Source organism: Miniopterus natalensis, chromosome 11, assembly GCF_054644295.1.
Source record: "Miniopterus natalensis isolate mMinNat1 chromosome 11, mMinNat1.hap1, whole genome shotgun sequence".
NCBI lineage: Eukaryota > Metazoa > Chordata > Mammalia > Chiroptera > Miniopteridae > Miniopterus > Miniopterus natalensis.
Genome location: NC_142091.1, coordinates 57,981,624 through 58,053,712, shown reverse-complemented (window position 1 = coordinate 58,053,712; position 72,089 = coordinate 57,981,624). Strand labels below are relative to the sequence as shown.

At 40.7% G+C, this 72,089-nt stretch overlaps 2 protein-coding genes and 1 pseudogene across 2 annotated transcripts; 1 reads left to right on the top strand and 2 right to left on the bottom strand.

Moving 5' to 3' along the window:
* Positions 1–32,015: 32,015 nt before the first annotated feature.
* ARL14EP (ARF like GTPase 14 effector protein) lies at positions 32,016–38,063 on the bottom strand. The gene is made up of 4 exons (XM_016206167.2): positions 38,007–38,063; positions 35,519–36,012; positions 33,408–33,535; positions 32,016–32,428 (listed from the first exon to the last, which is right to left on the bottom strand). Exons 2-4 carry the CDS (start codon positions 35,942–35,944, stop codon positions 32,200–32,202), a joined length of 783 nt encoding a protein of 260 aa, XP_016061653.1. The 5' UTR covers positions 35,945–36,012; positions 38,007–38,063; the 3' UTR covers positions 32,016–32,199.
* Positions 38,064–52,504: 14,441 nt separating this feature from the next.
* Positions 52,505–54,474, bottom strand: FSHB (follicle stimulating hormone subunit beta). The gene is made up of 2 exons (XM_016206123.2): positions 54,316–54,474; positions 52,505–52,735 (listed from the first exon to the last, which is right to left on the bottom strand). The coding sequence occupies exons 1-2, from the start codon at positions 54,472–54,474 to the stop codon at positions 52,505–52,507; spliced, it is 390 nt and encodes a 129-aa protein (XP_016061609.1).
* Positions 54,475–57,878: 3,404 nt separating this feature from the next.
* LOC148092035 (translation machinery-associated protein 7 pseudogene) lies at positions 57,879–59,434 on the top strand (annotated as a pseudogene).
* Positions 59,435–72,089: the final 12,655 nt, after the last annotated feature.

The window sequence follows — 72,089 nt, the reverse complement described above, 5'->3', positions numbered from 1 at the left end:
TAAATCTCCTTTCAACTTTAAAATCCTATCATTCTAAAGCTTTTTGTAGCTTTTACAACTTTTTCGAACTCTCCTAACCAAGTCACTTGAGCAAATGGAAAAAACAAATGCATCAGGATAACCTACTGCATTTCTCTGGACTCTGAAGAAGTCACATCTGTCTCTGGAACTCTACAGGTAGCCCATAAGATGGGAAAAGAGGCCTCCCTGCAGCTTTCCAACGCAATTTTCCAAGATAAGACAGCTAGTAAGACTGGGGCAGAAATCTGAACTCTCTGGAAGATAAGCACAGTTAACCTAAGCCATCACTCGCACATTCCTCTTGGGTTTTTACTGGGTGGAAAGGAAGAACCAAAGTGCTGATTTCATTGGGACGCTCGAAGGCCAGGTGTTAATGGCCTACACTGCAGTCATTTGGTATAACTAGTCTCAGACATTCATGCTGACCGTGTGAGTTAACAACTCAGTAGGCCTGCGATTGTCCAGGGTTGAGCAAGAAGTGCTGAGCAGTAAATGTAATCCGCAATCCATAAAATTAAGCCTGGTGGAGGAATGCAGTTCAAGGACATTTAAAACAGTTAAGCAAGAGGAACAGCAAAACTGATGTTCAGTTACATTTTCTGGGTGGCGTGTTGAGCTCATGGTGTGGCGATGACCCCTTGCAAAGGTTAATGGCATAGCAACTGCCTCCACCGTTAGTGAGAAACTGGGCCTTTCCCTTAGGACGTGATTAGGTCTTTGGGAAGCTTGTAGAAGGTGTTTCTAGAAAGTGTCTGCTGTGGATTCCCTCTCAGCTGCTGAGTCTGCCATGCCATTAATCTCACTTCTGAGCCTTCGGTTCCTCTTCATGAAAAGATGATGTGTTTGCTGTGTTCCTCGTTTTCTGCCCTCATTACTCCTGCCTGTGTCCCCACTCCCTGAGATTCTATTGTGAGAGGAAAGTTGGGGACGCGAGGAGGGGTCCGAGGGAACACAGACAGGAAGAAGACAGACTCTGCATCAAAGTATATCTGAAAGCTCATTATACCCCGCCAGCCTTCCGAGCTTGGGCCCACACGACAATGGCCGTGCCAAATGATTATGACACATTTACTTAAATAGCTCCACAGTCATGGAACTCACTACTCCCCATAGGTTCCTTCTCTGTCTTTGGAAGGTTTTGAATATTAAAATGCTTTTTCTTAAATTGACCAGAAATCTGTCCTGCTGTAGCTTCCACCATTAATTAAATTTCTAGCCCTCTGGTACCATATGACACAAGCTATTTTGCCTAATAGCGCTTTGAAAATAGCTAGCTCAGGCCTCATGAGCAGTGGGGCCTGAGCTAGCTATTTGTGAGACCTGAAGCTTATACAGTGTGAGAGGTCCTCTGTAAGAAAAAAGATATAAAATTACTAATACAAACAGGTACAAAAGTAAAATCACAAAATCCAGAAAAAGAGCACAATTTTATTAATTAATTGCCCAACACACCTCTGTGAAGTTGTGATTTATATTAAGAAATACACATTTGATTTTCCTCCCCTTTCTGGCACAAGGCTTCTAAGTCCCTTGGCATTTCCTAAGTGATGATAGTAATAAAGGTGTCTTCTGTTATGTTAATGAGGTGACTTTGGACTGCACTTCTGGATGGGTGCTGGTTGCCAGGAGAGCCAACCTCATGATTAGAGGGTTGGAACTGTCAGCCTATGGACCCCAATCTCCCACTCCCATTCAACACACCTTTGGGGAGGAGAGAGGGGCTGGAGGTTGAATCAATGCCAATGCCAATGATTTAATCAATGATGCCTGTATAATGAAGCCTCCATAAAAAACTCAAAACATTGGGTTGGTGAACATGTGGAAATTTGGGGAGAGTGGTGTGCTGGGAGAAGGCACAGAAGCTCCTCACCCTCTCCATGTGCCTTGCCTTATGCATCTCTTCCATCTGGCTGTTCCTGAGTTATATCCTTTTAGAATAAACTGGTAACCTAGTAACTAAAATGTTTGAGTCCTATGAGCCTCTCTAGCAAGTTAATAGAACCCAAGGAAGAGGTCGTGGGAATCTCCTATCTGTAGCTGGTCTGTGAGAAGCCTAGCGAACAACCTGGACTTGACAGTGGTATTTGAATGGGAATGGGGGCGGTCTTGTGGGACTTAGCCTGTGGATCTGATGGTATCTCCAGATACAGTGTAAGAATGGAGTTGAATTGTAGGACACCCTGCTGGTATATGAGAATTGCTTTGTGGGGGAAAACCCACTGCCATGCTTTGGAATTGGTTGCTCACAACATTTAACTCTCTGATACATTTTATTCTTACAATTTTTGAATCAATATTCTGAATAACCCTTTGATAATGACTTTTGTAATTTTTTCTAAGGATAGAAGAGAAAGATAATTCATTCTTTCTCTACCATCAAAATTTGGGAGTCACTACCGTCACCCTACCCCGAGTTCAAAAATTTTATAGAATGACCCACAGAACTCAGAAAAATGCTATATTTAGTATTAAAAATTTATTATAAAGGATGCAACTTAGAAACAGCCAAATAGAAGAGATAATATGGCAAGGTGGGGGGAGGTACAGAGCCTCTATGCCCTTTCTGGACATGCCAGCCTTTTGGATGGAAATGTGTTCACTGACTCAGAAGTTCCCCAAATCCCACTGTTTAGGGGTTTCATTACATAGGCATGAATAATTTAATCATTGGTGATGAATGACTGACCTTAATCTCCAGCTCCTCTCCTCTCCCCAGGGGTAGGGGTAGGTTTGGGGTGCAGAGTGAGGCTGATAGTTCCAATCCTCTAATCATGGCTTGTCTTTCTGATGACTACGCTCCATCCTAAAGCTATCTAGGGACACCATACCCCCATCTCAGCCCCCACTCTCTTGCCTAAAACCCATCTCATTAGAATACAAAAGACACTCATTGCTCAGGAGATTCCAAGTACTTTAGTGTCTCTGTGCCAGGAAACTTGGACAAAGAACAAATATTTACTTCTCTTTATGCCATCCCATAACTGTCAGTAGTACTCTTCAATTATTATGACAACAAAAAGTGGCTCCACAAACTTTCCAGATGTCATTCAGGGGTGGTATCCCCTTCACTAAGAACCACTGAAATAATACATCTCTAAGTGTGGTACCCAGATTACAGCCGAGGTGCAGAGTCAGTTGCCTTTCATTTGTCACTTCCACTCTCCCTCCATCAGTTCTATGCCCTGAGGATTTGCAAAAGGGTAGAAGGACAACTGTGTCCAAGTCACCCCCTTGGAATAAAGCAATGAGAAAAACAAACATCAGTTAACTAGAAGAAAATCTTTTCCCATCCATGGGGCCCTTGGACGTTTTTTGTTGTTTTTTTTTGCCCTGCAAGACATCTGTACTCTATAAGGAAGCACCTCCTCCTAGTTCACTCATGGGTAGACGAGAGTCTTGTTGTGTTCAAATAATTTAGAAGCCGCTGCCAAAGGATTAGGGGAATAGTCTTGGCTGTGTTTGCTTTGAATGGTATTGAAAACAAAGGTGTCATCAGACTTCCCTGTGGGTATCTGTTTTGTTTCACAGGGCAAATGAAAAGGAATGGACTGTTAATGAAGTATAGGTTTGACCATAGGAATTCCAGTGAGTACTTTGTGGTGTGACAATAACCAGGGTCAACTGAAGATTCCCGGTTCTTTGGATGATGTGTCCTTTGGGAATGACCACAAAACTTTGAACTTGGGATTGGGGGGCAGGAAAGGGCTTTGGAGAGATAGGGTGATAATAGGTTAATTAGAATCCTTTATGGAACTCATTTTAATGCTATTTCTCCCAGCTCAGTGTGCCTTACGGATGTTAACTCCTTCATCTTCATAACTTTCTCTAAATTCATTATAGAACAAGACATGAGAACATTTCAAAAGATAATTTCAGGAAGCGAAGAGAACAATTTTGATGAGCGTACAGGTGAATGGGTAAAAAGCTCTCAGGTTCTGGAGTGGTGGAATCTTGATGAAATAATGTTGAGAACAAAATATCAAACACATCTTGAGATTTTTGTTAAATTATCAGAATTAGATGTATTATGAAAATAATAATAATAATAATGTCTCTTTAGTGCCAACCATTGAATTAAGCATTTTAAATCCTTATGGCAGCACGAGATACATTTTATCATCCCATTTTACAGATGAGAAAAACTAGGCTCCGAAAGGTTAAATACTTTTCCAAAGGTCTAGCAGCTAAAATGATGAAAATGAATTAGGTGGGACTAGAATCCACCCAATTACATAGCCTTTGAGTTTTCCTTTTCCTTATGCTCTCTCAGGTGTAAAATTTTCTAGAGTCAGTTCTTACTTTCCTTGGCAAAAAAAAATTTTTGATAAATCTAGCTACATAAAATTAAATTAAAAATTCTTAGGGCAAGAAACACCTTTTTGAAAGGTCAAAAAATAACTCACAAACTGGGGAAAAATATTTGCAACTATACCACAAAGGGCCAATCCGCTTAAGAGCACAAAGAACTCAGAGCTAGATTTAAACAGAAGTTCATGAAAGCTAAAAACCATGTAATGATGGTGTATCTCTGGGCCATAGCAGCATATGGAACCAGGCTCCAGGCTGGTTTTCCAGAAAAAGGAACCTTTGGAAAGTCATATGAAGATGACTGGGCAGTAGAGTGGTATGGTGCCAGAACATTACCCCACAAATGCAGAAGCTGTGGCTTTCCTTTGGTCTCTTCCACTAAGCTAACTCATTAACTAGCTGTGTGACCTTGGGCAAATTACTTTACCACTCTGGGCCTCATGTTACTCCATCTCAAATTATGTCTTGAATGTCCTCAATTTGCATATCCAGATTTTGACAAAAACTCAAAATCATTGCAGGGAAATAAAGCACTTAATTTGTAATTACCACAACTGCTTATGGCATATCAATGAGTTGGGCAACAGCATAGATCTTTAAGTTTCTCCATGAGAGAGCCTGTCAGATGCCGCATGGCCTCCTTTCTGACCTTCCAAACCACCAAGTTCTTTCCAGCCTCAGGGCATTTGCACTTGCTACTGCAAAATGTTTTCATTAACCTGCAGCTGTTTCTCATTTCTCCCATTTCAGCTAAAATCTTCTCAGAAAGGCATTAAGTGGCCACCCATCAGTCACTCTCTATCCCATCACCATCTTATTTTAATTGCTTCCTAACATTTGAAATGATCAAACTTATAGATTTATTCATGCATCTATTGTCTGTTTCTCTCTACAGAATATAAGATAGATATTGTGGCCTTGTTCAAACTGTGCCCAGAACATTAAAAATGCTTGCCCAGCATTAAAAATAACCCAAGGCAGGAAAGAACTTAGTGAGCTGGAAATTAGAAAGGAGGTCATGTGGCTGGAGCTTTGGGGGTGAGAAAAAAGTGTTGAGGTGATGTGAGGGAGCTGGCAGGAGTTAGACCACATAAGGTCTTATTATGGTGACAACTGAGACTAATGCTGTTATAGGTAGCCCTTTGAATCTTCTCAACTGTACACACTTCTAAAAAGTAAATCATATGCAAACATTTATACTTCACCTATTTTTAATTACCAACCACTTGAGACATGTTTTACAGCTGATCACTTCATTCTAGTATGTCCCAACTTCATACCTGTATAAGATAATAACCTCAAAGGCAGGGGATCTCAACCTGGGCTTTAGGGAGGGGCTTCAGAAAGTTTGTGAATCTCTGAAGTAAAATGAAAAATTTTGCTTATGAGTGAGAGCATCTACATGCACTTCTGGGAAGAGGGTCCTTTGGCTTCAGTCTCAATGGGACCCTATAACCTCCAAATGTAAGAGTCATTGATTCCCAGCTCTTAGCTTTCTCTGAACACCTTGACTTTTACATCACCTTATTCTAGGCTGGTAGGTATGCTTGAAATCACAACTTATATTTGTGAACTATACTTTCTCTAGTAAGCAGGCAGGAAAATAAATATGGGAAACATTTACTTTTTAAAAACATCACTTAGCAAATGACAACACATGATAAGTCAGTGTCCATGTATTAAGCAACCTGAGTGCTGGTGGCAAGAGCTGATTTTCCTCCCAATGACAGTGGCTGAAATATCCATATAAGATGATCTTTAAATATTTGACTGTTGCCTTAAAATAGCTACCTTGATTTTTTAAAAAGAACATAATTTTAAAACCCTTAGCTTATTTTAAATTTATAGTCCTTGAAAAAAAAAAAAATAAGTGGCTGGCCCAATCATTTATATGCCTGGGCAAAAGCAATACATCTATATAAAAGTACAGTGATATATTTCTGTAGCTGGTTTAATGTGCTGCTCCTCGCCCTGTATGTTCTGATTCATTGGAGAGTAGCAATCATGTCGACAGGCGCTGTTCTTCAGTTCCCATCAGCGACAACTAAAGGCCAATTCAAGGTTGTGGTGGGGTCATGAATCTAACACAGTCGCTGATAGAACAATTTCCCTTCCACACAGCATTGTCAGTGGGACACCCTGGGAATAGCCAGGGAGGCTGGCTGTGTGTATCTCTATCTTCTCGCCTTTCCTTTTGTTTCGGGGCCAGTGTCTGCCGTGTGTACCAATCCAGTGCCATTAGGGAATAGAGGGCCAGTCGATGGAAAATTGATAAGGGAGAAAATTTCTAATGCCTAAAGGATTTTGGGGGGAAAAAAATCCTGTCCCTCTGTGCAGGCAAGTCATCTAACAATGTATTATGGTGGGGGGGAGGGCATCAAGAGCAGAGAGAATAGGAGGAGAGGCAGAAATACAGGCCTTGGGTTGGAAACAAGGGCAGTCTCGGGGCTTTACAAAGAAAATGTTTACATTCCAGAGACTCTGAGGGTTAATTAAATAACTGAGCTCTCTGTCCCTTCATTTCCCAGTAAGTGTCTGAGGAAGCGAAGATCTGTCTCTCTGGCTGCTTTGTCTGTGCTTCTTACTCCTGGGCTGCAGCCTAAAGTTGACCAGAAAGCCAAGCCTTTCCCCCATCAGTCCACAGGATGAAGGCAGGTTTCATTTAAAACAAAGTCCAAAGGTAAAGCATCTTGGATGAGGCTTCCCTAGGTGGTGTCGCGCCTCTTGTGGACCAAGCCTCCAGTTTTCTCAAGATTAAAGGCATCTCTGGAAAGTGGGGTGAAAGGTAGGGTGAAGAACCAGGCTGGTCGTGGGACAACTTTGAAGCTGAATGGTCCCAAGTCGTCGTATTCAAAGAGCACAGAGTCTGCCAGGTGTTAACAGCATTTCCCAGAGGTTTTAAACAGGCTTGGGAGCCAGAGAGGGCACGCAAGGGTTAAGAACTCATTGGAGGGCGCTCTTGTGAGCGTGGAGCTGGGATCTGACTCCCGGCCTTGGGAGTCCAGAGCTCATGCTCAGCCCCCAGGCCCATGGCCCCCAGCTTCGGGTGTCCATGCAGAGGGAGGTTAGCCACGCACGTCCGCCCCCCACGTGCCCCTCAGGGCCCCACACAGCCACGGCCCAAACAGAAGTCCTGGTTCTCAGGCCGGGAATTCTTTGACTCCATGGAATCAAATGTTTTTAAAACATTAAAAGACAAATTTAAGATAAGCAAGTAAAGTGTTTTCGGCAGCTATAAACTGGCAAAGATGAAGCTAGTTACAACATAGTTAACGTGCCTTTCTTTCTAACTTTTATTACCTAAAAGGAATAATAAATAATAACAAATACTAATTAAACACAGTTAATAAATCCACATAAGAGCCAAACACAGCTCAACAGGTCTGAAGTTCACTTTAGGTATCGGTGCTCTCTTTACCTTTCTTTCTTCTTACAAAAAAAAAAAAAAAAAAGTCTTACTTTTTAAATGATATTTTCTCCATTATGAAATGAATATATGGTTATTATAGAACATTTTGGAAGTACTGAAAGATAAAAGAAAGAAATTAACCAGCTTGTATTCTACAGCACTGTTAATATTTTAGTGTATTTCTGCTTCACCTATTCCGTATGTATAATTTTTGGTATTTTTTAACAGTCATACTGCATACGTAATTTTGAAACTTAACTTTTAAAATTTACCATTTCTGTGTAAGCATTTTCCCATTTCTTTATAAACTCTTAAAAATATCATTTTAATAGCTGCTTAATATCCCAACGAGTGGATATCCCAGAGTTTACTTAACAATTCCTTGATTACCAGACATTAGGTGGCTTCTGATTTTTGCTATTACAAATAGTGTCATGATAGATATTTGTGGACATTTCCCGCATATCATATTATTTCTTGAGGCCAGATTTACAGAAATAAGATTCTGGGGTTAGAAGATATGAAAACAATCAACACTCCTAAAAAAAATATTGTCATATTGCTTTACAATAGGGTTGATGCCATTTTCACCACCACCAGCAACTAATCAAGCAAAAGTGCACAGTGACCAAACACAGTTTATGGAGTTAGACCAGGGTTTCTCAACCTCAGCGCAGTTGACCTTTGGGGCTGATAATTCTTTACTGTGGGAGAGATAGCCTATGCACTGTGGGATGTTTAGCAACATCTTTGATATCTGCCCACTGGATACCAGTAGAAACTCCCCAGTTGCAACAATGAAAAGTGAATCAATGCCCAGGGGGTGGGGGACTTACCCTCTGGTGGAGATCCATTGTGTTCGATTTCAACTTGTACTTGAGCTCTACCTGATTCTTCTATGCCAGCATTGGCAGGTTACTTGATCTCCTTGGCTCATCATTTATTCATTGTGGAGTAGGGATGATCACACTCAGCTCAGGGGTTGGTTGTGAACATTAAGATAACACAGTGTGGCATTTCTCAGAAGGCCTGGCACATGGTAAGAGCTTCATTTGCAATGAAGATCATGGTGTTGATGCTTCTAGTGCCCAATGAAAATACCTGGCCTTTATATTTAAATGAAGAAGAGATGGAAATCTCCTCTGGTAAATTACTGGCATTCATTTGTTCATTTATTCACTAATTTAATAAATATTTATTGAGCTCTTACTACTTACCAGGCTTTGTTCTACTCATTGAGGGCATAGAAATGAACAAAGCACTGTCTTTATGAAGCTTCAATTCCACTGGGGAGCCGGACTAAATAAGATTGAAAAAATAAATTATATGGTGTATTAGGAAAGAGGATAGGAATTGCTTGGGAGGTGGGGGAGGTAAAACATTTAGGTAAGGTAGCTCAGGATGTCTGTACGGAGAAAGTGACAATGAAGACCTGACTTTACCATGTGCACACTGCAGAGAAACTGGACAAGTCACTGAGACAACTTTCCCTGTCTCTTGTGGGGTCTGGCGTGTTGACTTTCTTGGGAAGACGGCATCAGTGGTGTGCATTTCTCAGTAGTCTTTCCTTCCAGTGTTATGACTCAGATTTAAGGTATATCCTTTATGCATGTCAACAATTATAAACACACGCTTGAATATTTTTCTCCTTTAGTCGTTGATATTAATCAGGATTCATTTCAGATAAAAATCTCAAAATGCACTTGCACTCAAAGGTGAGAGTGCATTCCATTCTGTGCTCATTTTATGGAGCCAGTCTTCTGCCAGCTCTGGCTTGGCAACTTGAGCCTGCTGCAAAGATGGTCCTCAGGAGCGCCTACAGCATGGGGGAATATCTCTGACAGCCTTCCCAGCCCCCCATGCCACACCCCATCTTGAAGGCAAGAAAGGATGACTGCTTGATGTTCCATAAGGTTTGTAGCATTTGAGGCAATTCTGTGAATTTTGAACTTTTAAAACATCTCTTTATATTTTGCAAAAGTGAAATTGTTTAATCCAGTTCTGCCTCCTGCTATTCATTTCAAGGTTATCAGAGTGGGATTTGCTAAAGGACCAAAGACAACTGTCGAACCCTTAAAAGGCAGTTTTCCTACATAAATGTCACACAGGCCGATTGCTTGGGACTGCATTTGTTCATTTCCCAACATTCATTACCATACTTCATCCCGCATTATTTTCTTGACAGTGCCTGCTTATCGCTTTGTGACCTCCATACCGAAATGGGAATTCAGTCACTGCTTCTGGCTAAGTAGACAACCTTCATCTACCAGGGATGACAAAGATCAGTGGTCCCTTGATCTAGTCACCTGTTCCTTAGTCGGCATTCCTTTGGCAGAGGCATCTGAGCTATTGGGAGCACTCTGCCAGCCTGTCTGATGGCTTTTAAATCTTTCCTTGGCACCTAAAAACCTGCCTTTTCAAAATCTATCACCTTGAATGTAGAGAAAAACTGGCTATTTGTGTTGCCATAAATGCCTCCTCGCAATCCAGCACATCCCCACCTTGTATTAGGATGGTGTAAATTGCCACTGTTTGCTTCAGTTACATTCCCCCACAAGCTACTCCATGAGGTGGTACAGGAAATGCCTCCCCTTAATTCTCCAAGCACAGTGGATGCCATCAGTGGCTTCAGGAAGCACCCACAACAATAGCGGGGCTCATTCTTTGGTTTCACGGTGTAGGGCCTGGTCTGTGATGATTGACGTGGCAGAGCAGACCTGAGGACCAGGAATCAGCAGCTGTAGGTTCAGCCAGCTCTCCCTTCTTTAGATGTGTCTACCTTCTTGGGTGGAGAAATAATAGACTTGAAGCAATTGAAACTCCGAGAACAATCTATACTGATTTGCTGAATCTTCAAAGGAATGGATTTCAAATATTTCCTTTTACTGAAACCGTGATGCAAACTAGTGTCACCACTCAGCCTACTAACCCCTCCAAACACATGCTCTGGGAAGGGACAGCGGGTGCAGAAGTACTGAGTACAGACTAATGAGTAAGAATAAAGACCCAGCGATACAAAAAGAATACCATATAATTTTGCACAGAAAATGATATCAATCCCTTTCAGTCAAAGGCTGAGAATTCTGGTAAATAAAATGATTTGGGGAAGTGTGATTCACGTTAATGGAAATACAGTATTCCAACATAAGAGTAAGTTGCTTATGATCAGCAAGTACATGAGAGACGGAGCGGTTCAGGGGTCCATTTAATCTGTAATAAACTCAGTGTTATGATGAGAGTGGGGCCTAGACAGCTCCTGCCCTCCGTGGGCCACATGGTGGAGGAGGGGTAGCCAGGCTGAGCTACAGAGGGGCAGCCTCCGCGGCAGAGGGTGAATGTGCCCTGGGAAACCAGAGGACTCGGAAACGTCCAGGGACAGGTGTATCCTACTTTGCTCTTCACAATTGAAAATCTGGAACATTCCAGCTGCCTCCCAGACTGGCAGCAGATAGGGTATGCCAGCTGTGAAACAATGGAAAGGGCTTACCCGATGACTCCCGCAGCCCCTAAAGATTCTTCGGCCCCTTGTAGGAGGTTGCGCCCACCCCACACTCTCCTTGCCCGAGGGTAGGCTGATGCTGGCCAATGCTGGGGTTTCCAAGTATATCCGAAGCTGCAGATAGCTTGTTTTCTGAACAAGTCCAAATCAGAGGCGGATCAAGATTAAGCTCACATAGAGGGTTTTTTAAGCACAAGGTAAAACTCAAACTTTCTGATTAGAGAAACAAGAGCTAAGGCGAGATGGTGCTAATGAAAGACTCTAGGCAGAGACGTCAGGGCTGGCTGCCAGCTCACAGACGAGCTTGGCAGACAGACAGGGGAGCTCTGACAGGGAGTTTCTCTGTGCATTTGCGGAGCAGGCAGAAAAGATCTAAATGCAGCCAACCTATTGACTTATTCTCTTTGTACTGGACATGGCTTTTTATTAAAGAAAGCAGATATTCAATAGTGTTAACTAGTAATGGGGATTGACTTTTCACTAATTGCACAGACCTTGGCATTAATATACTTTAATGGAACCTGGGCTCTGCATCCCTCAGATCAATCCTGAAGTTTTTCTCTAAGTCTTTCTGGTCAAAGGACATGAACAACATTGTAACCTAGGGAGACCTTTCCAATCTTTTTTTTTTTTTTTTTTTTAATTCATAGAATGAATAGGCTGAGGGACTTTCTTTATTCCAGAGGACCAGAGAAAGAAGTCATTCTGTGACCCATAAAATACATAGAAACTCTGTGGTCTGAACTGACTGTGGAGTTTGGAGTTGGCTGTTGAGAATTCAGTTATAAATGCTGGAAAAGAGTTTGGCTTCCCAGGCACCTGGCCGGGTCCTGCCCCTGCTGGATTCTCCGAGGCAGAAAACTCATCACTTATTTATTATTCATTTGTTAGATTTACTAAAAGTAAATAGGATCCCTGACAGCTGCTGGGCTCACATACAGACCTGGAATCAGGGAAGTGAGAATATACGCTGCTCTCACGAACCTCTTGTAGCCTCCGACCTCACCCAGGCAGACAGCATGGGAGAGCAGATCCTGCCAGGACAGAGGAAGTGCAGAAGCTCCCAGATGGCAAATGTCCATATCCTTTGGGGTTCAGTGCTGGGTTCTCCCTCTGGCCATGGAGGGGGACTCTGGTCCTAAAACAATGCTTCAGACCCCAAATATAAGACTGTGGGGGGGATGTTTGTATTTTATGCATCTTTGAATACGGCAATGCCTGGAGTCAGAGTGACAAACGCCATTCATGGATTTGTCTCTTTCTAGCTGTGTGACATTAAGTAAGCCAGGCTCTTGGAGCCTCCATGTCCTTATCTGCAAAAAATAAATGAATAAATAAATAAATAAATAAATAGGTAATAGAAACACACGCTTCTCAGAGTTGCTGTGAGATTAGAGCTTTGAGCTCACTGAGGGCACTTAGTAAACTCCGATGAATGACAGCTATGACTAGCATCACCTTTGACCCCTCTGCACTTAGACACTGCGCATTTGGTAAGTTCGGTGAAAGGGGTCATTCTTTGATTCAGCTATTTCTGTGCCTACTGTGTGCCGGGCACTGTTCTGCAATATGCAGACAGACACATCCCCTGACCTCATGGAGTTTACCGTTGGGTGGGGATACAGGCAGTAAATAAGTCAAGGAATAAATAAACTATCTGAGATGTAATTTAGGACAGTGATAAGTGCTGTGAAAGAAACTGAGCAAGAGAAGGGGACAGAAAATGACAGCACGTGTGTGAGAGGGAGAGAGAGAGAGGAAGAGACAGGGACAGAGAGATGCTGGGAAGTGAAGGGGTGTTGGGGAACAGGGATGTCTCCAAGAACCTATAATGCACCTTGCATGCTTGTTTTAATTCCTCAAACCATATGTTAGCCCAATAACTTCTCTCCCTACTAGATGGATTTTTTTGTGCCACAGACTTTCTCACTACGCAGTGAGGTGGGATAAGGCCCATTTTCTAAGCCTCCTGATTCCTTTCCATTCCTGGCCTTGCATCTTTTTTCCTACAGTGGCCCCCACCCAAGCCCAGGACTTCACCTCAAAAATGACCACTACAACCTGGAAATTCTCCTACAATATCTTGACTTGAGAGGAGCAGGAAAACACCTCTCTTTTCACATCTGACCTTTGTACCCCCAGACTTTCTTTCGGGAGTGGACAGACATGGATTCGAAATGTCTGGAAGTTGGAGGGAGTCTTCGCTTTCCATTTGCCTCTGCAAAGTGTTGCGCAACTAGACTGCCATATTGAATTATTTTCAGCAGTAGAAATTCTTCAGTGCCCCGTCTCCGACCAGGCTCTAATTTGAAAGCAATAACATTTGGGCAGAGCTCAGATGCACTAAGTTGCTGCCGAGGGCTTGGTTGGTTTTGAGGTAATTGGTTTTACTCAGTTGCTGATGTTTCACTTGGACAAACGAGAAATCAAACTACAGCTCAGTTTGCAGAAAAGCCCACGTCAGCAGTTTAGTCTACTATTTCAGAGCTTGTTATGTTATTGGCAATAAAATGCAACTAATATACTGTTAATTAATATTGCATCCTACTGCTAGTTTATCACATTATTATTAATCACGGTGATAAAGCCAAGGGAAATGCGGTTCACCTTTAGCGTCTTTTCATCTCTTTTAAACACTTGTATTTATGCACAAATACATGTTTTGGTCAACACTGCCAAGTGTTTGGTTGTTCTTGGATGAATGTATTCTATTTTCAAGCAGTAACTTGCCCCTCAGGAATATTTTATTTAGCAAGACAGGACTTAAAGTGAAAGGGTAACCATTTCTGATCGTAACCTTGGCTTTGTGCTTCTAGTAATTATCCTCTAATTGCATTACCCTATTTGAAATAGAGTTGTAATTGGAAAAAAACAATTTGACATTCCCTGATGCTTACTCTGACATGCACTATTTGCTTTTTAGTCAAATGTAAATTTTCTCCATAATACTATCAAAGAAAGGGAAAAAAATTAAGCAAAATTGAAATGTCAGTAGCAATTTCTGACATGCAGTCAGTGTCATTCACTTGTGCTGTCTGGAAGGCAAGACTTTCAGTTCAGATGGAAAGAAAAAAATCAGGCTATGAAATTAGCATGCTCTGAGGAGAGGGAGAGACGGATGGCAGAATCACAGAGCTGTCCCTCTGGGAGACATGTCCACTTTGCACAACGGTTTCAAAATATCAAACAAGCTGCCAGCTATAATTTTTGGATGAATAATCCTCTTTGCTTTACAATAAAAAAAAAAAAGCACTCTGTTTTTCCTTAAAAACTGAAGGATAATAAACTTAACTCTGAAGTTATTTCACCTTAGGTGTCTTGAAGGTGCAATTTTAATTTGGGGCATGTGGTATGTGATAGGCAGCCTCAAAAATGGATCCAATGATTTCAGTCTCCTGACAGTCACACCCTTTTGTAATCTTCTCTGTTTGAGTGTGGGCTGGACCTTTTGACTTGCTCCTTATGAATAGAACTGGCAAAAGTAATGGGATGTCACTTCCAAGATTAGGTTACACAGCGTATTTGGGGCTTCTGCCTTGGGCTTCCTGGTCTTGCTCTCTCAGGTGCTCACTCTGAGGAAAGCCGGCTGCCACAGTGACCTGCCCTATAGAGAGGCCATGTGGTAAAGCAAGGAGGTCTCTGGCCAACAGCCAGGGAGGAACTGAGGCCCTTGACCCATAGTCCACAATGAACCAAATCCTACCTACAGTTTGGAAGGAAATCATCCCTCAGTTGAGCTTTCAGATGAGCCCACAGCCCCAGCTGACATCTGTTTGCAACCTCAGGAGATAATATATATTTTTTAAATATGTCTTTACTGATTTTAGAGAGAGGAAAGGGAGGGAGAGAGAGAGACAGAAACATCAGTGATGAGAGAGTCATTGATTGGCTGCCTCCTGCATGCCCCTGACTGGGGATCGAGCCGGCAACCCGGGCATGTGCCCTGACCGGGAATCGAACCCCGATCTCCTGGATCATAGGTTGATGCTCAACCGTTGAGCCACACCTAGCCGGGCAGGAGATAATCTTAAGTCAAAGGTACCCAGATGAGGGGCCCCTGGACTCCTGACCCACAGAAATGATGAGTTAATGAGTGTTTGTTATTTTAAGCTGCTAAGTTTCAAAGTAATTTGTTATGTGGCAACAGGTAACTAATACAGGGCAGAGAAGAGTGGTTATTAAAGGAAGAAATAATTTTAGATAATGTTTGGGGTAGAGAAAACATGGCAGTGGTGGAGGAAAACGACATCTATGCCATTACCTCAATATGTTCCCTCAGATAAGTCCTATAATCTTTCTGTGCCTCAGTTTTCTTATCTAAGATATAGTTTACTCTAAAAATTTTCATGAGTTGAAAATGCAGTGCAGAAGCACTCAGAAAAATTCAAAGTATTGCACATATATGAAATGACTATTCTTAACAATTGTTTGTAGCCTGGACAGTAAATCTCTCGGTCCAATACTCCATGTAAGAATCACTGTACAGTGGGACGAGTGCTCTGTGTCAGTAGGCCTGGATTCCCATCCGGGCTTTTTCACTCTCTGGCTGTATGCCCTTAAGAAAGTGACATAAGCTCTATCAGTTTTCATTTCCTCATCTGATAAACCTTTAGGACACTGAAAGGGAGGAAAATAGAATAAGAATGTTTTGATCTATGAAAGCGGACTAAGTGTGTGGTTATAGTAATTGGGATGCTTTGGCCAAAAGTGATAGAAATAAATTATCTGTAGGATCTACTTTTTAGATTTAAAAACATTTATTATTATTAATTTTTTAGCATTTGTTTGGCTTTTACTAGGTTTCCAACAGAATGTGATTGTAATTTTCCTTCACCTAAGAGATTACTTTTAAGGACATTAGTGTGTCAGGTGAGTAAAAACAAAAAAATGTTCCTTGAGAGCATGGTTAACCAAGTGAATCAGGCATGGAGCGAAAGTTTTAGGACAACGATGTCTAGATGCCAGGCATGCAGAGTGGACCACCGGTGCCTGATTCTGGTCATCTGATTCTTCTACTCAATACACCTCCTGACACTGAGCCTAACAGGTGTCTTTATTTCAAGAAGTATCTCACATGCCCTTGGAGTCTGAATTTTGCAGCTATGACCTCAATGATGTTACAGGGCCAGGGCAAGCCTTTGGATGACCTTGAGAGTAGGGGTCCCTTTAAGTTGTTCTCCCCTGACACCTCACTTGCCTCACCTTACTCCTGTCCCTGTGTTATTCCCCTTGGTCCCATCAAATAAGCAACAGTACTACCTTCTTCCCTGTAGGTAGACAGCTGCCTAACCAGAGCTCTGAGGGCCCCTTGAAGGTACCCTTGACCACACCATCTTCTTCATTCACCTTCATCAGTATCCCAAAGTCTAAGAACTGGCTCACTTCCTAAAGCAAGATGGTTTTGGGAAAGGCATACAGGATCTGGAAGCAAGAGAGAGAAGTTGAAATTCAGGTTTTGGCAGAAAATAACTGGGGTACTTGGGAAAGTCAATTCATTGATCTGGGCCTGACTTTTCTCTTCTGTAAAATCAGGAAGAGACTATCTGGCCTGTGTTTCTGCATTTTTATGCAGATCAAGTGAAATACTGATTGAAAAATTATTTTGAAATTTGAAAGGCAGTATGTACGCACATACTGTGATTATTCTCGATGTTAGCAGTGATGAGGTTCTCTGTTTAACACTTAGTACACAGTAAAGAAGGGAAACAGGTTGAGTAACTTTAATGGATGGTCACAGTGTGAGAGCATGGGGTATATGATCAAAAGTGAAAGATATCCAGCTCAAAACAGTTTAGAAAAAAAAGAAGGAAGTTTCTGAAAGGGCATCACACTTAATCTAGAGTAGATCAGGGCTGGAGTTAGTCCTCAGGGAAAATAGGAAAAGGCACTTAAATTCAACCAGCATCTCACTTCCTCCTGGGAGAGTGCCCTTCTCTGCTATGTAGACATCTTCTCCCATAGACTGGGAACCTGGATGGTGGGTGTTCCCAGTATTCAAATGCTAGAGCTCCCACCACCCAGAGGAGGCTGATCCTCTCCTTGATTTCAGTTCTAAACATTCCGGGGAAGGATGCTTTAAGTTGTTCACCCCTGACACCTCACTTGCCTCACCTTACTCCTGTCCCTGTGTTATTCCCCTTGGTCCCATCAAACAGAAGCAACAGTACTACCTACTGGTAGTGGGCAACAGATGCCTACTCCTGGGCCAACTGAGGCCAGGGAGGCAGAATCCCTGGGGGGACACAGAACAGTTGCCTTTCCCAGAGGGGTGGAAACACCTGGGAGCAGCCCCCCAAATGCCCTATGGCCAGGCTGTCACATACAGTTGTTTGGCTTGTGCAGTACGCGGCCTACAAGAGCCCTAGCTGCCTGGGGAGAAAACGAAATGCCAGGCAGCTTCCTGAAAGCACTTCATTTCCCAAGAAAACGCTGCCTAAAAAGGTGGCAGCAAAAGAAATCTTGCACAATGTTAGTCCTAATGAGAGGGGATGAGACAAGTGTCCCCGAGGAGAGGGGGTGTGCCCGCGCCAGGGGAGCCCTGCTCGGCCCTTTCGTCAGAGCCTGTGATACAAGGCCCTGGACTGGGCTGAGTGACAACTCTGTCCCCTCATAGGCAGAAACCCATCCACCTTTCATATCGATGGAACTGGAACGAAAAACTCAACCCAGCCGCTAATGTGAATGGGGCAATGAGGACGCTACGAACTGGAAGTTCCCCAGGCAGCCTTTAAAGAATTGACTGCCCTTCCCAATGGTGGTGGTGGTGTATTTCAAATCGTCTGGGTTGTGAACGTAGAAGGAAGGACCCCAGTCACCTCGGTTACCCACTGCCAGGATGATCAGTGAGTGGCTCTGACCCCTCCATCCCGCCAGCTGCTGGGTTAATCGTCCCCAAGCCCACAGGCTCGAGCCCTCCCTCCACTGCCTGCAGTCTTCACCCGGCACCCAAGGCCCCTCACACTATGGCTCAGTCTGCTTTCCAGGTTCATCTCCCTCTTTCTCTCCCCAAATATGCCCACCGAGTCTCCAAGCCTCTTGTGGGCTGCTGCTTCTCCCTGCAATGTGCTGCCTCTTGAAACCTTCCGTTTGTCTTTGATGAAGCCTTTCCTGACTTGTCTCAGCAGATATAATGTCTCCTCCCCTGGCCAGAACTCAGGGTTTGTCCTTCCTCAGAGCACTCACTGCACTGTCTTAAGTAACACGTGTCCTTGTTCTATTGCATTCTTCCAGGTGAAAAGATCTTTGAACGGAGGTTAAGAAAAAATGGTGGTTTTAAGCACATGTATTTCATACCATGTGCCAACACCACTACATATGTTATTGAGTCCTCATAACTACCCTTTTTACAGATAAAAAGCTGAGGCACAGAAAGGTTTAGTAACTTGTCCACGGTCACACAGCTAAGCCAGGATTTGAATCCAGGTAGCGTGCCTCCCTGAGTCCGTGCTCCTGACAACTGTTAACCCACTTCTCATGGAGGCGGAGGTGCATTTGCTGTGAACCCAACAAAGCCCTTTCAAACGAAGCGTGCTGAACTGTTATTTATAATTTTGTATTCTTTCTTGTAAGGGGACCTCAAGATTATACTGACTTCAGGTTCTGTAAGACTGGATGAAATACAGTGCCTTGCTTATCTTTGAGTCCTCTTAAAACTTGTGCAGTGATGATGATGATGGGGAGGAGGAGGAGGATTCCAAGCTTTGTACAGAGTGCTTACAAGGCACCCTCCGCCGTCTCACTGCATCCTTACAACCTGAAAGTTAGGCAGGGTCACTGCCACTTCTACAGATGACAAAGCTGACCCCAAAGACACTGAGTGATTTTGCCTAAGGCTACTCAGCTAGTAATGGAGCCTGAGCTAAAACTCAGGCTTTCTGAGCCCATACATCATGCTCCTTCCGCTTAGGCATTTGCTGCCTTGGGTTCTGAGATCCTTTCCAGGGCTCAGTGGACAGTGCCCCCCCCCCCCCGCCCTTTCCTAGCCCCATGCAGATTGACTGAAGAGCCCTCCATCACATCCAACAATAATTTGAAGCTGTTCATCCTGCCTTTTAAACCCTCCTCCAGGTAATGAATCTTTTCAACCAACACAGACTGCTTGATGCTAATCACACAGAGAGATGCAAACTCTATCAGTTCACCTTTGGAGAGACAGAGACTAAAAGGTATAGGAATTGCATAGGAATTGCATTTAACTTCTAAGTCCTAATCTTGCTAATGTCTTAGGGGAAACTTCTTCAACTGCCTGTCTTCAAGGGACTTTCAAAGTCCTCAAGCAATTGCTAAGTGATCCTAGATATACATTTGCCTATATCTAGAGATTTTTCTGTTAAGTAGTCTACAATTTATTATTCTGTGTTACTGAAAGTCTGGAGAATTATATAGAAGTGTTCCGCTTCACAGCTGATATGTATACATAATCCAAGGCCAGAGGAGCCCTGGATCATTAGTAATGTCTAAATAGTGATCCTGGAGAAATCACTGTATGGCCAGTCATTTCCAACTCTGTCTCCTGAAGGGAGGCACCTCTACCAGCAGGCCCTGTCTTCTTTCCCAGACTTAAGCAGTCAGTGAGAAAGAGGTAAACAGAGGCACTGGTTGAGAATTGTCTCTGGAGTTAAGTCAGTCTAGGTGTGACCCCAGCTCCACCCCTAACCAGCTGTGTAGTTTATGCATATTGCTTACCTTCATTCATTGACTCAGTATATATTTACTGAGCCAGCCACTGTTGTAGGTACCGAGACAAAGGAGTGAACAAAACAAAACTATCTCATGGAATTTCTAATTGTCTGTAACATGGAAATAATTGAAGCACCTAGCTCATTGGGCTGTTTAAGGTTAACAACTCAGCCTGGGACCTGGCTCAGACTTATACTATAAAAGATAATAAAACAATCTTTTACTTTGATTCTAGATTAAAAACAAAAAAACTCAGGTTTGTTTGTTTATATTTAAACTCTCTCCAAACCCTAATTTTCAGAAAATTCTTGAGGGGCATTCCTTGATGGGGCTCAGCGAATCTAATACATAGTTTCTGGTGCTTCAGTCCAATAAGCAAAGTTGGGTTGGAATTAGGTAACTAGTCATTTATTCTGCTCTTTAATTATAATGATTACAGTTGATTGAGTGCTTCCTCTGTACCAAGCACTGGGATAAGCAAAGTTTTACAAACATCATCTCAATCATCACAACGGCACGAAGTCCCCTCCCCCCCATTAAATTATCCTCATTTTAAGGAAGCAAAAACTGAGGGTAAAAGTTGTCAAGAGACTTGCCCAAGGTCCTTCAACCTCTGCCACATAGCATAGAGCTGTATGTTATATTGTCTATGTGACAAAGAAAGTTACAAATCATTAACATACAACTCCCGCCACCTTTTTATAGTGCTGTGTTGTCATGGTTATAAGAACAACAATGTTCAGTATAGGAAATTTGAAAATTGTAGAAAAATGCTAAAAAAAATTTAAAATGGCATTAAATCAAAGTTTTCTTAACATTGTGGCCCAGAGTACTGACCCAAAGCATTCAAACTTGTCCAAACAAATGTAGTTGGTTACATTATATTGATAGATAATAATTTTACCATTTAGTTGTTCAACTGTTTTACCCTTGTTAGAAAATTAGTTCACAAATTTTGCTGTAATGTGACATTCTTATACAAAATTTCTACTTTTAAACCCCAATGGCAGGTATGTCTGTCATCTCGAGGTGATTTCCCTCTGAAAGCAGTGTCATCATTTACATTTTGCCTTTGTGTGGTCATGATGACCTCCGTGGGTTGACGTAGCTGACACAGCGGGGCCTGGGGTGTGACTGCCCAGACCAAAGGCCAACAACAGGCAAAGTGACAGGACTGCTGCTCTGGGCTCAGCCTGGTGGGGACGTCTCAGAGGAGCCAGGGATGAGCAGAGTGGAGGAAGCCATGAGAATTCAGGTGTGGCTGCTGTGCTGCACCTCTGGGAGCTGGCTGCTGGCTGCCACAGAACTACTGGGCAGCTCACCTTGGCATCTGCTGTGGCATCTATGCCTGTCGCCTGGTGAGACCTGGCTCTGGACACTGCGCTTCCTGAGGCCCCCAGGCCTTTGCCTTCCTTCTACAGCTGACTTCCTACCCACCAATGAGAAAATGGAGGACAGTGAACAAAACAGTCCTTTTATTTTCTTTTCCCGGCCTTCATTCCCAAAAGCTTATTCTTACGTGGTCAGACTCACTTTCCCCACTCAAAGAAGAGAAGAGGGCATTGACTTTTTTTTTTAGCAGGGAAAAGAAATGAAAGAAGGTAGAAACACACCTATTAGACTCCAATACCAGCTTTATCTCGGGCTTCATGGTTTCTTTTCATATTTTAAAATATTTTATTCAACAAAAGTTTTGAATGTGTAATCCGTGCCAAGTACCGTGTTTTATGCAACACAATAGAAATGACCAAAGCTCATCTCAAAGGCAAGTTTCATATGGTTTTTCTCATATTGGCTGCTTCTTCAGAAACTTAGACTATTGCCATTTGTTGAGCATCTGTCTTATGAGGCTCTTCCCCTGGCACATTTCATCCTTGCAGTATCTCTACCACTATTCATATTTTACATGCAAGGAAATTGAGGCCTCTAGAAACCAAGTACCTTGTCTGAAGTCACAGAGCTTAGGAAGTAGTGCACACAGCATTCAGACTCAGGTTCGTCTAACACCAGAGCCCGCATTCTTTCCTCTGGATTATAAATACTAACAATTGAAGTATGGGCTGATTCGGGACTATTCCCCTACGATCTGTACTTCGATAGAACATTTGGTTTCCATCTGAAAGAGCAACTTATATAAAAATGAGGTGGTTGAGAAAGAAAACTTTTCTCTTCTCCATGTATTTAGAAGAAATATTTTTCTTCTAAAGCACTTAAGCAAATAACACTCTACCTCAAGAAATTTGGTTTCTAAATCGTCTTCTCCAAAGCAGGTGAGAGGAAGTTTCATTGGAAGTTTGTAGAGAAACATCACCCTCTGCTGGCCACACAGGCATCATACAATGGAGATGGACACAGGATTTTTGAAAGTTAGAGCTAAAATACAATTCAATTATGTGCCCAATGACACGAGAAGCTGTTGTTATCACTTATCATGCGTATACTTCAAAGTGAACCCTCACAATGGAAGCAGAAAAACATTTTGAACTGGCAGAGTAATAATTTTTCATCGATTTTTATGGAGGTGGCTAAGTGCTGGGGATAGAAGTAGGTAAAAACTTTAACTACAGGACATGCCTTAACTAACCTATAACAATACCTAACTATAATAATACTATAGTAATAAATGATAATAATACCTAAACCATCAGAATCAGATAGCTCCAGTGAATCCTGAATAGGAAGAACATTATATGTATAAGATAAATGGAGAAAGAATGTAATGTAATGGGCCGGCTTTTGCACCTTGGAGTCAGTAGACCTCATTTGATTTCCCTCTCTGCCACTTATAAGCTATGTGACCTTAGGCAAGTCATCAAATTCGTTGAGCCTCAGTTTCTTCATCTGTTAAATCATAATTATAAAAGTAAGACCTTAAGTGAAATGAGCCAGACCAAGAAAGACAAATACTGCATGGTATCACTTATAGGTGTACTTTTTAAAAAAACACAGTCAAATTCTTAGAAATAATGAGTGGAAAAGTGATTTTCAGCAGCTGGGGGTGGGGGAGGTTGGTAAAGTGTATAACTTTTCATCTGTAAGGAGAATCAGGTCTGAGGGTCTAATGCATAACACGGTGGCTATAGTTGGTAACACTGTAAAACTGGAAGACAAAGTAGCAGCTGGGTAGGACTTAGGTGGGAAGACCTAATAGACTTTCCCACCTGTGAAAGGTAAATGAGATAACACTTAACAAAGGTGGCGCACTGCTAAGAGTTGGATTCAATGCGTGTGAACGTATTTCATTGTTAGGTCTGTCCCAATTATTAACTGTATAGAGTCAGCTACTTTATAAGTTTTGAAGCCCAAAGTCAACAATGCAGAATTATAAAAAGAATGTCTTTCTCTGAAGTGTCTTTGTTTTTACAGAAGTTTTGGCTAATGGCAAAGGTTAGCAAACCAAATATTCCTCCAAATTAGCTACATTCTAGAGGTGTATACTTTTTCAAGGAAATCAGTGGTATTCATATAAAGATGTTTTGGGGAAGAAACCTCAGAAATATGTAAATCTGTGACATTTATGGCATGGATAATTTATACTTTGTTTTATTTAATTTTAAAATGGAAAAAGGCTTAAAATACATCAGTGTAGTAGAACATCAAAAAAGATGAGTGCATGTAAATGCTCCTATCATAATTAAGAGTTTCAGCTTTCTAAAATACTATAAAGTGTTGGCATTGTTGTCACTGGAAGTGGCAGACAGGAAAGGTTGAACCGTCCTGAATTCGCCCTCGTCTGGTGGGAACCACTGCCTCACATTCTTGCCTTCAATCACACGGAATTAGGTCTTGTAAGGGCAGACAGAAGAAGAACCAGGGCTATTAATGCTTAAATTTAACTTTCCTAGCAAAGTATTATAAATCACAAATTTGAGGCAATTATATACCTTTAATTGCCTGACAAGTTAATTAATTCAGACTTAGCTATTAAAAATTTCTGATCATTTCACCTACACCTGAGTTCTAGCTATGAAACAGAATCACAGACGGGATGCTTCAAGCATTCAAACAACTTTCAAGCACTCCAAGGGCTTTCAAAGAAAATAATACCAACCAAAATACCAAACATTGATAGTATAAGTCTCTTTATTATTAATTCTAAGTCTCTTATTTTTAATTATAGAATTTCAGACCCTAGCAGCAAATTACCACAGTCCATGCTACATTCGTCCTTGAAAGAAGTTGAGTGAAAGTCCATGAGTGACAAGATCCTGCGGGGATTTGGAGGAATAAAGGTGTGGCTGGAGGTCACAGCTGCTGCTCTCCTTCCTTAGAACGCACAGCAGTTCCTCCCTCCCCAACCTATTCCCCAGGGGATGTGTTTCAAGACCCCCCCCAGTGATGCCTGAAACAGTAGATAGTTTCAGGCATATATACTATGTTATTTCCCGTACACACATACCTCTGATAAACTTGAATGCATTTTCCAGCTAAACTAAGCACTGTGGCTGTAACTTTTGCAGTTTGAGAGGTAACAGCAAAACTAGCACAAATTGCTTTTTCCTTTATCACAATTTCACCGGTAGATTTGTTCTTACCTTAGGTCTTAGCAACCTCTGCGTGTGATTCCTTTTCCTTATGGAGTTGAGAACTTTCGCCTTTTTCATCAAAGGAAGCACTTGCCGGCTTCTCGTGGGCATAGCTGAATTGCCAGCGTCGCTATTCTTGCGCCGTGGGGCCATGAGTAGGTAAAATAAGGGTGGCTTGAACACAAGCACAGTGACACCATGATGGGGTGATAACCCAGATGGCTACCAAGTGACAGGTGGGTGGGGGCCTGCCCAGTGTGGAGAGCCTGGATCATTCACTCCCTGGGTGGGCAGGAGTGGCCCTGAGAGGTTCATCACACTACTCAGAATCACATGCAACTTAAACCTTATGTATGATTTATTTCTGAAATTTTCCATGAAATATTTTCAGACTGCAGTTGACCTCGGGTAACAGAAATTGCAGAAGTGAAACTGGCTAAGGGGGGATTACTGTATGTAGGTTCCAGGGGCATGAGTTTTAAACAGGCCATTTAACCTTTGAGTTCTGGTGGGTTTATCCTCATAGGAACAGAGCTAACTCCCCATCTGGTCATTACCTTGTATTCGCTTAATGGACAATCATGGGAAAAGAGAGAAAACGATTGGCTTATGTAACTGAAAAGTCCAAGGGTTGACTTCAGACATAACTAGAGCCAGGCACTCAAATCCTGTCTGTCTTGGATATTGGCTTCTGCTTTTACCTGTTTTTCATTCTAAGGCAGATTCTTCTTGAATCTTGTCCAGATTAGCCACCAATAGATCCAGTCTTAAATCTATACACTTAGCAACCCTCACTGAAAAGGAGCATCTCTTTAGCTCTAACCCCAGCAAAGCTGATGTTTATTGGCTTTGATTGGCCTGTCTAGTCATGTACTTGCCCTTGAAACATTCTCTAAGGCTAGAGAGATGCTGCCCTCTCAAAGGCCAGGACTTGGTGGTTCCCCCACCCCTGGAACCACAAAGCGAGGTCAACACCACCTGAACTGCTTGGTCTGAGAGTATAAGGGTGGCTGCTCCAAGTTAAATTTAGTGCTAACACCAAAAAGGGGGAATTAATTCCGGTCATACAATACACTACTGGGTGGTAGAGACAAAATAAAAATGAACAAAAAACCTAAAGTGGATTCAAGAATGTTCCAAGGAGGAACCAGATAGATTTGATAATACAAACAGAATAAAGAATTAAAAAATGACTGATCTATATATTCATTGACTCACCTAAGGCTAGATATAGAAAAAAAAAATCTAGTGAAGGGTTTATACTCTTTGATTGAGAGCCAGGGCCTTTCTGGGAACCAATTTGGAATGGAGACTAATTAGGTTATTGTATTAGCCAGGCTTCTCCAGAGAAATGAAAGCAAGAAGATGTATATACAGAGAAAAAGTTTTATTGTAAGAAATTGGCTCACAAAATTGTAGGCACAGGCAAGCCCAAAATCTGCAGTCTGGGGACCAAGGGAAGAGCTGCTGTTGGAGCCTGAGTTTGAAGGCAGTCTGGAGGCAGAATTCCTCCTTCCTTGGGGCACATCAGTATTTTTAAGGTCTTCAACTGATTGGATGAGGCCCCCTCACATTATGGAAGGTAATCTGCTTAATTCAAAGTCCGCTGATTTAAATGTTAATCACGTCTAAAAAAACCTTCACAGAAACATCGAGAGTCATGTTTGACCAAAAACTGGATACTATGGCCTAGCTAAGTAGACACATAAAATCAACCATCACAGTTACCTTCTTGAATTTTGAGTGATCCCTACCCTGAGCCAGAAGGGAGGTGGCCTCTCAATGCTCAGGCCAAACCACAGACCAATTAAATCAAATACTGGGGTGAGGCCCAGGTAAAGGGATTTTTTGATGTTCCACAGGCTATTCCAATGAGCATACAAGGCTGACAACCACCCTTGCAGAGCAGTGGTTCTTTGGGTGTGGTTCCCAGACTTGCCATTTCAACCTCACCTGCAACTTGCTAGAAATGCAAATTCTCCGACCCTGCCCCAGACCTACCCACATGCAGCAGCATAGCATTACTCTTCTCTAAACTAGAAGGGTGGGGCATTCGTAAAGCTCTTTGGGTGAATGAACTGACTCCTTACTAAGATTTTCTTTAGTAATGGAGTGTGTGTTGGAAATAGACATAGAAAACTAAGAGGGATCTTGACTGTGTGGCCAACTTTTACTGAGACTGGGTATTTCTAAGACACAACGGATGTGCAAATCTCATAGTAGCTCCGGCGACTCAGTGGCAGATCTAGCAGTTCCCGCCTCCCATGCGTTTAGAGAACCCTAGTGTCATTAGAGTGCCCTAGCTATTCTGTCATCTCAAACACAATTCTTTCTCCCTTGCCTTCTGTTTACATTCCTGAATCTGATTGGTTATTCTTTGTCATTTGGGCAGTTTCCTTAACATTTGCCCAATTTATAAGCCTCTGACCAAGATAAAGATTAGCTTTCCTTGGGTCAGGTCTCCCACCAAACCCAATCAGTTGGGACCAGGGGAAAATGAAATTCAGCGTGTTAAGAATCTCCTAGGGCCATTTCTTTTAAAAGGTCTGAGGAGCCGCCTAATGTGGGTTAGTATGAGGCTTGGTCTCTTGGGAATCTTCAGCTGTTCTCTGACCCTCAAATCTATGTGTAGTTCTTTGATACAAAGACATTGAGGAGAATATTTGCATTTGTTCAACAATACATTTTGGGATGAGTTGCAAATTGTTACTGAAAAATTTTGGAAATGTTTCTTTTTCATTTCAACATTTCTATAGGGAAGTCCTCCTGAGGCCCAATTTAGGAATGCCAGGAACCAAATTATTTTGGAAAAAGAAATCTGATTTGCATGCCCCAAATAGTAGGTCCTGTATTTCATGTAGAATTTCTCTTCCCATAATCTCATTCACTAGGCCATGAGTGACTAGAAGCTGTTGCCACTTTAAAAAAAAATGTTTTTATTGATTTCAGAGAGAGGAAGGGAGAGGAAGAGAGATATAGAAACATCAATGAGAGAGAATCATTAATTGGCTGCCTCCTGCACGCCCCCTACTGGGGATCCGACCCAAAACCCGGGCATGTGCCCTGACCAGGAATCAAACCCTGACCTCCTGGTTCATAGGTGATGCTCAACCACTGAGCCACACTGGCTGTGAGAAGTTGTTGGCACTTTTCAAAATCTCATTTATCAAAAAGAAAAAAAAAGCTCAAGTTGACAGTTCTCTCCAGGTCTTTTCAGATTGGCAGTCTAAGCTGTTTTCTAAGTGATCTGATCTCACCATATTATGTTAAACTGAAAAACAGTAAAAGTCCAATCCAAAGTGAAAGGCCACGAGATCAAAAACTTTAACGACACTACAATTCACTGAATATCCTGTCACTTTAGCTATCTTAATGCCAAAATTAAATTTGTACTTTACCCTGAATCTTGTAAAACCCTTTCACATGGAACCCATAGAGCTAATTATTTCATCTTATGCCACCCAAAACTACAACTACTACCTTGAAGTCCAAGTCATAAAGTTCAGCTACCAGAATATAAGACAATTAAAACCAATTTAATTTGGATTTATCATGTTCTGTTTGTTGATAAGAAAGGGGTATTTATAGACCTGGTATTTACATTTTGAATTGTTTCAGGTCTCCTATTAAAGCCTGACTTAAGGTTTTCAAACTTGATTTTAGATGTTTTCTTTCTCTTAAAAAGACAAAGATCCTGAACCCTGAGCCAATGTCTAGTTTTTATTTTATTTCATTAAAGTAAAATGTGCCCTCACCTCAACATGTGCCTCTGAAAAGAACTGGGTAAAAAAAGTATCCAACAAGTTTACAATGAAAATCATGAGCCTGAAACTTCCTTTTGTATTTTCAGGTGTTAGCTGTTGAAGTTGGGAGATTTAGGAGGTTTTGGTAGTTTTAGCAAGGTTTGCAAATATTTTATTTTTATTAAGTCCATTTATCTCAAAACCATAGCCTAAAAAGATTATGGCAACTCTTGAATAAAACTTAGTTGTTTGCTTGTTTACTATATGAAAGGAGAAAAATTGAAGTTTCGAATCATTAAATGTCTCACGAGAAAAGTATTCCCTCATGGTTCCAACCACGGGGAAAAACAATACATTTTAGTTGTGCCACTTCACAGGCTGTAAATACTTCCAAGTTGCCTTTGAAGTGTGGCATCACTGACCCATTGCTTCACCTGGTAAATTCTCTCCATCTTCTAGAAGTTAAATTACCTTGGTAGAATGAGTCAATCCTCAGGACTGGACCATTACAAAAAATCTCCAAGTTGGGATACATACTCTACAAGAAGTCTGTTACACCTTTCAAACTAAGTGTTCAACGAAGTGTTTGACAATTTTTAAGAAATACATAGATCAAAGCATTATTTCTCTGTCTCCCCACTTCATAAAAATAAATGAAAAGGAACCCCAAATGCCTACGTGTACTATTGTATCCTCACTCATCTTCTTGAAAAGTAAACCTAACACGGTTGACTTCTGCTGGGCAAGGCCTAATAAGGCTGAACAGAGACGCTTTTGTACTTTTGAGAATTTCTGTTTTAATTTCCCACTTCAATGTAATTATCAGTGTTTAAAGTTTGATCTAGAAGAGATGAAGCAAGTATTCAGTAGCAACAGCAGTTTTTCAGGAAGATACCAGCAGATGTCAGCAAAAACTAAGGCAGTGCCATGTGAACTTGTAGGATGTTATTTCTAGCAGGGTAACCTCCGTGAAATAGAAAATCTCTAATTACCAAAGCTTAGTCCATTTAAGACACTTCAGTTTTCGACATTGTTACCTGACTTATAAATAACCTTTTTGGGAGTGGCAGGGGTGAGAATGAGAGGCCACAGTGGGGTCTGATTTTTTGAAATAGCTCTTTTCAGAGAATTGAATTGCTCTGATTTTGCTCAACAAAAGCCATCCTCAACACTATCGTACATACCAAACTACACTTCAGACAGCCATGTTTGGTTTTAAAAAAATCAACTGGCTTACAAAATAGTCCATATTACTCAGGAACTCCAATACATGTTCAGGGATTCTGAACATGGAGTATTTGTGAGTACATGAATGTTATTTTTCTGGGGAGAGAGTTGATAGCTTTCATCAACTTCTCACAGTGATCTCTGACCTCCAAAAAGTTAAGAACCATACTGGAACTTACAAAAATTATATTCTCTGTATCAATAAATCACTCTATATGTGTATATATGTACATATGCTTCAAAATACATCTGCAAAAGATTACTTAGTTGAATCCATGCCAGACAAGCAGTTTTAGAACAGGCTGTTACACAGAACTAGATGTAATATTTTAAAAACAGAAGAATCTCACATATAATATTCCAAAACTATTTTCTTATATTTATAAAAGACAAATAGGAAAAAGATCACATGGGATGCCATTTATTTTATTGAAATATATACACATGCATTTTAATGTCTGTGACCAAAACATTGTGTAGTCACTTCTCCCGGGGGCCACATACAGTGTAAGTAAAATGCTTATACAACTTTTAGTTTTGCTTTTCAGAGTAACAGCATTCTAAAATAATTTAGCCACCTTGAATCATATGCAAAAATGTAAAAAGGGTCTAGATTATTTTGTTTTCTGTATTTCTGAAACTTTACATGACAAAAAAGTAGAAGTGGATTTGTGATATAAGTTTTCCAAAAACAGCTTTTATTATAGCCTACTCTAAACCAGAAATATCTTTCTCTGTAAACCTTTGCATGCTCATTAAAAGTTCTGTCCTTATGAAGAGCCTAAGCAATATACTAAATCATACTTAGAAGCAATGAAAATGATGGCAGCAATGCAATTAAGGTCTAATGATCCTGGCAATTCAGATAAAATTGAAGTCTATGTTTAAGTCCTTTACAAGAAAATATTTCCTTAATTCAGAAAAAAGAATCTAGCCATTTAAGTATATAAAGCTAAAATATTCTTTTTGCCAGTGCTCTGCTGAAACATATAAATGAAGGAATTAACTGCACTTCTGATAACTAGGTCAGTGAACAATTATAAATTAAAACACAGTTAATTTCATGGCTGAAAATGGCATGCCATCAAAGTAAAAGCAGTCTTTTATAGAGATACTAAAAGTATACAGAAATAAAAATAAACCTCTATTGGTCTATACAACTGGCTGTATAAATTTATAGTTTTGATGGCTAAAAAAAATTTCAAGTTGCTTAAGCTCATTTGATTAAAGTACTATATTTAGGGAAGACAAAGCAAAAACCTAGCTTAGCAGCAATATCCTAGATGATGAAAGATTTTAGATGGGATAACAGGTAGCTGTTTTAAAAAAAGAAACACCAGAGAGAAGTCATCTCCCACCCCAATCCTCCAAACAACACCCATACAAATTCCAACATTAAGTTTCAATTTCCAAATAATTTATAGTTTCAACCAGTGTTTCTCCACCTTTTAAAAAATTATTAGTCCTTTAATCCTAATCAACATGTTTATATATTTATGTTTTTACACAGAAAAAGATTTTTACCACAAAGAACACATTTGCACCAAGAACGCAATGTTCTAAACAATGAAAGGTTTACAGTATTAAAACATTTTTTTTGAAGAGTTTAAGTGGAGAGAAGAAATCGCATATTTTAGTAGATATGCAGATTATTCCCAAAATAGCTTAGCACTCAACCACTTAGCTGTATCAAAATTAATTTTTCCTAAAGTAGGCACTTTTCTCAGCTACAGGCAGTCCTTGCCTTGCATGATAGTATAGCACCATAAAAAATGGCCATTCAAAGCAATCTCTCTTAATAATCAATGGGGAAAATTATGATTGTTCTGTTCAGTTAAAATTAAATGAAAAATTGTAAAAAAGTACTTATTTAGTACACTTTAAAACATTAGAAAGATTTGAGAATTTGTGTTATTTCATTGTAAAAAACTAATCAGTTTGAATAGTGCTTGCCTTTTTTTAAAAAATAGCTTATACCATGGCAAATTTCCATACTCCTTTAAGTTTGGATTAGCTTCCACCAATTCAGTGTTTGTACTTTGTTGTAAAATATTTCTGTAATTTCCTTTAATGTGAAGTTTTTACCATCACTTCCTCTGGGACCTAGTATCCTTTCACAAGCACCTTCCTCATTTATGGCAGTAAGTCTGCCTCCACTAAGTTCCTCTGGCTACATATCCAGAGGCTCTAGAAGAGCAGCACTGTCAACATCCCCATGATCAGGATTTCCTCTACAACTCCATAATGTTCACCTCAAATCTCACTTCCAACATTATCATTTCTTTTATAAAATGTCGCATGTGGGACAAGGTAACAATACAGCTGTATGCTTTGCTGTCTGTGAGTGAACTGATTAGCAGATGTACAGTGACCAATTTCAAGCAAATCTGAGAGAATACGATTGGTCACCGATCATGAAATGCATGTTACTCACTTAGTGACTACTTTGTGTAATTACTCACAGTTACTATACCGTGGTAACTGAAATTTAAATTGTGCTGTTAGGGAACTGGTATTATTCAACTAAATCTTTGCCACTGGAATTTGTGGCTACATGAATTGTGCAAACTGAGGACTGCCTATGCCTTACTTGTTTACATTGACCCAGAAAGGCTTAAAGTGGCTGCTGAAAAAGCCCATCTAAATTTACATTAATTAGCGCAGGATGAGTGCATTTGAGGTGGTTTTCAAATGTCATTTGGCAATCAACTTTAAAATGTATCTGAGAACACAGAATTTTAGAAATAGGGAAAGTACTTTAAAGATCCCATAATGTGATACCACAAATTATCCAGCATGTTTATTATGAATGATTTCTCCTCCTTCAATTTCGATTTGCTCATAGAGCCACTTGCGGTCACAGCGGCATTCTGCTCCACATTTGGTGGAACCACAGGCAGGACAGGCATAGAAACACCCTAAGCAATCTTCATCAAGGCAGTCACAGAGGTCCATCCCACTGAAAATCAGGAGGCCCTGGCTATCGTAGACCTTACTCTTCGCCGGTATCACTTGTCTGTAGAATAAACACAGGTGAATCACACCTCACACACAAATATATTATTTTGAATATTTAATTGAAAATAAGGTAATGAAAAAATTTAAGGAGATAAAATATTCTGAATTAGAAATGAAGTCCTGACAAACTGGTACATAACTTACCCACTCAAGGCTACCCTACAACTAGGAGTATATGAACTCCATGTCCAAAGAGACCTCACTCTAAAGTACTGAGACAAATACAAAAAGCCTAAATGTGCCTCTCAAAGTCCATTGAAAAATCAACTCAGTGAAGGAATGGACAAAAACTTTGTCCAAAAAATAAGTATATCTGTTAAAACTTCCCTCACCTTTAAGAAAAGGAAAATGGCCCGTTAATAGTGATACGCTTTTTTGGCTACCAATCTCTTTACTGCTTTGTGAACATAGTTTTATGTTTATTACAGTGTACTACTCTATTGTTGTAAAATACTTCTGTAATTTCCTTTAATGTGAAGTTGTTACCATCACTTCCTCTGGGACATAGTATCCTTTTCACCACAAGCACTTTCCTCAATTTAAAAAGTCGTATTCTAAACAGTTTAGTTTCCTCATTCATTCTGCTGACTGTACCGTAACTATTTCCATTTCATACCTATAACATTTCTCATGAAATTTATTTTCTAGCGGCCACTCATACAGCAGATATACCAATTACATAATACCAATGTTTTTCAAAAACTTCAATTACTTTAATTCTAAGTATAATTTGTTTAAATTATTTTAATTCCCATGCCAAAAATATTATCCTGCTCATTTCATTGATACTTTCTTAGAAACAAATTTTTAGTGTTGAAAAAGATGTCAATTTTTTATGAGGCCCTCAGATGTTACCAATTCCAGATTACCCAATTAAAATATTTACCCAGAAAATTCAAAACTTAAGAGAAAGATAGGGGAACAATACAGATGTGAGGCAGAAAGTTAATATATGAAAGAAATAACCCGTAGCCTACCTGTCTGAACCAGAGGTTACACTTTTTGTAAGTCTTCTTTTTTCTCTTTTACCAGTTTCTGAAGCAAATTCAGTTTGCTTTCCTGGGTTTGTAAATTGTAATGACTTCAAAGCTTTAGCAGTTCTTCCCTGAATAAAAGTAAAGAAATTATCAACTTAGATCTTGACATCATATCATATTAATATTTCACTTAATGTTAATTCAGATTATTCCTTAACCTGGAAGACAGTCCTGAACTCACAAAAAAGAAAAAAGAGGTTTTAGAGCCCAAGTGCAACAAAATTCAGATGGCCCTGGACCATATTAAAAATTTATTGGTTAATATACACATAATATTTGCATTACCTAAATTTAATTTCTAGCATAGAGGAAAGGAGGAGGTCAGGCATAGTGAAAACGGAAATTGCTGCTTTCAGCATGGGAGAGAAGTCAGAAAAACTGCTTTATAACCTAATGGCACATAACTGAGGTTCCTGGTAATGATCCTGAGTACTTAAGAAAAGTGTCTGTTGTTATTATATATGTTTTCAAAAGCAGAGAATGTGGTTTCAAGTCCTGAAATGCATTAAAAATTTTGATGGTTAAGAGTTTATGTTTGTTACTTGGGGGTAACAGCTTTATGTGACACATTCCACAAGAGCAATGGACAGGTTAAGTGGAGGAGACATCTGAAGTGACAGTAGCAAGCACCTAGCTGCAAGATAACACTGGGTCCTGGAGCTATGCCTCTGAGGGGAGAACAAAAGGAAAGCACTACGTCTAATTTAAAATTTTAATTATCTCTTAATTTGGTTTATTAATATAATGAATGATAAAATTGAGAAAAATATCCCAGCTGCAAGAATTAAGTTAGTTAAAAATAGAAATTTTGAGAAATGCTCCTTTGACATACTTGTCCTTGTTCTACACCAAAGAAAGCTTCATGAAATCTTAAATTGTTCTGATATGGGTAAACAATATGAATGCAGCCATGTGAATAAGTAAGAGTTATAGAATATTTATTACTTACAGCGTAAAAATACATGCTTTTCGATCATAGGGAGTCCTAAAATTAGCTTTAAGCATACCAAATAAAATTCCAGAGTTAGAAGAAAACTCACAAGCTTCTCAAAAACCCAAACAAGAATGGAATAGTGCCAAAGGAGAAAGAAAAGTTGAAATAAGAAACGGTTACTGAAAGTTACTTCTCTGATGTACTTTTTAAAGCAATACTTTTCATAAAAAGGGGAATTCCTCTTGCTGTATACAGACCATTGCTGGCTGGAGTGTCCCACTATTACTTTGGTGTCAGAAAAGAAACTAAGACAGTTAAGTCCTGGCTTTGCCAGAATGTTCTAAAAGCCAGTCCTAATGTCTTAGCACTAGGAGTTACAGCTTGAGAGTCTTGGGCATAGTATGTTATTCCTCTCCCAAGCCTACTTTATCATTCAATCTAGGTGAAATTTTCAACTGGTATGCCAAGACACACCAAGAATTTTTTATTTATTTATTTAAAATATATCTTTATAGATTTCAGAGAGAGGAAAGGAGAGGGAGAGAGAGAGAAACATCAATGATGAGAGAGTCATTGATCAGCTGCCTCCTGCATGCCCCCTGCTGGGGATCGAGCCTGCAACCTGGGCATGTGCCCTGACCTGGAATTGAACCCCGATTGCCTGGATCCTAGGTCGACACTCAACCGCTGAGCCACGCCCGGCCGGGTTCCAAGAATTTTTTAAAACATGCAATACCTGACTATTTAGTCAGGGGTACTGATCTCTTTTCCCTTAGATTGTCAAATTAAAAAAATGACAACAGCCAATAGAACAGCTGTCCAGTGTGAATGAAATAAAAATTTTACCTATATTTCTTGTCTGATGGGCAAAAAATATATTTTTGGACTGTCACAGAATTTTTCTAATTAGTTTATGTGTGCCATAAGATGAAAAAGGTTGAAAACGCTGATCTAGGTATATAGAAATATTTAGAAACGCCGCTTATTTTTACTTCCCCAATTTTATATTCACTGTATGCTGATTAGTATAATAAATAATAATGTAAATATGATTCCCTTATAGTTAAAATCCCAGATGTAGAAATAACATAGCAGAAAAAATGACTACTATACATACATCTGAATCAGGTTTTCTTTTCTGCCGGTCTTCAGAATCAACATCCACACTTCCATTGATTATCTGTGTGCATTTTGGACAAAGCTTCCAACCAGGTACAAGCTGTCTGCCAAATTTTGCACTCAGAAAAGTGGCATCATCTAAGTCAATTACATGCAAATTTTTTTTGGCTAGTTTTTTATGTATGTTAAATGGGTCACAACATGACTTCTGCAAATCCTCAAATCTGTCAATGTAAATTTTTGCATGATGAAAGCAAATTGTATTGTTCCCAGAAAGTGTCATTCCAGTTCTAAGTTGAAGTAAAAGCATATCATTTGACGACAATTCTTGCAAAGTCTTGAAACCTGTGTGACGAGTATAGTAGGTTTTATGGCACTCATTCGTGGTACGAAGCTGGACTCCAACTGAACATGGATCCATCATTCTTAATTAGCAAACTTCCTGTTTAATTCTATCAAGGGATCCCTCTAATAAGTGATGTGCTGATCACCCTAAAGAAAATATTAAAGAGAGTCAGATTTGCCGTGCAAACTTTTTATCTGGGAAACTAAAAAGGCATTTGATAAAATTCAAATGCTTGGTTAAAAGAAAGAAAACTCTTAGCAAACAAGGAATAAAAAGGTATTACCAAAAGCCTATAAGAAACATTATTATATTTAATCATGAAACATTAGAAGCATTCCCTATAAAGTTAGAACTACATAATACCTGCTGTAACAGCTTCCATCTAACACCATATTAAAGGGTAGAAGTGAAAAGAAACAAGAAATATTACTCAAAGGCGATATAAATATCTACATGGAAAATATAAGAGGTTTTAGCAGACAAACTATTACAACAAGCAAGATAATTGAACAAGGATACTGGAAACAAAAACACTTTAAGCTACCTTACAAAATATATAAATCTAAATTATCAAATACAAAGACAAAAATGACAATAAATGCTAATGCTTAGTATCTTATTAACAAATTTTTAGGGGAGGTGTGGCAACATCGTTTTCCTATATTGATTTTTCATTAATACAGCTTTTATTTTGCTACCAGTCTTCTAATTAGTGCGGAAAGTAGTATTAAGAGGAAACTTAATGAAATTTTAGGTTAACTCAAGAGTCCTTCCCTTTCATGAAAAATGCCCTTTGCGGGGAGGGGTGAAGTATACAGGGTCTTCTAATTTATAAAGCATTTTCTAGGTTATCTCTTATTTAATTAAAATATTTTCATCTACCCCTACTATGCAAATCGGAAGCTTTAGTTATGGGCGTTCACATAAAAAAGTCATGCCTCCTGCAACTGTCAACTTTTTGTGCCCATTATCTTCAAATGTTATCTATTATTACATGTGAGTGGGCACTAATACAAAGATTAAAGAGCCTAGATGAGATAGTCTCAATCCTCAAGAAGGCCCAGGCCCAATAAGAAAGGTAAAGAGAATTTAAAACAAAAATACAGTCCATAGTACCATTTAAAAGATTTATAGGAAGCGACACCACAACCATCATCTCATTAATCTTTACAACTCTGAGGTACTATCATCCCCATTTACAGATGAAGAAACTGAGGTTTAGGGCTCTAGTTATCAAGCTAGCACAATGGCTGACAGAGACACTTAAATATTTGCGGAGCAAATTTAAAAAAACAGAAACAAAAAACCTAATTTTAATTTGTATGAAGAATCCCTGTTAATGAGGTCCTAATGATTTACTCTCGGCTCACCCAATGCACTCCCCTCAGATTTTTTAATACTCTGTCCGGCGTGCTTCCAGATCACTTCTGGAACAATGCAGCAAACTATCCAGGCTTCCAAACCCCAGTTGCAATTTGTCACTATTCCTCTGGTCCAGAAACTGTAAGAATCGCACACCACGAAGGCTGAATCTCCCCGAATAAGCCCCCCGGGATCCTGCAACTGTCCCCACACAACCCTGTGGAGGTCACATGACAATGCCCCTAGTTCACGGCTCTATCAAAAAGTTTCAAGCCCTGACCAGACACGTCCAAGGAGCACCGGCCATGTTCATGGTCCCGGTATAAAAAACAACTGCTCTCGGCCTCCGGCTTCAACCAAACATCTAGGGCCGGGAGGGCTCTGGTTACAAAAATGGAAACAAAACAGGAGACAGACACGCTGTGCTCGGGGCTCAAGGCCACAGCAGCCCTCATCTAACAGGGTACAAGCCTAAGCCATAGCTCCCAGGGCTCCGGCAGGGAGGCGACAACCCGCGGGCGCGACAGATGCGGCAGAAACTGTGCTGGGCCTGGGCACCTAGGGGCGCCGGGACCTGGGGTCGAGGGTGCGGGGCGGGGTTTACTCCGCAGGGCGCGAGGCCCACCTGACAGCTCAAAGTTCCCCTCCCGCTTCCGGGCCTCGTCTCCCAACACCCCGGCCTCCGCGACCCGGCCCGGGTCCCCAGCCCGTCCAGAGGCCCGTCTCCATGCCCCGCTCGCTCCCGCCCTCCCAGAATCTCCCCCACGGCCGGTTCCACCTTAGCGCGAGCGCCTCCGCCCGGGTTCGAGAACTCGCAGCCGCGCTCCACCACCGCGCCGGCCCGCTCTCCCGCGCGTCCGCGCAGCATCGAGAGGACGGCTCGCGAGAGCTAGAGGGGCTCAGCGCGACCATAAAGAGAGACGCCGCGAAGCCTAGAGCGGAACGGAGCCGGCGCCTCCCGGGCGGAAAGGGCGGGGCTGCGTCAAACGGCGACCGATTCGAGGTGAGGCAACAGTCTCCTCCCGAGCTGATCTGGTTTTGCTGTCGTTTCGCGGAGGTCAGCGAGTTGTTTTGTCCCAGGGGCCGCTTCCGCGACACAGGTTTAGTTAACTTGGATTCTGTTCGCAAATCTCTACGCCTAACCGAAGCCACAGTGTTGCATCCTAATCCCTGGAGAAGTGAATGAGTGAAAAGGACCTCAAGCACGGACCCTTTCATTTTAAGGGCTCACATTTTATTTCATGAATTTCAGCCCTGCTAAATATATTCCAGAATGCATCCCTTTTAAACTATAAAGACCAGCCATGTTTATTACGTAGAGTATAATGTGGGCTCCGAGAAGATGCTTGTAAATTTTTCGAGGGAAGAAATAACTATTTTGCCTGTATCCCTGTTGTTTGCCACGGTTCAGGCACTTTTAAAGTGGATTTCAAGATCCCTTAGACTAAAGGGTCTCAGCCTTCGTTTTCAGGTGGGAGGCGGAGGGAAAAGCCCTCCCCCCTGCCCGGATTAATGGTTTTTTTAACCAGCTAAGTGGGGGGGGGGGGGGGGTGAGACAGGGAAGTAGGGTTCCCGAGGCCCAAGGTTGCTAGTAAAGCTGTAGGCACTTAAGGCCTCCGGGTCTTCTGCCACCTTGTGCTGCTGTGTAACCGCGCGGACGTCTGCCACTCCCCGAATCACACCAGCCTTAGAACTTCTGGGGCATGAAAGAAAGCCAAAAGCAATCGATAATCCGTTCAGTTGTTCCTTCAGGAGATCACAGGCAGCAGTTCTTCTAGTAGTCAGTCTATGGTTGGCACTTTGCTGAGTAAAAATGGACAGAAGAATAAAACATCCCTGCTTTCAGCGAGCTGACAGACTAGAGAGAGAAACAGAAACAGAGTTAATCACAGCGCAGTGTAGTGTGATAAATGCCACAATGCAAACACAGAACATGAACAGGGTGCATGAGAGCGACTAAAGCGGGGACATTCTGAGGAGATTATTGCTTGACTTGAGCTGTTGTATGGAAAACTAACCTGATGCAATGGTGGCTTCCAGGCAAAAACTGCTACTGGGCGAGCTAGCCTAGAGGTAATGAAATAGAAGACTCACAGACCAAAATAAGATGCTTGAATAACATGGTTGATTGAATCGATTTTAATACTCATTGAAAAGCAGGGGGTAGAGGTGGAGTAAGCTGACATATTTAGGATAGGGTGCAACCAAGTGCAAGGACATCACCTGAATCAGGAGTTAAGCCATGTTCATATGTTCTCTCTGCCACATGCGCCTTTCCCATTGATGATATGCTCCTGAGGACTAGAGTTCGGATCAACAAGGAGGCGCACAAAGTGGAAAGTGCTTGGGGCCAATAGCACAAGTCTGCTCTTTGGGTAGGTGCAGGGAAACATTCCTGGTCACAGCCAGAGCTTATTAATTAGCCTGAACGGACATGGGTTTATTTGCATTTAATTAATTATTATTTTTTTGTGTGTGGATAGAGCACAGATGAGGCTATCACCTATGGATGGCTGATTTAGTGGTGACATAGCTGTCAGCCCAGAGATGGCATAATTATTCATGGCTTAGTTTTTCCATCCTCCCCTTTTGTTTTTTTTACTATAAATATCCCTGTGTTCCATGATATTTTCAATTTATTTTAACTTTGGCATTCCTTATAGTTTACTCACTATGTATATTTAACACAATTCTGCCTATGTTTCGCAAAGTACATGCTTACTCATATTCTCTATATAAAACATTCTATAAATTTTGCATTTATTTCATAAGTTACTAGTGTGTTTAACACTTTCTGACTAACACTTCTTGTGAATTTCATCCATCCTTAAGGAAACTTCAAGGAATTCAGTATAGCTGGAGTGGGAAGCTGAGAGAGGTAGAGGACAGATAATGTCCTTTTAATGCCATATTAGAGATACTAAAATTTATTCTGAAGTAAACTGTAAAACTGTAAGGAGTGTGGAGAACAGGGCAGAGGTACAGTACTGGACAGGAGAGCCAGGTGGAATCTCTTGCCCTAATGCAGGTAATTAATAATGACAGTCTCAGTCAATTCAGTGGCTCTATGGAGTGAGGTGATTCCACCCCCACCTTCCTTACACATTTAGTAATGTCTGGAGACATTTTTTGTTTTGTTTTTTTTTCAGCTGGGAGGGCTACTGATATCTAGTGGGGGTGAGGACAGGGAAACTGCTAAACATGTACAACACAACCCCTCACAAAATAATTATCTGATTCAAAATTTCAATAGTTCCAAGACTAAAATACTTCAAATTAAGGGAATTAAGAAAGCAGAGGGGATGGAAGTTAAGCAAGCAGGCTTAGTAGCTGATTAGATACAGATGTGAGGAAGGAGAGAATGATTTTAAGGTTCTGGCTTGGGTAACTGGAAGGACAAACAGAAATGGGTTAGGGAGAAGAGAGGCAAGGAATTAAATGTTGGATATAGTAAGTCTAAAACATCCAAGTGAAGATGCACAGTACGAAGCTGGAAAGAAGAGGCAGGTGAGATGAATTTGAGCTGCAGATCAGAATTTTGATAAATGTCAGAATCTCTATGGGTAAGCTTCAAGAATCTGTGTGGGTTGTTGTGCAAGTGATTTGAGAGCATGATAAAATTTGAAAACAATAGATTTAGTTTCAGAGGAGAAGTCTAAGAAGGAGTGGGCAGTAAGGTAGCTGGAAAACTAGGGAAGAGCCAAGTCCCACATACCCAGGAAGGAGAGCATTGGAGGTAGGGCTCCATCAGGACAAGAGGTTGCTATGGGACACTGCTGGCTTTTAGACGTATAATGAGAGTCACATATGTAATTGTAAATTGCAAATTTTTTAGTAGCAATATTAGAAAGGTAAAAAATAGGCAAAATTAATTTTATAAGTATATTTTTGTTTAACCCAGTGTATTTAAAACATTATCATTTTACCATGTAATATAAAGTTATTAATAAAGTATGTTATATCTCTTTTCATACTAAGTCTTAGAAACCTGGTGTGTATTTTAGACCTCCAGCACCTCTCAATATGGACTAGCCACATTTCAGATACCCAGTAGCTACATGTGGCTAGTGGCTACCATATTGGATAGCATGACTGTATAAGGTCAAGTAAGAAAGGAACTAAAATGTGTTCTTTAGACTATTAAAATGGTTATAGATGGTGTGATAAGAGCTCTTTCAGTGAAGTGTGAAAAGTTAGGGTTGGTAGTGCGGGGGCAGGCTAACTAGCCATCTCAGATGGTGAGTAAAGAAAAATTGAATTTATTTAAGGAAAGGAGGTGGGGATGGGGATATCCAAAGGGAAGGGCTATGCAGCACTGAGTCAAAGAGTATTGAGTCCATGATGGCAGCAAAAATATACTTGGGACAGTGAAACAAGGAAGAGCATAGAAGCAGCAACAGGAGAGCCTAGGCTGGGCTGCTTTGGCTCACTGAGAAGTCAAGGGAGAAGGCGGCCTTGGAGACAGGTTCAGAGGGTAGGCCCGGGACGAGCTGCTGCTGCCCATTGCTCCCCTGGTTGCGAGTCCTGTGGGGTCCCCTTGGAGGGAAGAAAGGGCAAGGAGATGGCTAGGGGAGCATGCACTGGGTCCTTTGTCCTGAGTGTATTTATCTCTTTCTTGCAAGTGGAAATCTTAGGGGAGGTCTTGGGAGTGTCTCAATAGAATATTCATCAACTTTCCAGGTGTGCTCTTTCAAGGTCATGGTCTCCACTGATTGGTCTGTGCCAGGGCGAGGGGTCTTTAGTCAATGTAGCTGGTCCTGGGATAGTCATGGAGCCACTTCTCTGGTTTTGCTGCTTTTCTGGGCCTGGGGCTGAAATACAACTGGGGCCTAGATAGTTATCTTTAGGAAGGAAATGTTCAAGGGATCTAAACCACATGACCAGTGGTATGCTAAGGAAGGATACGTTATCCTGGGGACAAGGTTCTTATTATCCCAGTTTTGCCCCTTGCTAGGCATCTGGGGCTTTCTGCCCTGGTGAGGTTCTGTACCCGAGTTTTCTGTACCTGGCCTCTGCTCATGTCTAACAAAGTGGAGGGTAGAAGCCAGAATATACCCAGTTAAAGAGTGGGAAGTTAGAGATAATAGCTACCATAGAGAACATTTTCAAGAAGCTTCTTTACTGTTATTATTATAGTATGAGGGGCTTCTTTTTTGTACTTTTGAGTGTGATTAAGATCAGACAACACAATCCAGTTTTTTTATGTAGGTTTTAACAATTACATTTGGACTCTGCTTTTGCAGATTGCCCTCCTACTGGAAACAACTATTTTCAGATATTGGACAACAGGAAATACAGAATTGTGATCCCTGAGAGAAGAGAAACAAATAAGGTAAGTACTATAGTCACCCCAGCTTACTGCCTGGAACCAGTGTTCAGGGCATAGAGCAGGGAGGGGAACCTAAACAGAGACTAGTGGTTTCATTGAAAAGAGCACACAGATATGAGAATTCAGGAAAGCTGATGGGCTGATATCAGAGAAGAGGAAGTGGCACAGAGTCTCGGAGGTCTCCCCAGGTATACCTTTCCCATTGTACCTTTGCCTGGGTATTGATCTGTGCAATGGAAGGGTGAAACTCCAGGAAGTCTGGGAAAGAACCACCAAAAAATGGTAGGTCAAACAATTTCTGATGCTGAGAATAGTTTGTGTTCCCAGTAGCCAGAGTAGAGAGATCTTGTAATAAGCACTTTGTCCCTTCCAATCAAAATATAGAAACAGATGGAGCCTGGCCAGTGAATACTCTCTCATCCTCTCCCCCAACCTCTTTCCTCTCTCTCCCACCCCATCTCTTCTTGTCCTTCAAGCCTCTCCATGTGGTCTCTCTGCTTAGACTAGTTTGGTCTTCCTCCTAGCATGCTAGCTGTAGGGTAGCTGGATTTATTACATGGTGGCTCAAGGCTAGCAAGCAAGGTGAAAGCTGCTTTGCTTTTTATGACCTGTCCCCTGGAGTCATGGATTGTCAATTCCACCTGTGCTGTTGGTTATGCGTGAGTCACTGAGCTTGGCTCAGATTCAAGGAGAGGGAGCATAGCTTCCACCTCTTGATGGGAGAAGTATAAAAAAAAACCTGCAGAGATGTTTTTAAAATGCATAAAATGGTATTGTCTAGTACCAAATCTAATAACTACCATGATTTTGAAGTAGTGATGAGTATAAATGATATTTTGAGATATCTGTAACAACTGTAATTTGATACAAAAAAAATCTGTGATTTCTATTGTTGATAAGGCTATAGGTACTATAGACACAGTTATTAATACTGCTACTGCTAATAATGATATAATTTGTTATCTTCATTTGTAAGTAAATGACATGGTCAATTTCAGTTAGAAGTTAGGGGAAATAGAGATAACTTATAACTATAACTAGGGGCATATGAGAGCAACATTTAGAGTCTATATGAAGGTAGAGGACATGAATATGTAGAGACATAAATCTATGATGTGAAAACTTCAGTTTCTCGTAAGGGATCGAGGAAGTCAGACAGCTGGATTAATTCAAGGTAGAGGAATTGTCAATCAGGTGCATCAGAAGGACAAGGGACAGAGTAGTTTAAATTTTGCCAAGGAAGTCACTGGATGGTAAGAGCTGTGAAAGAAGACACCAGGTTGGTTTGGTTTACTGTAGTATTCCCACAGCCTACGACAGTTAGTTGAGTAAGTGGAATGGTTAAAGTTATAAATCTCCCTCTGCTGGCTTCTTGGCAGTATTGCTTTTCAAAGCTCTGCCTTATGGCCCAAATAAGGGTTCTCTCAGGGAATCCCCAAAATATTTAGAATTGTTCATATTGTCTATATAAATAAGCCCCTCTCAAGTCAAAGCATCCCTGCCAAAGCCATAAGTACCATCTCTTTATATTGCTAATAATGTCTAATATAGAAAAGACAAAACATGTAGATGCTAATGGCTTGACTCCTAATTTTCCAAGAGTAATTCGAAAGAAGATGTATGTAATATTTTATTTCCTGATTTTCCAAGAATATGATCCTGACTTATAGACTGAGATGCAGTCTGATAGGGGAAACACTGCATTTTAAATTAGAAGATCTGGTTATGAATCTTGGCTTTCCCTTTTTCTTACTGGTTGTGCAACCTTTAGGAACTGTTCGTTTTATGTTGGTTGTGTAACATAAACATTCTGAACCTGAGCTTCATCAACCTCTATAGCTATGTAACAGAATTGTTGGATACTTTCCTAATTCTAATATTTTATTATTCTAAATGCTGTAGAATTACAAAAATTTAATGATTTATTTCTGCTTTTTCTTTAAACCATTTGGCTCATTTTCAGACATGAACGAAGTGGTTAAAACCATTCCTGTAATCATCACCTTCCTTCTTTGATATAGTGCCAAACACACTGTGGACACCCAAGTGAATCTTAATTGATACAATAATGATTATGATGGCAATGAAAAACTCTGGGGTTTTAATTTGAGCCAAATTCTCTCCTGGTTATATGGCTAGTATTTTGAGTAGCAGCTGTGAACAGATCTGTATTTCCTTCCCCATACCACCCCCACAACAGTCTGAAATCTTTGCTTCAAATGAGAAAAATCAAAAACTAAAAATGCAGTTTCAATCTGTCCTACTGTCCAGTTGTTACTGGGGAGACAAGGAGACCTCAGTTCTTGTCTTCTTGAGGGAAAGATTTCAATCGAGACAAAGTGTAGAAAAGAAAGAAAGAATTTATTGACTGCAGCAAAAATATATTTAGAACAATGGACAAGGAAGGACATAGAAGAAGCAACAGGAGAGCCTAGGCTGGGCTGCCTTGGTTCACTGGGAAGTCAGAGAAAAGGGGGAAAAAGGGGCCTTGGAGACAGGTTCAGGGGATTAGCCCGGGACAGGCTGCCACTGCCCATTGCTCCCCTGGTTGCAAGTCTCATGGTGTCCCTTAGAGGTTATAGGACACGTGACTGTGGGGAAAGGGAAGGGGGAAAGGGAAGGGAATGACATGGGCAAGGGAGAGTGCCCTGGGACCTTTGTTTTCAGGGATTGTAAAGGCTGGGCCTTTAGGGGAGGTCTTAGGGGCAGGCAATAGAATATTCATCAGCTTTGTACTGGTGGACCAAAATGAGATTTATTCTTTAGTCTGTCCTTGGGTGCGGTTAGCAAATGTCACTAATTAGATTTCTGTTATCTGTCTCCAAGAGTGGGCTGATTTAAGTTATTTACCTTTGGGTTGGGGAGGAGAAGTGCAAACCATTTACTCTTGAGTGTGCTTGGTTTAGGGAAGATAGGATTTACTAGGTGGCTGTATACTGCTGTTTAACTACCTGTCTCAGCTTCCCTATTCTGCTTGTCCTAGCTTTTACTATGCTATAACACAGTCATTAGTTAAATTCTCTATATTACATTTCTTTAAATCAGTTGACTCTTAAATATTGTTGCAAGAAATAAGGATACGAAGTGGTGGGAGGGAAGTCAGGAAATACAGGTTCAAGTAACTCCACTTAATAGTTTAATATCCATCTTTCAAGACTAAATATAGCCTAGCATGAATGAGAGAGCATGTGTGAGCTGATTATTCCAATGTTCCCAGATATAATTGGAAGTCCATTAATAATAGCAAGAATAATTATAGCTACCAGTTATTGAGAGCTTACTATGTGCCATATATACATACATATATATATATATATATATATATGGAGATATAGACCCATATATTGAAGGGTATTGTGATCTACAATAAAAATTTTTAATTGCTTTTGGTCCCCTTTCCTGACAGAGAACTCCTAAAATCCTGGGCTTCTGGTATGTTGTTTTCTCACCCAGTACCCTAGGAGAAGGGGCTGATACCTGGAAAATGTATTCTCTCACTGACCAGAGGAAACCCAATGGTCATGACCTTTTATGACTTCCATTTAGTTGCTGAGTAACAGTTTGCCTTCCCCTCCCTTCTGAAAGTACACTAGAGAAGGGGCTATGCCTATTTTGTTTGTCATGAATTCCCAAGGTCTATTGTAGTACCTCGAATATGTGGTTATTAAAGAAAATTTTGTTAAGTGAACAAATGAGCTGAAGGAGTAAACAGTGGTGAGATAGAGGAAATAAATTCAAGATATGTTTTGGAAATAGTCAGGACTTGATGAATTTGATATAGCTATTTACATTTATTGAACATTTATTGTGTATTAAGCAGGAGGCTGAGTGCTTTGCATGCATGACCTCATTTAATCTTGACCACAATTCGCTGTGTAATATGTACCATACCTTTTCCCATTATACAGATGGGGGAAAAAGAAGCTTAAAAAGACTAAGTACTAGGTTGAACTATATGAAATTTCTATTCAATAACTTTGGCCAATGTAGTTAACGAATCAGGAGCAGGGACCTGTTTAGTACTAATTTTTGAGTTACCATCCTAGATACACAACTGCACAGAGAAGTGAAATGTGAGGTTGGGGGTTCAAGAATGAGTCTCAGCTTTCAGCCACAGGTGAATGACGGTATTCTCAACTGAAGTAGAGAATACAGACCTGGAGTACTTCTACAATGGAGATGATGAATTCGATTTGGGACATTTAGAGAATGACCGCAGGACATTCAGTGTTCAGCTGCAAGTTAATGGGCATGGGTTTGAAAAAAAATCTAGCCTTTGCTATAGAATTGGCTTCATTGGTCATTAAGTTGTCAGTGAAATATATTAAGTGAGGTCTATCAGGGAAAGTATGTTGTTTAAGATGAGTCCTGAGTGGAGGAGAACACCTTGGGAGATATTACATAGGAGACACAGAAGTGATTGACAGAGACAGGAGAACCCAAAAAGTATAGTGGCATGGGAGAAAAAGGAAATAGGGAATTTAAGACAGAGGAAGTACGGAGGAGGGAATGAGCTACAGGATCATGTGCAGCAGAGAGTTCCTGTAAAATCTATGCTGAAAATTGGTCACTGGATTTAAAAACCAGGAGAGTTAAAGTTGACCAAATATGATCAATGTTGTTAAAATAGTTGGGCAGAAGCCAGATTATGTATGGTGTCAGATAGATCACTTTGTAAGGTATATAAATGTCTACTCACTGTGTTGAGCACCTGAAACTAATATAATATTGTATGTCAACTGTAATTGAAAAACAAATTAAAAAAAATTCTCCAGTTTAAAAAAGAAAGCTTTGCTTTCCTCACCTGTGTCTCTTTACACATAAGCTTAGCAATTATATATGTTTATTTCAACTTTGGTACTAGACCATTTAGAATATAACAGATTTGTATGCTCAGAATGGCAGGTTGTGGGAATCTGGGAAATTCAGTGGTCCTGTACAAGACATAACAAAATCCTCAAGATGAAATTCTAGAGGCATGGATGTTTGTGTTTAGGTTATCAAAATTCTTGTGCTGCTTATTTCTGTGGTGATAAAACCAACCAATAAATGTGAATAATTAGGGATCCAGTAAAAATACTTAAGAACAATCTCTGATTTATTGACAAGGCATTTTCCTTCTTTCTTCCCCAACTCCCAAAGTTCACTTGGTGTAATCATGTATTATTTTTAATTTTGTGGGTTTTTTTATTTGACATTTTCCCAAATGTTTTTTTGGACTCTTCTGTGTTGGCACTAAACTTAGAACAATCTCCTAGGGAATCTGATGCCCTTTCAGTTCACTCCTTAAATATTCTTAAATATTGACAACCATCAAATTCCTAAAATCCTGTCTTTCCACATGGATTTTATACTAGGTTTGATTTCTTTTCTTATTTGTATTTCCCATTATAGAGGACATCACAGCTAGCATATTGGCCTAAATGCTTATGCCCTATCCCAACCTTTCTTCTAAAAATATAAGTTGATGTTTTAGCAGCTGGATGCTCAGCCAAGAGAGATTTCAGAAATCAATGAATGTTTGAGAGGAAAAAACAGTTCTATTTCTTGTACGTTTATTATGTGCTCAGAGTTGCTGGGTGCTATATTCCATCAGGGAGTGACCAGGTAGGTATGCTTTTTTTCACCAGTCCGTCCTCAGTATCAAGCATTCTGCCTGGGACAGAATGCCCGCTGAATATTGTTTTTTGAAAGCTTGTATAAACATCCATGCTGCAAGGCTAGATAGAAGTAGCTGGTGAAGAGTGGGCTGCTCTCCCTGTCTTTGTGACTATATTTGTGAAGCAGCCCTGCTCGTTATACGTGCAAAAGAAAACCTTTAATAAACCTGGAATACTTTAATCTATTTTATCAGACCCATCTATTCTTAGTGACTTTGGGAAACTCTGGCAGAACTTTTATTTTTGAACAAATAAGTTTTCACCTTTGCAGTTGTCAGTCCATCTTAAGGCTAGTGGATAGGCATTGGGGCAGTACATAGAGAATTATGCTTACTCTAGGAGTGATGTATCTAGAATGTATTCCCTTTGTCAGATGTTGTTATCCTAACTTCTTTAACACCCCAAGGAATTATTATTTCAAAGATAGTGTTTGGGTTAAATTATAGACCTATCCCCATGGATGACAGTTTCGTGGGAGGAACATTTCATATCTTAAAAAATTTCAATTTACATTTTTTGGGACAAACTCAGGCTAGTTTCCATTTGGCATGTAATGGTGTTTGTGTTATCCACAACACTCCTTTCCATTAGCAGAATTAATCAAGGGTTGATTACTCCTCCTCCACAAAGCCACTTGGTTTCTCAGTTTTTCCATCTTCCATCACTTCACATGCCTTTGACACAGCTCATGATTAATCACTCACTTTAAATATTTTGAACAACAGAACTGCTGCCTTTCTCAACCCTGGGAGGGCTGCCATCACTTCTAGCATACACGAAGAGGTATATCACAATAGTCTCAGGGTCTCCTGTAGCTCCGAGGTAATTTTTCACAGAAATGTATTTTAAAATCCGAGAGCAGTTGCATACAACTTTTCTTCTAAATTGATGAGCGATTTAATGTCTTTTTAATGTGAGAAGCCATTTGCATTGTCCTGAAATGTTACAGCCTCTAAAACAATCACACAATTGCACTAGGCTCCATTTGTTCCCAGATTTCATGTGCTATAGTAGCAGTGAAGGAAAAATCATACTCATTTCTCAAACACTCTTGGCTGTTTCTGTTGCTACTAATGCAAAGCTTTGGTTTTTAATTTGTTGGTTTCTGCAGAGTACAAATCATATTATTGGCTTTAAATGATGATAGATGCTATTATTTTGTATATGTGAGAAAACAAAACAAGATTGTAGTGTGAAAATTCAATTTTAAATCACTTGATTAATTTATTTTAGTGGCATATAGCAAAGACTATTCTTTATTATGCTGCAATAAGCCAATTTACTGTAAATCAGCCTAACAAATGAAATGCCTAGAGGTGCCTTATAAATTGAAGTACTGTTTTTGTTGTAGTGAATATAAATGACTTAAATGCAAATTCCTAAGACAGTTTAAAAATATTTCTAGGAACTTATGTATATAAATCACTGGCCCAACTTTCATATTCGATTATATTAAGCTAAGATTTTGTTTATGTCTGTCTGCTCAATTCTGAAATTGTCTACCATTTTGAACTATAGATTTCCTTCCATTTGGTGGATAAGGAAGGTTGTTCATGTTTCATTCTCAAAGGCCATGCTATAGACTCAATGTCTGCATCCCTCTAAAGTTTATATTTTGAAACCTAATTGCCAATGTGATGGTATTTGGAGGTGGGGCCTTTGAGAAGTAATTAGGTCAAGAGGGCCGAGCCCTCAAGAATGGAATGGAATAAGTACTCTTACATAAGAGGCCCCAGGGAGCCCCTTCCTTCCCCTGCCATCATGCAAAGACACAGCAAAAAAGACCACCATCTATGAACCAAGAAGCAGGATCTCTTCAGACACCAAATCTCCTAACACTTTGGTCTTAGACTTCCCAGCCTCCAGAACTGTGGGAAATAAATTTCTGTTGTTTATCAGCCACCCAGTCTGTGGTATTCTATTATATCAGCATGAACTAACGGGGACAGGCCAGCGATATCTTAAATAAGAGGGTGGCAAAGCTTTCATAAAAATCTGAGTTGACAATGAATTGCAATGTAGTGTCAACATAAGAAATGTCTAAACTTGTAGTTAAGGAAACTGAGGTCCAGATAATTTAAGTGACTTGTTCAAGATGACATGTCTGGTCAAGATGATTAAGACACCTTAACTTTGGAGCCATTGCCTTGTACTACCTCTAATGGGAAGGCAATTATTTTGATTTCCAAAAGTATAGGGAAACCCAGCCAGGCATAGCTCAGTGGTTGAGCATCAACCTAGGATCCAGGAGATCGATATTCGATTCCCAGTCAGGGCACATGCCCGGGTTTTGGGCTCCATCCCCAGTCAGGGGCATGCAGGAGGCAGCCAATCAATGACGACTCTCTCATCATTGATGTTTCTCTCTCTCCCCCTCTCACTTCCTCTCTCTGAAATCAATAAAGATATATTTAAAAAAAAAAAATAGTATAGGGAGACAGAAAAGGCTATGTTATAATTTAAAGCATCTTGTTAAACTTTGTTATGATAGCCCCAATTTCAATGTGTCCAAACATTGTAGAGAATATAGCTATAAGCCACACTCAATACCAGACTTGAATGGACAGAGCTGATTATTAATTCCTACAATTTTGTGTCAGTCCTTGCCTTGCCAGGATGACTCCTTAGTATGGTGGAATATTCACAGGAGAGCTGGCCCAAGAGCTGGGAAGCCAGGGTTCTAATCCTGGTGCTGCCACAAACAGTCTTTGTGATCTTGGCTGTGATCTTAACATCCTGGGCCTTTAATTTTTTCATCTTGAAATGTTAAGAAATGAACTAGAGAATCTCCAGGGTCCCCACCCACTCTGTGATTCTCTCTTAGCTTTGTTGTTTTGTTTCCCTACCACATTAGAAAATGATTTCATAAAGTGACAGAAAATTTAAAGAAGTACTTTTAGAAATGCAACCAAATCACTTTTAATATTTTCAGAGGCAAGGAGAGGAAATATATACTGAAGCCCTAGGAATTATACATTAAGAGATTTTTCCGCTAACATTATAAGCATGCACATATGTTAGCTGTTTGTGAAAAAATTCAAATCTGTGACTCTAGTGGCTAGCATCTTTATTTAAAAACTAAGGTAAGATCGAAATAAGTTAGTTCAACATTGTAAGTGTGAAGCAAGTACATAACTAAGAGAGGTGACATCTTTAAAAGAAACTAACTCATGAAATAGTTTCAGTATGTACCTTCTTGAAAGAAATTAAAGATCTGGGAGAACACGACTAGACAAAACAGAAGACTGATACAAAGAGGATTCTAGAAAACTGCAGGTTTTCCTTTTCCTCATGGCTAATTCTTTCTAAAACAGCTCTTCATGTACACAAATATATTTGTAGATATAAGGTAAATGTACTTAATAAGTTGCTGAAATTGCTTTCAAACCTACTTTCAAACCCCCCTCTATTCCAAGGAGTGAATGCCAGCCTGGAGAGCAGGGTGACACAATTTTGTTTTGTTTTACTTTCCAAAGGGAGTTCTGCAGGAGCCTGACAGTGTTTGTTCAATTTGTTTAAATGATGGAAATAGATGTGGGCTGATTTCCACAGGCCCACATTAACATTTCTTGCTTTTGTCTCTATCCAAAGGGCTTGGTAGTAATAGCTTGGAAACCTTCATCCCTCTCTGTACCGAGCAATTCGTAGAGGAGCATCCCGTCCCAGTGCTCATGTGCCAGCGGGGAGGGGAGGTGCGTTGGAACTGACACCCTCCCTCCCGCGGACTGACTAGTGTTGCTGGGGCAGCCTCGTCAGCCATGCTTTTTCAGTGTTTTCCTATCCCCTACCTTTCTGATCTTACTTTCCTTAAGGAAGCCATTGTTGAGTTTCTTTCTAACTTCCAGGCATGGTACTAGACACTGAGGCTACAATCATGAAAAAGATGAGGGCCCAAGAGTCTAGCAGAGGAATGCTGCATTGAGTACTTTCACCCACTCCCATCTCATTTCTTCCCTCTGGGTGTAGGTATCCCCATCTCTTAGAGGAAGGGATTGCCAAGAGGATTTCTAAGATTATTAAACACAAAGCATCCATGTGCCTATAAGTTAAGTAAGACTAAATAAAACTTATGGAACCAGAGCTAGGGTACAGGGTTGAATGGGGCTGGGCTCCTGGCTCCACCACTCTCAATTCTTGCACTCTCAAGCTGGAGAGCCGAGATCAGTGGGGTCTGATGCTCCCCGAGCCCACAGTGGCTTGCAGCCTGAGCATGTTGTCCAGACACGGAATTTTTAGATATCTTGGTCCTTCAGGAAAGGGTAGGCAGCCTAAAATGTCCATTTCTCTTTATTCGTTTATTTTGCTGAAGGAGCAGTAGCTGGGCCCCAGGCCTTGCACGGTGCAGTCAGTATTGTCTCTGTTACACTTGCCGCAGTGACATTCAGTGGCCACTAGGTATGTGTACACGGAGTCTGCATGGTGAGCACAGCCAGGCACTCTCACCGTCTCATACGCCAGTTCCTTGAAGGTACATACTTTTTGCATATTGCGCCTGGTTGGGTCCTTGTACACCAGATCCTGAGTAGAAGAGTAGAGTTAGGTTACAGTATTCTGGGAGTTTCTACTTAGCTTAATCAAAGCGAGACAGGAATTTAATACTGCTTGCTCTAACATTCACCTACTGAAGCTCACTTATGAAATTCCTAACTGAGGGAACAGGATCTGAGAAATGATCTACCTCTGTGCTATACCATGTTCCTGCTTCTGGAAATCTTACAGAAAATATGATTCATTCCTTTTCCTACTCCTTATGTCTGCATCAAAATATTAATTATTTCTCAAACCACAGAGAAACTTTGAATTTCAGTACAGAAAAATGATGAGCAAGGGAAACATGACAAATCTTTTAAGCCGATTTTTTGTACTTAGTCGAGAACTGTGCTACTGATGACTTATACCATAAAACACTGAAGTTTAATTTCTCAGAAAATGTTTCTAAATACATTGTCCTTGTGTTTTGATAGAAAGTCAAAGAGACATAATATGGAATGTTAATGCTTAGCTTGGCATGACTATGAAGGCTCACGTAAGATTATAAATATTCCCTGGTCTTGTAGGCATTTCCTCCCTTAAGTACTTTATATTTTGTAGTGCTCTCAGTGCCAATGAATACATGGTTTGCATATAAGAACTTTTAATCCAGGCAAAACAGGTGTGTCCCAACACTTTCTAATAAAAGTTATTTGCACTGAGGGAAGACATTCGCACCGCTGTTTTATTTATTTCAGTATCATGCTACCAGGTCTATATCCTAAGCAGGTACAATAAACTGTGCAATCAGCGGGGGTTGATCACACTTATTTGCCACCCAGTAAAGTATATCTCATGAAAAAGTTGCTATTTTCAATTTCAGTTTATAGAATAGAATTCTGCATAGAAAACCAGGTGCTATAGGGGACAAAAATAAAGAAAAAGTAGAAACTGTCTCCTTACTTGGATTGATGCAAAGGAACTGTGTGACTATGATTTAGTGGGTTTATGCCTCTGTGCCTTGGTTTTCTCAACAGTATAAAGAAGTGAGTGAGTTTGCAGATTCATTTGGTTCTAATAGTCTGCAAGGGTTGGTTTTGTTCTCAGGCTCTTTGCTGGCATTTGTATTCAGGAGGGCCAGTACAACCCTCAATGTTTTTAACATGGCTGCTTTTATTTGGCTTAGAGACATGCTTTGGTACTATGTCTATTGCAAAGATATGGCTTCAGTTACATAGAAATGGAAATACATAATATATATAAAAATACATCTACATAGAAATTAGCTTTTGGGGAAAATTGTAGATCTTCTATTACTAAATATATGCGTGCTTATACATATGTAAACTCTAGCATAGAATTCCTTTTTTTAAAAAATGCAGAGTTAGCATATTACCAAAATGATCAGATCAAATCTGAGACTTCCCTAAATTTACTCTCATCAAATCCAAACCCAAATATCTAACTGATATCATGGTAATTAACCTTAATCATAACACAGATAGTATTGGCTAAAGAACTCATGGCTGTTATGTGGGAAACTTAAAATACGGATGAAATGAGAATTACTGAAAATTGTCTTCTGCAGACCCTCAGCACCCTCGCTTCCAGCCAAGCAGAGTTCCTACCCGGGTGTAGCAGTAGCCCGCACACCAGGTGGTATTGATGCTAAGGCAGAAGCGGCATTCTTCCTTCTCCACTGTGATGGTGATGTTGGTCAGCTCACAGCCGTTGCAGCACATTGCTTTCCAGCAACAGAAAAGAAAGCACAACTGGACCGACTTCATCCTGGACTAGGAAGCGAAAATTAAGGCCCATGAAAAACCAAAAAAGCAAAGAGCTATAATCATTATGTAAGTTGACCAAATCAAAATGAATCGGTCTACTCTTCTGTGCCAGTCACATTTGCTCCAGCAATTATTTTTCTTCCCTTCCCTTCCCTTCTCTCCCTAATTTCTTGAACAAATAGTTCTTCTTACCCTCCTCCTCTTTCATTTTTTTTTTTTTTGGTCAAAGTGGAAACATTATAGGTCAAAACTCCAATATAATGATATAAGTAGAGCAGTATTTAAAGATTAGAGTATTACTGCTGACAGTCTTAAAGTGATGACTCTGAAGCAAGTCATGGTGATCATCATATTTGTCCCTTCATTATCATTTTAAAGATTATTGTTGTTTAAAAAGAAAAAGAAAATTCTATACTACAAAGTTAGTTCATCATTTTTAGCATCTCATAAATATTTTCATTTGCTTTTGTTCACCTTTGTTTATTTCAGAGACCCGGCAATTGGTCTATAAACTTGATTGCTTGCTAGCAGGGAGTACACTCTATTACCCATATTTAAGAAGCCAGGTTGACAAGCACAAATTTCCTATGTGATGGTAGTTAAAAAGGTCTAGATTTGTTCTTCAGATCCTGAAAAATCCGTAATTTCAAAAGTAACCGTCACCACTTGATAACTATAGATGCTGAGACTCACCTGTGGTTGGCTGCCTTTTCTGGGGAAAGCTGTAGACTGAATTCAGTCTCAGTTCGCCTTTTATACAAAATTGTGTGCAACTAACACCTTGTGGATTTGTCAGGTATTAGTACGACCAATGTTAGCCTGAAGCTTTCTGTAAGTGAATCGGTGTTTAAATAGATGGGGAGATCAAGACTTACTAAAGTAGTCTAAACAATGTAGATTAAGCAAAATAATGTTAGCAGAGATGATGATTTTGTACAAATTAAATTTGATATAGTTGCACACCCACTCCTTTACCTTGTCAGATTAAATGTGACTCTATCTAGGTTTTTCTTTTGTATCCTTAACTTGGAGAATTCAGAATCCTTCCCAAGTATTGCTTTGGTACTATTGAGGAGGTGCTTCAAAATGACATGGTTATTTAATAAATTGCTTTGTGATCATATTGAAAACTGTAAGGAAAGAAACAAACAGAAAGTGTTTCATGATCTGACTCCTATCTAAAATATAAACCATATTTACTTTTACCTCCCGCATCCAGATTTCCTTATCTCAAATGTTATTTTTTGATGCTTTACTTTTAATTCTCTAAATATTCTGCTGACTTATTTCTCTAGATCTTTGCATGTGCACTGTTTGTTCTGCCTGAAAAGTCCTTACTTTCTCCCCGTGTTCTCTAACACCACTCCCAGCCTTGGCAAATTTGTCAGCTTTTAACATTACCTGCCAGAGTTTTCAATGGGAGACAGAAGAGAACTTTAATCACCATCTTCTGTTTGTAATCATTTATTTACCTCTGTTTCTCCCAGTAGACTATGAGCTCCTTAGAGACAGGGATTGATTTGTTTAATAAATATTTATTAAGTAAGCAGTGTGTCTGGAGCAAAGGAACAACAGTGGAAATATTAGGATATGATGTCAGAGATATAACAGGAGTGAAATCATGCAGGACCTTTAGGCCAATGAAAAGACTGGTTTAGACTGTCTGTAAGAGGGGACCAATTGGAAGATTTTGAGTAGAGGAGTGACATGATCTGATTTAGGTCTAAAAGTATCCTTCTGGCTGCTGTGTAGGGAACAAAAGTAGAAACAGGAGACCAATTAGATGCTATTGAAGCAACCCAGGTGAGAAATATTTGTTCAGACTAGTGTGGTAGCAATGGAGGTAACAAGACATAATCTGATTCTGGGTATATTTTGAAAGTAGAGCCAACAGAATTTTCTGATGGATGAATAGTGATTCTGAGAGAAAGAAAAGAGACAATGATGACTCTAAAGATTCTAGCCTGGACAACTTGAAAGATAACTTGCTATCAACTTAAATGGAATGGTAGTAGATGTAGTAAGTTTTGGGAAAAGATAAGGAGTTCAGTATGGACATGTTGAGCTTGAGGTGTCTTGAAGATGTAAGTAGAATGCTGAATCTGAGGTTTGGGAGAAATAGTACATTGGCTGAAGGTATAAATTTGGGGAGTCATTGACATGAGCCTAGGAGAGTGGGTGTAAATGGAGAAGATAAAAGGACCAAGAGTTGAGCCAACATCAAGAGGAAAAGGATAAGGTGAAGTTTTTTTTCTTTCTTTTTCCAAAGGAAACTGAGAAGGGCCATTGAGGAAAGAATGGAATGGAGAGAAGTCAAGTAAAGAGAGTGTATCGAGGAGTGACAACTGTGCCAAATGCTGCTGACAGGTTAAGTAAGATGAGGACCATGAATTGTGCAATGCACATAGTAATGTAAAGGTCACTAATGTCCTTGGCTAGGGAAGTTCTTTTGGAGTAAAGGGATGAAAACCCTGATTAGTGTGTGTTTAAGTGATTGGCAAGATATAAGTATTTAAAAAGTTGATATAGGCGGCTTTTCCCAGGAGTTTTGCTACAAAGATGAGCAAAGAAATGGGTGATTTGGTGAAGTGGAAGTGGGGTAAAGATCATTGTCTTTTGATTGTTATGTTTTAAGATGGGAGAAATAACTGCATGTTTATGTAGTGATGCAAATGATTGAGTAGAGAGTGAAAAATGATGATGTTGGAGGAAGAGAGAATTTCTGGAGAGTTCTTGAGTAGGTAAGAAGAGATGGATTTTAGAGCACAAGTGGAGGGATTGACTTTAGACAAGAAAATGGACAGCTCATCCTAGTATCAGGTGGGAGGCAGATGTGGGTGCAGATGCTGCTGGTTAGGGAGGTGTGGTGGGCATAGATGATGGTGATTGGGTAGGTGTGATGAATGCAGATTCTGTGGATGGGTAGGTGTGGTGGGTACAGAGGATGGTAGGTGGGGAGATAGGCTCTGTGCAAGCTCTCCTGTGATTATTTTTATTTTTTCAGTAAAGTAAGATGTAGATCATTATCTGACAATAAGGATAGTAGATGAATTGCCCGGGATTTGTGGAGAGAGGAAAAGATTGGAGTAGTTGTCTGAGACTGGGAAAGGGATTGAGTCAGCAGTGAGATAGTAGTATAATAGGTTACTAGCATTAAGGGTCCACTTGAGGTTTATGGTAAAAAATTTAAAACAAAACCACTCATGTACATCTTTCTTTTGCCCAATTTAACAGCAAGGCTTCAGGCAAATGGGTAACAAATAGTTGGATTTATCCAGGATTATGATTTTTTTCAAATGTGTGACAAAGACAGAACTTAGCAAAGTATCCAACACTGAAAGTACTAATTCAACATTTATGTAAGTGATACCTGGAATTTAGAAATATTTTGAGAGAGATCCAAGATGGTGGCAGAGTACGTGGAAGGTATACTCACCTCCTCCCAAGCCCAAACTAGAATTACAACTTAATTATAGAGCAGTCATCCTGAATAACTAATTGAAGTCTAGCTGAAGAGAGGTCTTATAACCAAGGACTTACAGAAGAAGCCATTTTGAGACTGGGAAGAATTCCAGAGGGATGTCTAAGCTGAGGGGTTCCCCCTGAGAAGCATGGGGTCTAAACCCCAAGCCAGGTTTCACATCAAAGAGCACCAGAGCTGGGGAGAGGTGCCCACATAACATCTGCCTGTGAGAAGCAGTGAGGTTTCTGTCCACCAGGGAGAAATGTATACATGGAACATTTTCCAGGATAGACCAGATGTCAGGCCACAAAACAAGTCTCAATAAATTTAAGAAGATCGAAATCATATAAAAAAATCTTCTCTGACCAGAGTGATATGAAACTAGAAACCAATTACAAAAAAAAAACACTGAAAAACTCACAAACATGGAGGCTAAAAAACATGCTACTAAACAATGAATGGGTTTACAAGGAGATCAAGGAAGAAATCAAAAGATACCTTGAGACAAATAAAAATGAAAACACAATGAACCAAAAATCTATGGAACACAGCAAAAGCAGTTCTAACAGGGAAATTCATAGCAAAACAGGCTTATCTCAAGAATCAAGAAAAATCTCAAATAAACAATCTAACCTTACACCTAAAGACCTAGAAAAAGAACAACAAACAAAGCCCAGAATGAGTAGAAGAAAGGAAATAAGATAGATCAGAGCAGATATAAACAAAATAGAGTTGAAAAAATAACAACACAAATGATCAGTGAAACCGAGAGCTGGTTCTATGAAAAGATAAACAAGGCTGAAAAACTTTTAACCAGACTCATCACGAAAAAAAGAGAGAGGACCCAAATAAACAAAATAAGAAATGAAGGGGAGAAGTGACAACTGACAACACAGAAATACTAATTATAAGGAAATACTACAAACTACCACATGCCAACAAATTATACAATCTGGAAGAAATGAATAAAATCCTAGAAACATACAATCTTCTAAGACTGAATCAAGAAGAAACAGAAAATCTGATTACTACCAATGAAATCAAATCAATAATAAAAAAAACCTCCCTGTGCATATACTCAATGACCTAGATTCTTCTTTCATTTATAAATAATTTGTCTTCAAGTCATTCCTTTATGTTCAGATTTAAAAATAGGAAATTATGTACATGCTCATATCTTAATAAATTACTTGTCTGTTATGGTCTGGCATCCTTTTCTTTTTCCTGTGTTTATATATGTTTTGTAATGTAAATGTAAAACATCTTCATCAGCTCCCTGTGGCTGGTTCTGGGGAAGGAGTGGCAGGCTCCACATCCACCCACAGAGGCAGCAAGAAGCCCCTGAAACAGCCCCAGAAGCAGGCCAAGGAGATGGAGGAGATAAGGCATTCAAGCAGAAGCAAAAAGAGAAGCAGAAGAAGCTCGAGGAGCTAAAAGCCAAGGGTTGGGGAAAGGCCCCTGGCCAAAGGTGGAATTAAGAAATCTGGCAAAAAGTGAGCTGAACCTTGTGCCTGAGGCAATGGTGATTCTCAATTCCATTTGTGTTTTAATGCCGGATTCCCTATCATAGCATCTCTTACCACCTAGAGCTAGAATGAAGTGTGGTTTTGGAGCCTGTTGTATATGAATAAACTTTTGCGGCCAGCGTGGCTCAACAGTTGAGCATCAGCCTATGATCCACGAGATCGAAGTTCAATTTCTGATCAGGTCACATGCCCGGGTTGCAGGCTTGATCCCCGTAGGGGGCAGGAGGCAGCCGATTAATGACTCCCTCATCAGTGATGTTTTTATCTCTCCCCCTCTCCCTCTCCCTTCCTCTCTCTGAAATCAATAAAGATGTATTAAAAAAAGAAGAAACTTATGTAAAAAAGAAATAATAATAAAAAAGAAATAATAATAATCATGCCAGTGGCTCATCTCTTTATTTCTTCTCACTCTGCCATTTCAACCTTAGCTGTGTCCATGGGTTATGCATATAACTTCTTTGGTTAATCTCTTCCCCCCCTCCACCCCCCTTCCCTCTTTCTTCTGAAGTATGATCGTCTGTTGCATGTGTCAATGTCTCTGGATCTATTTAGTTTGTCAGATTCTTTTGTTCATTAGCTGCTTCTTAAAGAAGACCGTTCAGCTTTTCCTGTAGTGCTGGTATGGTGGTGATGAAACCCTTTAGCTTTTTCTTATCTGTGAAGCTCTTTATTTGACCTTCAATTCTAAATGATAGCTTTGCTGGGTAGAGCAATTTTGGTTGTAGTTCCATGTTTTTCACCACTTTGAATATTTCTAGCCACTCCCTTCTGGCCTGCAAAGTTTCTGTTGAGAAATCAGCTGACAATCATATGGGTGCTCCCTTGTAGGTAACTAACTGCCTTTCTCTTGCTGCTTTTAAGATTCTCTGTCTTTAACCTTTGGCATTTTAATTATGATGTGTCTTGCTAATGGGCCTCTTTGGGTTCCTCTTGTTTGGAACCCTCTGTGCTTCCTGGACTTGTAAGTCTATTTCTTTCTCCAGGTAGGGGAAGTTTTCTGTAATTATTTTTTCAAATAGGTTTTCAATTCCTTGGTCTCTTTCTGCCTCTTCTGGCACCCCAATAATACGAATGTTGGGCCTCTTGAAATTATCCCAGAGGCTCCTTATACTATTTTCATATTTCTGGATTCTTTTTTCTTTTTGCTCTTTTGGTTGGGTGTTTTTTGTTTCCTCATGTTCCAAATTGCTGATTTGATTCTCAGCGTCCTCTACTCTACTGTTGATTCCCTGTAAATTATTCTTCATTTCAGTTCAGGTAGCCTTCATTTCAAATTGGTACTTTATTATGTCATCGATTTTCTCGATGGAGTGTGTCACCCGTGGATGTGGTAGGGTTGTAATCCAGCGTGGTCGAGTCTGACCACCAGGTGCACTGTCTCTGGGGCCTCCTGGGAAGTGCAAAGTCAGCCTGTGGCAGTGCCTTGCCCAGGGCCACCCAGCATGAGCTACACAGCAAACCATAGTTGGCTGCTACTTGTGCTGGGCTTTGCGTTGTCCACGAGAGGCCAACCTATGACCCAATGGAGGCTGCCGCTAGTGCCAGGCCTGGGGCCGCTTATCAGGCTGTATGGGGCCCGCTGCTGCTCCTTTGAGAGATTTTAGGAAAGTCCTGAGCATGAGGCTTGAGAGGCCACTTGCAGAGAAAAGCCCTGGAAATGGCCTGGATGAGCCTGCAGGTGGGGAGGGGCGGGGCCTCCGGGAATCACGGGGCGGGGCCAAAGGTGGGAGTCAGGTGCTGGCAACTCAAACATGGCACCTGCCCTCCGGCTGTGTTCGGGGAGGACTTGCCACAGGAGCCAAGGCCTCCGCCAGCCCTTCTGCCTGAGAGGAAGCTGCCCCTCCAGCTCTCGCCCGGATCTCAGGCAGGTTAGTTCCTCCCCGAGTGTCCCGGGTCCTTTCAGGCCGCTGCCCGGCGCTGGGCTCAGAGGGAGCGTCCGAGTGAGTCTGTGCGCGGGCCCTTTAAGAGGAGCTGCTGGGGCTCCCGCAGCCTCCGCGACCCTCAGGGACAGTCCCCGCTGGTTTCACAGCCCGGAGTTGTGGGGGCGTCTCTTCTTGGCCCTGGAGCCCTGGGCTGGGTGCCTGCTGTGGGGCTGGGACCCCTCCCTCCTCCCGGAAACCCCCACCCCGAGATTCCCTCCTGGGTTTACCCCGCCGCACCAGGTGTGGGCTGTGGCCACGTCTCCAATTCAGCCCCGATCCAGCCCCGATCAGCCCTCGTCTCCGCCCCTCCTACCTGGTTCGGTGCTTCTTCAGCTCCCTGGTTGCGGGGCTTCTGTTCAGCCAGGCGTCAGGAGGCTCTGAGTGCTGGTGGGTCTGTATTTTGGCTGTAATTTAATGTGGTTGCGGAGGCGGCGGGTGCGGCTGCTCACTACGCCGCCATCTTGCGCTGTCTGACAGGAACTCTTACAAGCAGAAATGGCGCTCAGAATATTACGTGATAATGTTCCAGCAAGAAGTCAGTACATTTGGTATCAGGCAAATGATAATGCATGAAGCTGAAAATATTTCCTAGGCATTTCAGCAATCGTGTGTTGCATAGAGCAAGCATTCAGGAAATACTTGTGGATTTGATTTTTGTTTTGATGCCGGTTGGCAGGTTTCTAGAAACTAAAGCAAAAAGCAGTTAGAATGGGATGCGCATCAGAATAACTGACAATGTGTTGATGCTTGATGTGGGCTACGCTGAAGAGATAGTAATCCACCATGGGCAGGGAGTTATCCCCAGCATAAAATTCCAGCTGTTTTTACATTGTTTTGTTTTAGTAAACAGCATCTAATATACATATATGTACACACACACACACACACATACTTACACACATAGACATACATAGAGACTACTGACATAACAGTTTATGGTGCTTTCATAGCTTCTTTAAGCTCATGCCTGCCTTTGAGGAAAGTATTCTTGTTTTCATTTTACAAACATTTATTGAGCATTTACTCTATACCAGTCACTGTGCTAAATCCTTACATGCATGACACCATTGAGTGTTCTCAACAGCCTTGTGAAGTACGTATTTCTATAATCTATACATTATAACTAAATAAATGAGGGTGAGAGTGGTGCATTAAGCTGCTCAATATCACAACAAGTGGCAGAGCTTCAATTCCAGACCATGCAAAGGGACTCCAGAGCCCCTGCTACTCTTCCTTTAGTCACATAACTATTGGCTACACAGACTGTGCCAGTGGCGGAGAAGCAGAATCTTAGGAAGGAGAGAGAAGAAAAAGGTAAGAAAACTGTACAATGAAGCATTAATTCAAGGAGGCTCATTAGAAAGCCGGAGTCTCACACCAAATCAAGGGGCTAAAAAGCCAATACACTAAAGGAGGGAACTTTTAATGAACATGCAAGTGCTAAGGTTCATGCTAAGTACCTTATGTGTGCCATTTTAATTGACTTAAGCCTCACAGGAATAATAACATAAGTACTATAACCATCTCCATTTTAGAGATGAGGAAACTATGACAGAGAGAGTTCAAGCATCTTTACCAAGCCCATGTAGCTGGTAAATGGGGAAGCTGAAATTCCAACCCAAGCTTCTGGTGCTAGGGCCTGTGCTTTTACCTACTACACTGTTCTACTAGGCACTGTAATCAACACAGTTCAGCCTATTTTAGAATAAATATGTATGTACCTCCATGCCCTTTAGAATGAGTTTTTATTCCTTAGCTGTGTGTGTAAAGTGAATTGTGCTGGAAGACCAGGATATTGTCTTACTTTCTACAAAAAAAAAAAAAAGTTTCAATAAAACCTGTCATTCTCAGAAAGCATGAAGAAGAAATGAGGCAGGAAGCATTTCTTAGGTAATTCAACCATCACTATGCCATAGACAAATCACCAAATGATCTACTCCCCACATTGTCTAGCTTTCTCGTATTTAGATTGGGGCCACGTGAGTGGTTCTAGCCAGTGGGCTAAGAGCATCAGTGAAGTATATTATTTATGCACTGAGGTGGTAAAAATATCTTACGTAACTCTGAGTGAGCCTTTTCCTTTCTGTGGTTACTTCCCAGTGGTGTGGCTAGAAATTGGTAGACTCTGACAACTTATGTCCTTGAGTGAATGTGTAGAGCATAGTCTCTCCTGACTCATGTTAGATATGTAGCATGGGAAAGAAATTAACCTTTACTGTAATAAATCCTTGAGAATCTGAGGTTCTTTTGTGACTGTACCATTATCCAGCCTTTTCTAAGTCTCTACCAGGTTACTTGGAGGGCATGTCAACAGTCTGCTGTATGATGTCACCCCACAGAGAGAGGGGGGAAAAAATCCACCCGAAGCCTGGAATCTGCTCTAACATGATTTTCAGAATGATCCTTTTTGCTTTTCCAAAGCATTCAATCTCTACCACACCTTTTGTTTACCCTGCGCTCTCTCCGTTCCTCCAGCAGAGTGGGACAAAACCATAGCATCTATACAAGCTACCTTTAGCAAGGCTCCCTTTGCCTGGAGTTGTTCCCTCCCTTGAAGCAGGTTAGAATTACCAGGGCCTTGCACACATTCTACATTTCTACTGCCTTTCAACAAACAACAACAGAAGCAACAATAATGGAAAAAAACTAAACATTCCAGAAAATTACAAAAAACACCAGCTGATTTTATAGCTGCTCTGCTTGTCCTCAATGGCCAGGGTAGCTTCGTTTGCAAAACAATTGCTAGAACCTAGAATTTTGCCTGAGCAAAAAATAACTTCTGTTATGAAGATCTAATCCCATGTGTAATAATAGCAAATATAGGGAGACCTAGCAAATAATAGGCAAATATTGAAAGACCACGTTGATGGCGTGAGTCTTTATAAACATTGTCAACTTCTAGAGAACTTCCTGGTCTTTCTCTGCCTCTATTTGAATCACCTAATATTAGACCACATACCTTTGTTTTTGGCCCTTTACTCTCTTGACATCTACCTGCCACACTTTATTAAGACACCTAAAAGGAGTATGAAGATAATTTGAATGACAGCAGCATATACTTAAAAGAGACAAAAGATAATTAATTGATTTAATTCTACTTTGTGTGGAGAGTTATTTCTTTCACATTTCAAAAATTACTCTCACCTTTATTATCTGAGTTTATTTTCAATCAATCCTTAGAACAATTTTTTAAAGTGGCAGGACAGACATCGCTATCACAATAAGGCAGAGCGTTAAACCACAGTTACCTACAGTTGTACTAACAGAATTTTGACTCATACCTCAACTTTTTACAAAAATTAAATTTAAAGCATTCTATTTTAGGTGACTCCAGAGTTTATTTTTAGCACACAAAAAGGTAGTGATTTCAGGAGCACGATGTGATGGAGACTGCTGGTTGTGCCCCGACATCCATTCTACCTCTGTTTTCCCATAGGAGTAGAATTTTTAGCAGGCCATATGACTGCCTAGAACACAGAGTAAAATGTCCTCACCTCCTCTGTGGTCAGGAATGGCCATGTTTTGAACAAAAAAAAAGTAATTAAAATGTGTGACAGCTTTTAGGAACTTCAGGAGACAGGCAGCAAGCAACTTTTACCACCTTCTTTACCCTCCAGCCATTCTGCTCCTTGTACTGTTGATGTTTTGGACTAAGACGGTGAGGGCTGCGCTGCAGAGTTGCTGATCCAGTGACCTGGAGCACATGAGTTGCTGAGGACTTTTCGGATCAGAGCTGCCAGTCCAGCCCCATACATTATAACTTTAGAATTGTACTTGAAAGGGAAAACAATCTTTACTTTGTTTAAGCCACTATTACTTTGGGTCTCCATTACTTGAAGCTGAATGAATTTCAGTGGCACATGCGGTCAAAGCAGTTATCCCAGGGCAGAGCTCAGATTCTTAGGTCAAATGCTTAGGAGACCTAGCTTTTATGGAGCTAGGATGGCAGGGGATGCCTGTGGTACCTTAAGATGAACCTGAGATTAAGGCTGGGCCCTAAGACTTGGAAACATCAAAATTGGGGAAATTGCGATTTTATAACTGCATGTTTTTATCTTCTAAGATGTGGAGACTTTATCATGTTTTGTGCAGAAACTTTTAATTGGACAGACATACATATGACGAGGAATATTCTGTCTTCATTCTTTTTCCTTCTTGGTGCCAGTAGAAAAGGGGTCATTTGGCATAATGTATCAGTGTGGTGCTATTAAAGACAAAAAGGAACGTTTGGCTTATCGTTGCTCAGCTATGAAGAATTTGAGCCTGGCCAGCATGGCTCAGTGGTTGAATGTTGACTCGTGAACCAGGAGATCATGGTTCGATTCCCAGTCAGGGCACATGCCTGGGTTGTGGGCTCGATCCCTAGTAGGAGGCATGTAGGAGGCAACCGATTGATGACTCTCATCATAGATGTTTCTATCTCTCTCTCTCCTTCTCCGTTCCTCTCTCTCTAAAATTAAAAACATAAAAAAAGGATTTGAAAATTTTATTTCATTCCACCACTATGAGAGAGCCAGAAATAAAGGTATGTATGGCCTTGATTTTGGAGAGATCCTGAAAACCAGCAGCCAGGAGCAGAAGTGTGGAAACAAGAGAAGCCAGAGGGAGGTCAGAGGCAGAGAAGATTCCCAGATGCTCATCTGAGGATGGCTCAGTATGGATCAAAAAGGATCAGAGTGAGGGAAGAAATATTTAGGTGCCTCTCTATGAGTATTCCTGGGATTAATATGATGTTTATTTCTAGTAATATATTATATTCATTTGCCTTTATGTCTGTCCAGTGCTGTGGGCCATAGAAGAAGGGGTTACATAAAGCCAAACATTTCCTATCAAATGGACATGTTTGTGGAAGTGTGACTGGGGAACTGATTGGAAGAAATATGCTGTGCTGGTAAAATGAGAATTTGGGGAAATAATATTTTTAAGTGACTAGTTTTAGACTATCCTGAAGAGGAAGAACTATTGCATATTTTTGTTGCATTGTTGACAACTTTGGAGAAAGATGTGTGGGTTCTTGTTTGGGGACCTGCTCCAAGAAAATAAAAGAAATGTTTTTCTTTGGGGCATAAGTGACAAAGTGTGACATAGAGTTAGAGGGAGAGGAACATTTTCCTACCTCAGCAGGAAAGCCAGCATCCCTCTTTCCCATCTTAGCAGTTTCAGCAACAACGTCCTTGGCAAGAACTTTCCCATGCATATGTCTGGCATCATCTGCAGCAGGGACTGCTCTCAAATCCTAGACAGGGAGAGCCAGAACAAGAGAGGAAATGTGGTAGAATGAAACTGGGTGAAGAATGAAACTGGACGACTGGTGTCTGGGCATACGTGGCATCTCTTTGAGGACTTCCTAAATGTTGGGGACACTTTGGGGTTGGTAACTTCTCCCTGAGATGGTGAGAAAGGGAGGGGACTAAGGGTCATCAAATTCTGGACATACGGTGAATCATAAGGTAGCAGAATCGGGATTCATCAAAACAGTAGACTTAAGGTTTTTCAGCCAAAGAGAAGGAGTCTGTGCATAGCTGAGAGAAAAATGAGGACATAGTGTCTACTGAGAGCTCTGGTGTGAGTAACTCTAAGGGGGCACATGGGAGGTTGACATAGTTGATGGCTGTGTAGGAGAGACTGGACTTCACGTAGAGATGAGTGTAAGTGCCAGCTAACCGACTTAATGGATTAGCCCTATGCTTCATTTAGGATCAGAATTCTGGGAGACACTGAAAGGGTTATTATTATTTTTAAAAACAAAAAGAAACCACAGTCAGTAGAGAATCTTCTTAGATTTTAAAATATAAGGTGGTATTTTTATAGCCAAAAAAAATAAAATCTCCTGTTTTGCATTTAAAGTGTTTTTATTCAGTATTAGCCCTTTTCCCACTCTCAAACCAGCAAATTTCCTCCAGTATACTAATAAAAGCAGTTTCATTTAAGTACTTCTACCTCTGAGCAATTTCTTTTGATGTGACATTTCTGCAGACATTGCTATTTTAAAAGATACAGCCTGCAAAATAGTTTGGGCAGAAAAAAGACAGTGCTTATATGTGGGATGGCACATTTAAGGTGTTTTTTTTTAATTGGTCATAGGGATTTTGAAGTCTTGTGTACCATTCCGGAAAACGACAGGCAGCTCAATTTTAATAAACTAAGCTGACCCTAGAATGATGAAAGACATAAAAGCCCACTGTGGTTTGTACCTTGAGCAGATAGGTCATGAGGTGATCTAGAGTGTTCATAGCATTGGACACTGCCTGGTTTTCATTCGAGCAACCCTCCTGCCTCAGCACTCTTCAGGTATGCTAAAGTAATCACAACTTTCCTGCAAGCATCTATGGGTCTAGATGCTTCTTCAGTTCCCTGGCGTTAGGACTTCTCAGCTGGATCTCAGGAGGCTCTGAGTGAGGATGATTCTGTATTTTAGTTGTAACTTTGATGTGGTTGCGGGAGGTGGTGGGTACAGCTGCTACCTACACCACCATCTTCGGGATTCTGCATTTCTGACCAACTCCAATGTGATGGTCATGCTGCCGTTCTGCAGATCGCATGTTGAGAAGATAGGGCTTACCTCCCTTCCAGACACACCCCATTAATCTGAATCCCTCACTTGGCCCTAACCTAACTACAGAGGAGTTGAGGAACATAGTCTTCCTATATGTTCAGGAAGAGGCATTCTTTCTGCCTCATGAGACTACTATAAGTAACCCTATAGAGTCAGGGCTGGAAATGATATCTGAGGCTGCATAGTCCCCATGGTAGGCTAAAAATGCCACCCTCCTCTCACTCAAATCCTAGTTCCCTTAGCTTGTAATATTACCTTATAGGGCAAAAGGGACACTAAAGATTTGATTAAGGATCTTGAGATGGGGAGATTATCCTGAATTATCTGGTTGGGTCCAATGCAATCATCAGGGTCCTTATAAAGGGAGGCGAGGGTCATAACAGGTTCACAAAAGGAAATGATATGTAACAACACAAGTAAAAGGTGAGAAAATGTGGTGTAAGATAGAGTCTTAGAAGTGAATAGCATTATCAATTTGGCAGTTTAGGAGGTGTGAAAAATATATATAATTCTTTACCTGCATCTCTGATTTTTTTCTTAGATTCCTAGAGGTAGGATTAAGGGGAGATTATATATACATGTTTGGTGAGGGAAGTTTCATGTAGATTGGCTCAGATTGACTTGAGCTTTTAAATTCTCTTGGTATAAGCACATGGCTTGAAGGAGCAGTTCTGTTCCTTTCTGCGTTATGGCTTTCAGGGAGCAGGGACTTGGTTCTTCCTCTACAGAACCCAGGTCTGGGTGAGGATGGACCTAGAGGAAGCCAACCCTAAGTTGTTAGTGTACAGTGAGGAAATGGCTGATGTCACCTCTGAGGTACTGCCCATTAAGTCTGGAATAATGGAATTCTTTGGAGCATGACTAAATGCGCACATCTTGTCATGAAAGCTACGGGGCTTCATCTCTTTGTATCTAATAGCATCCATTCCTGAGGGTGCTGACACTTGAGACATGGGCCATTTATTTAGTGCAGAGTAGTCATTTTTATCAATGCAAATCATTTATAATTCAACTAGCTTACTGTGTGCTAGATTAAGATGGGGAATACTAGGTCTCTGCCCTTAGGGTTCTTACAGTGTATCAAGTTAGACAAATACATGGATAATAGGCAATAATACCATGTGATTTGGGCTTCAGTATGTTCCAGTAAGATCACAGAAAAGGTAGCAACTAGTTGCAGCAAGGATCAGAGCAGCCTTCTCAGGTGTTGACAGAGATTATCTGATAGGGACCTGAGAATATATGTTAGGGGAGAGTAGAAAATGCAAATGAAATGTGGTAATCAGGAGCATCATAGAGCAAGGAGGCTGTCAAAAATGAAGTTGGAAGGCCTTAAAAGCTCCATTACTTGATATCAAAATTTGCCCAAGGCCAACCCTGTGTGTCTTTAGGAGGTTCTTAAGATCTATAACTGTAATTTTCATTTCTCCTGGCACTTGTCTATGCAAAAAAACTCTGTCAAATAAATGAGAGAAGACAGAACACCTATTCAGCCTGCAGAGCTCAGGTGCCCTCAAAGCGGCTACTGAGGGTGAGTCATGGAGTGTTCCCTGGTGCTTTGTTGCCTGGAAATGGGAGAAGCTCCCCTGGCCATGACTGTGGCATTTTGGAGTAATACCATTAGCAGTCTAGTTGGAACTCCCCCAAGGTTCACCTCTTGGTTACTTACATTCTTGACCTTTAGTGTGACTTTCAGTCTTAATTTCCAAGGCTAGTTGAGGGGTGAGAAGCTCAAATCAGGGGCTCTGGTGGTTATCTCTGTTGAGCCCTGATGTTATTACAGGCTGTTGAGAACAAGATCAGCCACAGTCAGCCTAAAGGGCAAAAGAGAGAATGAGAAGTTGATGTTTAGGGAAGTAGGGGTAATGGGTAAGTGGGAGAAGAGTGATGATTTCATCATTTGGAATCGTAGAGAAGACGTATGACCAACACATAGCATATGAGGGATGTTGGCCTTAAACTTAATAAATCTGCTTCATAAACTTCAAGGACAGAGGACAGCTTCGCCTTGTTATTTCTTGAACAGTCAGCAAGCATTTATGGAACTGAGAAACCAGCTCCATTCTAGCACTGTTCATGACCACCAATTGTGCTTCACCAGTTTTTTAAAAATTTTGAACACATTTGAGATCAGGTATCAACATTAGAGGTTGTTTTTGTTCCTTTTACACTTGGAGTTCAGAAGTTTTAGACTTTAAAATTGCAGTTGAGCCGCTTACTTCCTAGGACATTTACCTCACCGCAGGTGGCTGCCACCAGGTGAGAGCCGGAACTTGATGTTGCCACCAGCTGTCCAGCCTGCCTGCTCTCTGCCAGGTGCAGCTGAACACACACCTGCCACAGCCCAGATCCTCACTGTGCTTACCCAGAAGATGAAAAATGATGGACAGTAAAAATGAGCCCTATTACTAAGTCACAGATCCCCCTGCTGAAAGCACAGTTGCAAAACAAGAAAATACTTAAGTGCTTCAACGATCCATTACCTATTTGAGCTGACAACTGATTTTGTTTTCTGATAGCATTTTACTCTTATCCAGGCCTCTTTTCTACAGAAACTTTCCCCACAGTTGTACTCTGTCTGTATTTTGTTAGTAGCCTCGCTAGTGCCTTATTAATTTAGACAAAAGCCTTTAGTAAAAGTAGCCTAGTTACGGTGTTTTGAAGATTCTGTAAATCCATTTTGGAAGACAGTGGAGTGTGAATGATTCATGGTGTCTCAGGCCGTCAGTCTTCCAGTTCTGGACTGAAAACCTGAATGCAACTCGGAAACCCTGGGCCTTGGAGGAGGCTCTGGGAAGGACACACAGAGCCAGAGCAGAGGGCGGGGCCTTGAGCAAGGTGCCATGATTCTGTACATCTGGAGCTTTTGAACAGTTGGCAGTTACCCCCACCCCGTGGAAGAGCATGGTCTATATAATACTGTGTTCAGAGAGCAGCAGGGTCTTGGGGCCAGGGCCCGCCTGCTAGCCTTGGGATGTGAGAGAAACTACTGAAGAAATAACTTGTTTCTAGTTTGTCATAGGTGGAGGGACCTTTAGAGACAGTCTATTCTAGTAGGGCAAATTCCTGGCAGGTGGGCCTCTCTTTCTTTCTCCAGATCCATGGCTGAGGTCTTAATTAATCATGATGCCTCCACTTGCCTTTGCCTATTGAATTCCAACACTTCCTCAGAATCTTTTTGAGCCAGCACGCCAGACAATATTGCTGAGGCCAACATGGAGATGACTGTTCAGGTCTCCTTCCAGGACTATAAATTTCTGGTGAATAGGAACTGTCTCATTCACCACTGTTTTTACAGCTCATTCCTAATCAACTTAAAATAATATACTTCTGCCCTGGATGATGTGACTCAGTTGTTTGGAGCATGTACACTGAAAGGTTGTGGGTTCAATTCCTGGCCAGGGCATGTGAGGGAGGCAACTGATCGATGTTTCTCTCTCTCTCTCCCCTCCCCCCTCTCTCCTACTTTCTTCCTCTCCCTCTTCCTCTCCTTTCCTCTCTTTCTAAAATCAATAAAAAGCAGGGGGGGAAAATGGTATGCTTCTGTAAACTTTTGTTGAATAAATAAAAAAGAACAGCCTGAAATAGCAGAGGGAGCTTGGGCTCTGGGTTTTGAGTCCACTTGTGTATTTCACTAGCTATATGAGCACAGGCTAGGCACTTTTCTGAGTCTCTGCACCATTTTAGGTTAATAAGGAATAATATTCTTTTGTTATAAGGTTCTGTGAAGAGTAATTGATAGGCTATAAGTATATCTGCCTCATAATAGGCACTCAGTATTCATCCCTTCCATCTTTGATAGAAATATTGCCATAAAGCTTTACTTTGATTGTATTCTTAATAACCAAATAAATGTTTTCCCTTTTGCAGAGTACAGAGGAAATCCACTCTGTCTTCAGTGGATATGTTTGCTTTCTACTGGTTTGTCAGTTTCCATCACTGATACTGAAGCTTTTGTGCTAAAGCTTTTCTCCCAACAATGCAAATAACAGGAAGGGCTACAGCTAAATCCAAAGGGAGTTAACTAAAAAATGGGACTTTCCAGTTTGAGATTTGACACCCATTTCAGCTGAGAGCAAGCTCTGGTAAATATTGAAAGGACTTCTATTGAATTATATAAAGAAAGATCAAAGCCTTGAGGTTTAAGT

Excerpts from the sequence above, each read along its gene's own strand:
- FSHB (XM_016206123.2), bottom strand. The coding sequence starts at position 54,474 with ATGAAGTCGGTCCAGTTGTGCTTTCTTTTCTGTTGCTGGAAAGCAATG. Across the intron at positions 52,736-54,315 it reads CGGGCTACTGCTACACCCGG|GATCTGGTGTACAAGGACCC; the intron begins GTAGGAACTCTG and ends TCTTCTACTCAG.
- ARL14EP (XM_016206167.2), bottom strand. The coding sequence starts at position 35,944 with ATGATGGATCCATGTTCAGTTGGAGTCCAGCTTCGTACCACGAATGAG. Across the intron at positions 33,536-35,518 it reads AAAGAAAACCTGATTCAGAT|GGAAGAACTGCTAAAGCTTT; the intron begins GTATGTATAGTA and ends ACTTTTATTCAG. Across the intron at positions 32,429-33,407 it reads GTAACCTCTGGTTCAGACAG|ACAAGTGATACCGGCGAAGA; the intron begins GTAGGCTACGGG and ends TTTATTCTACAG.